The sequence below is a fragment of the Glossina fuscipes genome, unplaced genomic scaffold (assembly GCF_014805625.2).
Source record: "Glossina fuscipes isolate IAEA_lab_2018 unplaced genomic scaffold, Yale_Gfus_2 61546, whole genome shotgun sequence".
NCBI classification, from domain to species: domain Eukaryota; kingdom Metazoa; phylum Arthropoda; class Insecta; order Diptera; family Glossinidae; genus Glossina; species Glossina fuscipes.
Genome location: NW_024003757.1, coordinates 717,136 through 789,224, shown reverse-complemented (window position 1 = coordinate 789,224; position 72,089 = coordinate 717,136). Strand labels below are relative to the sequence as shown.

The 72,089-nt window shown below is 33.9% G+C and overlaps 1 long non-coding RNA gene across 2 annotated transcripts; it reads right to left on the bottom strand.

Annotated features, from left to right (window-relative positions):
- Positions 1-48,049: 48,049 nt before the first annotated feature.
- LOC119643729 lies at positions 48,050-66,129 on the bottom strand. Of its 2 annotated transcripts, XR_005248404.1 has the most exons (8): positions 65,306-66,129; positions 64,779-65,248; positions 64,026-64,667; positions 63,717-63,973; positions 60,115-63,648; positions 59,594-60,045; positions 59,325-59,496; positions 48,050-48,239 (listed from the first exon to the last, which is right to left on the bottom strand). It is a non-coding gene; the product is annotated as an uncharacterized LOC119643729 (long non-coding RNA). The 2 variants fall into 2 exon arrangements; XR_005248403.1 differs by having other exon boundaries at positions 64,779-66,129.
- Positions 66,130-72,089: the final 5,960 nt, after the last annotated feature.

The window sequence follows — 72,089 nt, the reverse complement described above, 5'->3', positions numbered from 1 at the left end:
GTCTCTCGTCATACGCCACGAGGATATAGCCAAATCTTTTAGTAAAAGCAATGCTCAAAGACGTTAAGAATTGAAAAGACTGTGGGCTCAATTGACAACTAAGCTAAATTGAATGGGTTCACTGCACGGAGATATAGCATAAAGTAAAAACTAGTAAAAGGTAGTAAAAAGTAAGTTTGCCAAAATTATAGTAACATTTTATTTGCATTTATCTTATATTTTTCTTTTTTTAGCTTTGGACAGATCACAAATATAAGCCATAAAGAAAATTAACTGGCAACACACTCTGCGTAAAAAAACCAGAGCGCCAAGCTAGCAGTTGGCACAGGCAAAAAGAAAATGTTTGAGTTGAAAAATTTAAACGTCGCTACGATCGATGAGGAAGAAAACTTACGTGTACTCGGCGCACCAACTAAAACTTTTACAAGCCGTGCCGTCCGCAAATGGAACACAATTGTGGATACAATGAACTATTTTTGCTTTATGGTGCAATTGTTTCTTATATATGTTAAGAAAATCTTGGTGACAGATAGCGAAGCCGAAAATGACACTGCAGTTAGAAATGTTACATGTTTTTCACGATAAATTTTTTTTGTTCTTTAGAAACTTAATCATTTAAAATTTATCGTTTTGGGTCGGTTGTTTATAAGTATAAGTGCGTCTCTGAAAAACCAATATTTAAAACAAATCAATGTTACCAAAGGCTGAGCTGTTGAGATTTCGTTTGATTTGACATTATGTCAAAGGGTATTCGCAGCTACTCTGCCTAGTAAAGCAAAAAACTCGAATTTTATGATGAAACTTAGCTTTCATCACACATAATTAGCACCCTAACGATACGGTCGGAATTTCAAACGGTATCACTTAGCTGCAATAATATAACGCAAGCTGTATTTTATCTATTATTTTTTGAAAAAGATGTAACGGAATTCTTGTGCTTATTGGTAAATTCTGTCTAACAAGATTTCCATAAGTTATGCTGCCGTAATACGAAAGTATATTGTATATGTAAGCCGTTTCTGAATCTGCTAGCACAAAAATTTTTATACCCCATTTTGTAGATTTGTTAGGATTATACGTGATGAAAGCAACTCTCCCTTTAAATTAAACTAAATTGTCTACAAAAAATTCAATCTCAATTTCATTATCACTTTCGTCTTCACTGATCTCAAAACATTCCCAACAATCTCCTTCTTCCATGTTTTCTCAAGGGCAAATTTATCTAATATAAAATAAAATTCAAAATTCGCTAGTCATTGAATGCAAACTACGCAATAGCGGCGCCGACAGAGTTAGTGTAATGAAAGTATATGGCGCAATAGCGGCGCCTACCGAGTGCAAAGGGCTAATACAATTATTACTTGTTCGCTAATTATGTTTGTTTGTTTTACAAACAAATAGCATAATACAATCCATAGATAAATCATACAAATCGCTCGGTACAATTGTCCCTAAAATGTATTCGAAAGTCTCTTTTGACAAGCGAAACTTCCGCAAAAATTAACGATATCGCTACCCGAAATTATAGAAATACGTCAAAATGTTTAAATAATGTTATTAAGCAAAGAGGATACCCCACTGAATATTAATTTTTAATAATATGCTGTTCCGTAAGTTCGTATTAGTAGTACAAAATAGTAAAAAAAATTTGAATGTTGGACAATGGACCAAGTTTAACAAGCGACTCACTGCAGATATATTCCTCAACATTACTCGATTACTTAATAATAACATCTTACTTTTTTTTTGGTTTGTTTATTAGAATGGATGACGCCTGTTGACGATAACACTAACATATCCGGTAAAGTGATGAACGTTTATTATTTGCTGATACTTTATGCTTTGTCAATGATAATAACGGTCTGTGACTATGTATGGAAAAATTAATTATACACAATTGAATAAAAGCTTCGGTGACTTAAAAGTATTAATTAGGCAATTAGAATAAAAGGCAAAAAAAATAGTCGCGTACCTTCCACAAATTTAAAATGCTTGTGTTGGTTCAGCTGCTTGTAAGTAAAAAATTTTGTTTGGATTTTATTTTATTTCCATATTACAGCTGGTTAATCTTGTAAATACTAACGGAAAGCCTGAACTATTTTGCCTACGCCTAATTTGATAGATTTGAGAGAGCGTTTGTCTCACTTTTTGTGCATACATAGAGCAAAAACCATTCGAAAATTAAAGCTACTTAACGCCCTGCCTTCGATTATGCCGCATGTATTGTTTGTTTATATTGTTGCCTGATATCGATTTTAAGTATTGTTAATATGTATTTTTCATTAATTATTGCTGCACATTGCGCTACACTGGAACTATTGCTTGGTACATAAGTACATTTTTACCACATATTTCAGTTGTTTTCAAAAATTAATTTTCCTCTTTGTTACTAACATTAAAAACGGTAACGTTTTTGGTGCTAATTTCTTATTAACATGTTCGCGGACATTTTAAAAATTTCAGTGAGGTGCAAAAAATGACAGTCAATTTATTTTAAAATCAGTTGCGACACCCCAAACCTGATTGAACACATTTTCTAAATGTAGTAAGAATATCATATTTTATTAGATATGACATGAATGCTATAGTAATCTGCAATCTGTTCTCCTTCTAATGAACAAAAATTTACGAATTTAAGGCGCTTTGAATAAAATTATAATTACATAGAGAAAATTTTAAATAAAATGGAAAATTTAAGGAATCAGTTAATCAACGCTGGCAACTATTAAAATTAAAAACGCCAAGATTATGTAAAATTAAATAAATGAAGGTGTTAAAATATTTTGATGTTAATTTTAAATTGGGTCTTCACTTTTCGGGAAATTTCGAGTTTGAGTTAATTTCTGCATGTTGATTTGTAATTCCGCAAACAGTTGTAATGTGCATGTAAATACGCTCCATTTATACAGTTTTTTTGTTTAATTTGTTTCTATTCGTTTCATTACGCCGCATTAAAAATACAATGACCAATTGAACAAATATACGAGCAAGCGGCCTTGATAGTTGCTTTATGCAATGGATAAGGGTTATGCATAATTGTGTTGAGAGACTAAAAGCGAAATAATGCAAAGAGATTTGCATTATTATTTTTGATTTATTTTCGTTATAAAATACCAAAAATTGTACATTGCTTCTATGTAAAAGCGTTCTTTTCTTTTATGAGGTCGGGTGAAAAAGGTAGACGTACGCGATCCAAATATGCCACAGTTAACTTGTATATCATACTACCATTGTTAACCAATTTGTACTGTGATATATTAATAATTAGATCGTTTTGTCATAAAAAAATCCACTTTTATAACGCAGTTACATGGAAAGGTTATATGGGAATGGAATAAAGCAATTGATTGAAATGCGGCCAAATTTCATATCAATTTTAAATTCTGAAATGCTTTGACTGTGGGAGCTCTGCAAGTTTTTTCATGTATGGGTTTGTCGAGGATAACGGGTTATACGAAATATGACCGCAAAGGTCTCATCAGTATGCTAAATTTTATCAATACATCTCAAAAATACCAAATAGGTTAAATAGATTATACATGGGCAGAACAGATGCGCGGGCAAGTCTAAATCGAATCAGAAAATATTTCTCTTACTAAATTTGGACCAAGTTAGCTCACGTTTTTCTCTTTTTCCCATATGCGAGCGTGAATGAAAAGTATGGGTTCATATGCAAGGAAGGTAAAATCTTTGCGGTATCACCAAATTAATAAATACTTGTGTGATTAAAAGTCAAGTAGGGTATTTAATGGACGCTTCGCCTGACTTTAATGTTTATACTTGTTTCTTTATATTTGCTTTAACGTTTATTATATAGTAATTATTCGGTTTTATAAAAAATTTGGAGATACATTTTTCTTGCTTTATAAGAAATTCCGTATTTTAACAAAGAGCTAATTAATATTGCTGCTTCGGCATCGTCTAGATGATCAGTATCTAAAAAATCATAGCTTCATACTTTAAAAAAGGATCTGGTAGTAAAATGAGTTTCTGATACTAAAGAATATCCCTAAAATTAATTTTAAGAAGTATATCAATCTCTTAAATGTGGATGGGAAAGCCATTGATGTTTCATATTGCTATACTAAGATTTACAATCTTTTGTAATCTTTTTCACCAAAAATAAATTGGTTATTTTAATAGTTTTTAAATTCTTTTCTTTGACGTGCCTGTTTATATACAGCGCAGCCTTTGTAATTCGGGGGATGATTTTGCAAGCACTTAGTACCTCGTGGTAGTGTTTCACTGTTCTTAGTGCAGTAAATGGTTAAGTGACCTAACCAACATCTAACGAATTTTACTTGTTTGCGGCAAAAAATTTTGGTATGACCAAAGTCTTCACATCGCTATCATTGCACAAAATCATTTACTTTTCTCGGAGGTTTAACACTTATGATAGCATTATTCAGACTTTCATATGATATATAATTTTGATGTTTTTGTGAGGCGCTAGATCAACAAAAAACATTGGGAGGGGCTCTTTGGTTATTTTGCTACAGATCTTAGTGACATGTCTCAGTTTGTGTACATCATCTTCAATGGCATCTTTTCTATCGGTTATATATTTACTAACACATGAAATTCTGATAAAATTAGTGAACAGCCGAATTGAATTAAGACTTAGATATAAATCTTATGCTAAATATTAATAAAGACTTTGTCACGATTCTTTGTTGCCGGTAGAGCATATATATTTTCCTGACAAAGAATAAAAAAACGAAAAGGTCCCGTCGGTTGTCTACCGTCCGTGTGTCCACCGTAAGTCAGTCTGTAGTCGTCTGGTGTCTGCCCCACATATGCACACACCCCCCCCCCCCCCCCCCCTTTTTCTTTCAGCTACAGCAGTGGCAACTGTAACGCTTAGCCACTCATCGGGGACACAAAAAAAAGAAAGTAAACAGACTAAGATAACTTACAATATAATCCAATTGGCGCCGGTGTAGTGTCTGCCTCTTTACCTGGTTAAGTCGTTGAGTGCTGGACCCCGGGTTGTGGCCATACCTTTATGTGTTTCTCGCCTTTTTCCTTTTCTCCTTCTATTAAACTCCTTCACTTAGATAAAAACTTTAACTTCCAGTATTGTGTGTGTGCACGGGTGTACACGCAGTTGACAAGTAACAAACTGGAATCTTTTTCTGTTTTTTGTCTTTTATTTTTATTGTTATTTTTTTCTCTTAACAAGCAAGTTTACAATAACAATGTTGAAGAACCTTTTGCAGTAATTTGGCAATAATAAAGTTTGGGAAATTTATGCACGACTTTTGCTTTTAGCAGCCTTTTTATTTTTCGACATTATCCACTTGATAAAACTTTTTGCTTCTTGTTTGACTAAAAATTCCGTATTGAAAGAAACGTGCAGCCATTATTCTTGACTTGCTTCTCCTTCCTCTTCTTGTGCTTCTTTTAATTGTTCCACCTTTTTTTGTTCATTGTTTTTTTTTTTTGTTACTTCTTTTAATAAAAACGGTTTAGATTTCATTTTCGTAGTTTAATTTTAGTTAATTCCAACTAAAGTCACATTGATGTCATTCACTACAAAAAAATCTTCACATTGGTTACTGTTAGTCCTTTTTTATCACACTTGAAGGATAATTTGAAAAAAAATAATTTTTATTTATCCGTTTTATGAAAAGCTCGAAAATACTTCTGAACTTTACCAGATGCCAAATAGTTCTCCCCTCTAACTTGAAATTAAAACGCAGACAGACCTCTCGTGCTTACTCAATTTCCCTCGTCTTCTTACTGTTGCTCTCTCTATAGCGGCTTGCCGCTACTCTCACACAAGCAAGCAAAGATCCCGCAAAATCATACGATTTCTTGCCTATGCTTGCAAGAGCAAAAGGAAAAAAAAGGAGTACCGCAAAATCATACGATTCTGCCTGTACTTGCAAAAGCAAGCAAAGATACCGCAAAATCATACGATTTTTGCCTGTACTTGTAAGCAAGGAAAACAGAAAAGAATAAAACAAACATATACCGCAAGATCACGTGATTTATAAGCAGTAACACAAAATCGCATGATTTTGTCTAACGGCATGCCGTTATTCCGCTGCTTGCGGTTGATACAGACCGACAGACACCCTACCCGAGGTTTGTCCGCGGCCGTTACAACTTCTATAAAGAGAAACAAAAGGTAAAAAAAAAAATTACTTAAACATGAAACACAAATAAAATAAGTCGAATTCAATTGATTCGTAGAAGTCAATCTTATACTAATTAACACTACCAACTAGTATAAAGTATATAAAGAGAAGTAAAGAAAAGAAAAAAAAACATGCACACAAACAATTGAATTGTAAATAATTCATGTATAAATAAATCAGAAAGAAAAAAAGCATGTACACAACTGGCACAGAGGCATACTCGCAACCAGTACGGAACCAAATTACAAGTGAACCTCTAACCCATTGTATACATGCCAAAGCATAACAACCGACACTACTTCATTTTCGAATCATAGTGGGATGTTAAGATGACAAGTCATTTTAAGTACGACATGGGCAAATCGAGCGTGTTAAGCATAGTTGTTTTGATGGACTTTAAAGAATCCAATATTGAGATTAGATCATCACGAGATAAATGTCACTTAGGTTTCTGCAAAAACTCTAAAAGGGTTAAATTGCTCATAATTATATTTACATTGACTCAGCTTAATGAACATGAAGAAGCGGTTAGAAACTTTAAAGTTTTCTCACTAAGTAATGTGGATGGATCGGTAGTAAGGATTATGAAGGATACACGAAGAATAAATCTACGTTTCTCAAGTGACCGTAAGGATAACAAAAGCAACATATTTTCATAAGGAGGCAAAGAGACAAGCGGGTCCCAATTTCTAAGGGCAAACAGCAAGAATTGCTTTTGAACTAGTTCAAGTGCATCTACATACCACCTACAGGAGCGAGATCACACAACGGAGGTATACTCACGTATTGGTCTAACTAAGCACATGTATAGACTTTTGTAATGTAATGATCCTTCAGCTTTTTGGACCACCTCTTAATGAAACGTAGCACGAATCAAACTTTACTTACAGAGAGCTCAATGTGCAAATTAGAACGTAATCTTTGGTCGAATAGAACTCCTGAATCGATGAACGAATCAACGTTTTCCAACTTGTGTGAGTTAATGTAATAGACACTATAGAACTACTTCCGTCTTAAAAAACAAACCTTTTTGCATTTTTTTAGATCTAATTTCATAAAATGTAACGAGCACCATTTAATCAAATTATTTAAGTCTGTTTGAAGCTGATACGACTTCGACTGCAAGGAGGAGGAAGAAAACAGTTTAACATCGTCAGCGTACACTAAGATCTGGGTGGATTTAATCACCGTGGAGGGGATCATTAATGTATAATTTAAGTAAAAGGGGTCCTCAATGGCCACCTTAGGGGACGCTAAACATCAAGCGAAATTAGCCATTTCAGTAAAAAGAAGCCAGAGGCCTGCGTTTGAAGATCAATAAGCTATTGTTAACTAAGTAAAATGCTTTACTAAAGTCGGTATGTACGACATCCGTGCAAGAGCCATTAGAAAAAGCCTTAAAAACATGTAGTAAGTAAGTAAACTCTAAGAGATTTGTGATAGTGGATCTTCCTTTCCGAAAGCCATGCTGAAATTGAGAAATTTGAGATTTGATAGCAAAAGCTAAATTCTACGCTCAAACAATTTAGGTAAGACACGCAACTTGACGATGTGTCTATAGTTCTTAACTCGATGTCGGTTAACTCATTTGTGATTTGGAATAAGGAAACTACTTTTACAACACAAAGGGAAAACATGATTCCAAGGACTGACTAAAAATCATTGAGATAACACCATTTAACCCGACAGAGCATGATTTAATTATACATGAGGGAAGGACTAGGCGCAGAACTATATTTTAGAGACCTTAAACCGTCCAAATTTTTTCATTCTCTAATTTCGCCAAGTTAAGAATCAAAACCGAATTAGATATCGGATAGATTACAATTAAATCGCAATTAGCAGTTTAACAATTTGTACTCAGCAAAGAGATTTGAAATGTCAGTATCATCAGAAGACTCAGGCCCATTGAAAGGAGGATAAAAGAGGATTTTTCTTTTGAACTTGACAAACTTAAGAAAATATTTAGGATTAACAAGCAGAGAGGATTTTATCAAATTAAGATATGTGCAATAATATTGGTGGTTGAGTTAATTAAATCTACGCCTTGCAGGAGAATAGGCAAAATGGTCGTAAGCAGAACCACCTTTCATAAATTTTTTGAAAAGTTTATTCTTCTTATTTTTTTTTTTGTCATGGGCGTTGAGGGCGGTATATTTTTTATAACGACTCTATAGGATCACTGTTGTGTAAGTTGGTAAATTTAAAATGTAGGCTGTTTATTATTTAAGTTGGCAACTATCACTCTGTACAGTTGAACATTTTTACGATACATTTTGCGAACGTTTATTAAATATAGGCGAAGCAACCACTTGTCAGCGTATACCGTTATCATCGGAATCATCACTGCTTTCATCCATGATAGTAGCAGTCTTAATTGCGCGGTAACGATCAACGGAGAACTTTGCTTATATTTAAAATTTTTAAAGTTATGAATTTGTTCTCTTTGTTTTTGTAAATTGACACTAACGTGCAATACAAGAGCTTGCGAAAGACTTTATAACAAGGAATGAAGAAATTTGTTATCATTAAAACCTGTTATAATTATTATTTATTGAATAGTTAGACTATAAAAATAATTTGTGTTTTTTTAATTTACTTATTATTAATAAATTTATTAATTTTACTTACATATATATTTAACATATTTCTGCAACTTTTCACGTCACATAGCACTTATTGTATTGCCCAATAAATTGCAGAAGATTGTAGAATATATTCTAGAATAGTGCAGAATATTCTGAAATTTCTTTATATTATATTTTCACTGAAATTTATTGAAGAAATTAGTGAAGATATAATTCAGAATCCTTCAATACCAAATAAACGATGGAAGAAAAGAAATAACTAAATTTTATAGGCACCTACTGTTCGTATATATACACTTGATACCATAAAGCACGTTAACTTAAAGACACAGAGTTATGTATGTTCTGCTTGGCAAACCTTTGAGAGATGTCCTATCAAGAAACTATTAGCAGAATCTTTGCCTACACACATAACAAAAATGAAAGTACAACCAGTTATATGACTGCTAACTGTTGTTGTTAACAAAAACACAAAAAGTTCATAATAATCCCTTACTATGGATTTCAAAATAAATGTTGAATTATCTTGTCGTTTAGATCTCCTCGATCATATTATATCATGTTTTTTATAGTCTCCACATTTACGTTTAAGTGTGGGAATACCAAAGAAGCATGAAGATATAACAAACCCGCTTTTACCGTGGTAGAGTCGAAGCATATGGCTATGGTAGTTATCAGGAATTTTGCTCAGAATAAGGAAGTGAGACTACCATTGAAAGGCTTACGTGAACGTTTGCTCATAACGTTAGTGTAAAGTAAGGATGGCTAACTAATAATGAAGCATATTGTATATACCTCGTTAGGATAGGATTTTAGCATAGGTGATTTAATGGTTATTTTTACGCGTCATCACAAATTTAATATTCGTTTTCCTTAATATTTCTAATAACTTCGAAGCATTAGATAAGTTTTTAATGGTTTTGCAAAGGTAGAACAGTGTAAGGTGGACTGTGACGGACCGGATAAACCTACGTTCGTAATGTTGCGGTGATATATTATAGAGGACGGACAATAAAAGAAAATCAGGCATGAAACCGGTTGACATATGACAACTAAAGAAGAAACGCTTATCTCTATTACCCTATTTTCTTCTGTTATGTTTTACTTTTTCTTTTTTTCAGTCAGCTGAATTAGGCAAGATAAACTAATATAATACCTATCCTCTGGCTTGACAAAATATTACCAAAACTTCTATACCAGCTTTATACAATAATCAATGAATCTACAAAAGCTTTATGATGAGAAATTTGCTCAAAACGAAGAGAAAATTAGTAACTTGTTCGTATTGTTTTTGAATGAATGCAAATTATTTGCATTATCTCTATAATGCAGAAAGGCGTCGTCTGCATACGCAAAAAACCCCAATCGTTGTTAACGAAATCCTCAAGACCACTTACGAAGAGTTAGCAAAGTATTTACAAATCGATATATACGACCACATAAGCTACAAGCCTTCTGAGAAATTTTGAATTTATTATACAATTTGTTAAAAAGCTTAATGTGTACGACTTTGTCAAATGCTTTGTGAGATAGAGAGCAAAAAGAAGACGGCCTCTACCCATATTGTTCTTGTAGTTACCACCATTATTGGAATGAATGTTCACAAATACTCAAATATATTCTTGTGTGATTTGTTGCTAAATGTTTAACTGGTTGCTGACACATCTTTACTTGAAGATACTCTTTCGCGTTGGTTATAGAAACTGCGTAAAAATCCCAAGTGGTAGTTGCCAAGACGCATCCAGACAATTTTCTAAGAGGCCAACTGACGAAAGACCTTCAAAAGATTATATACTTATTATTAAAATCGCCTGCAATTCAGTGTTTACCATTCAATGAAATTATTGGTAATTTCCAGCAATGTGTCTGTATTTTATGGCACCATCTTGGGAAACCACAAAATTTATTATTTATATCCAATTGCCTAGAAAACAGTTTCAAATTCTGCATCTAGTTAAACATGCCCGCAATCCATCTGCAAAACGTCCGTTATAAACATTCTCCTGGCCGCAAAAATGAAAATATCGGCTTCAAATTTGGAAGGTCTTGCACTCACGTAAACTAAGAACATCTCTCTTTTCCAGAAGAAATAAAAAATTGTTTTTTGTTCACTACTCATCAACTAAAACAGGCAAATCTACAGAAATCCGAACATATATACTATGGTTGATGGTGTAGGACCTATGCGAAAAAGGAGAAAAAAGGACAACGCCTACCCAATATTATATCTTCTCAAAATTTAATTTTTTTTCAATACTTTTATAACACAGAAGCAAGCTTTTAAAACCCCATAAAGTATGTAAATTCTCTGCCAATTCCAAATTCAAAACGCACCGAAGCATGTCCGTCTGTTCATCTGTGCACCTGTGTGGTGCCTGCGATATAAATTCCCCCGTTCGAAAAGAAGGATAGCGTCTACAAACTTTCAGAGGAGTGTAAAAATAGCACAAGTAGGTCAAAGAACACGCCTACAACACCCACACGCCTATACAACCAAAACTGGGTTACACCGTTATTTTCCGGGTATTTTACTCGTTGTTCATAAACTACAACAACTTTTCACAAAATTACTCTACAAGAATATCAAAAATCAGCCACACACATGCAATACTGTAAAATATGCAAATTTATATATTATTCTTTTTTCAGTCGGTTAAAGGATAACGGTAGTGCGTATAAAAGGTTCGGTCGCAAGTGTTGTATGTGAAGAAAATATTTAACAATGATTAGGGAAAATGATCAATTTGTAGCTAGAAATATGTAAACGAATTTTCCAATGTACAAACATGATCGCAAGTATTAATAAGTGTCAATGTTATCTCATTAAAAATTGTTATGTAACTTCGCTGACTTGTTGGCGATGATATTGACTACTTACAATGTAGTTAATTTGACAGAATGATCACCGTTAAATATTAACCATTTAATGGCATCTTAATAAAACTAATTGTGTAGAAAACGTCAAAGACAGAAAATGAAATAATTTTGGGTATACTAAAACAACTAAAAGAAAAGAAAAATATGCGTAACGCATGCAGCATGAAAATTTTCGAAAATAAACTATAAAATGCATCTATAATGAAAAATTCATATTCCCAAAAACGGCGAGTATAATCAATAACGAGAATTTACCAACATGCACTATTTATCCGCACTTAGTTGCAAGGGTAGCCTTTTTCCTTAACAGCAATGATATTGGTGGAAAATGTTTCCTATAATGAAAGATGTAGACATCAAAGTCCTTGAAAGATGTGCACTTAAATTTTGTAAAAAAAAAGCCAAGTTGTGGCAAGCTGTTTTGTGGAGTTGGTTCTGATATTGATAAGTGCGGCTGCTTGATATTATACGTGAATATTGACAGGATAGTGACAGGTGTCGAGTAAACATATAGGAGCAATTACAGGAACTTTTTATAGTAAGGCAAAGCACAAGTAGGAGAGCCGAGATTTAAGCGCAAATGTACTCGCCCCTAGTTTACCTTACAGGGGAATTGCTCAATGTAGTCGTAACTTCGTAATATTGATTGTCTTTTTATTTATTTTTTATGACATTGAATAGAAAATGTGTTGTTAGTAAATTGATTTTCTTTTGTGACTGAAGTCATCTTAATGAGCTTTCTTTTCTTTTCATAGTATTATTATTGTAAATTTTAACTATGAATTAGAATAAATCTCTATTGAGCAACCTTTATCGTGTTGCTAATGGAGGTAAAAATATTTGGTGAAGACTTTCGAATTTTTGCTTCGGATTTCTTTAATACAGAATATCGCATAAAAGCCCACTTAAATGTTGAAATTTTTTGTTATTTCCTGTAACATTTTTTATGTTTACAGCGCTGTAGTGTTAGAATATATGAAAATTTTTAATGCCCGTAATGTTTTTATTTTGTTTTTCGGATGTTTAGTTAAGTTGGACCAAGTCAATAAATTTGTGGCTTATATGTCCATACTCGTAATATAAGCATAAAACATCTTGCCGATCGAATGAAAGAACACACGTGGTTGCGAAATAGTGTTGTCGTCGTTTCTATCATTTTGTGAAATAAGAAAAATAGTGGTGGTTATTTCGACCATTTATGACAAAAAAAAAGTAAAGACAAAGAATTTATTGGACAGTGTTGTGTTTATCCCCAAATTGCTTTTGTATTAATTTACTAACTAATTAAATACTGTTGTGAATGTATTTGTAAAAAAGGCAATGTAAACTATGTAAAAGCTAAATTGAATTGAAGATGAAAAAGAAATTTTGTTACTATCACGCACTATCACAAGTGTAAATTTAAACATGGATCATATTAGTAAATGATGCATATACGCCTATAGCCATATAAGGCGCTCTTACTGCATCCTGAGAATAAAAGTTATGATATCGACAATTCACAGTTCGTTACAAGCTAACTTGACTTTATCCATTGCCTTACCGCGTTATTACTCACACGTTTCCATAACAAAACCTGGCGCCAAAAAATTTCAATAAATCGTCGCACCGTGTTCTCACGTTCGCGATTTCCTCTCTTGATTCACAATATCCGAAATTTGATCATTATTATTACAACAAATTTACCCAGAGAATAAATTCTAAGGCTAAAAAAGTCTTAGAAGCACTAGTATCTAAGGCTTTCGGTTTTATTAAAAACTCTACCGAAGTTGAGATATGAACCCACGACCATTGTGTTGCTAGTCGAGACTCTTGCCTACTCGTCCACTCAGGCTGATTAGATAATATACTAGTTTTCTCTCGATTCTCAAAAACTGTTTAAAGAAGTATTTAAAAAAAAGTATTAAAAAATTCAATATGAAAATAAAATTTAAAATTTCGTAAAATATATCACAAGCAAAAAAAGAAAGTTCAAAGAAGGATTCGATAAAGAATATACTAAAAATTATCAAAGGACTCAAAAAACTTATTGAAAAGAACATACTCCACATTATGAAAGGACTCGATAAAGTTCGTATCATATTACAAGTTGGTTCAAACAAAAAAGAAGAAAATTCCAAAACAAAAATAAATTGAGAAAACATACATAAAAATTGTAATTATCTAATTGAAAACTAAACTAATATATCCTTGAAAAATTACCAAAACTTAACAAAATCAAAAGACTCTAAAATTAAGGTGACCAAAATTTAGCTCTCAGCAAATTTATAAAATAAACACAAATTAATTAGCAACGAAACAATAAAAAAAAAAAAAATTTATGCGTAAAAAGTTGAAATATCCAATTGAAAATAAAACTAATAAACACAAAGATTTCTTAACCCTTAATGTCATACTGTTGCAAATTGTGTGCATTTTAACTCCAATTAGTTTTATCCAAAACCTTAATGTATGCATTTCCGAACGTAAGCTAACAACTATAGACAATAAATTATGTGCGAATGAAAATACTTGACATTAATTTTAGCGGTCAAGTTAAATCATTTTATAACATTTGAATGTGGTGCATAATAGAGTGCAGAGTGTTACTTGGAAAGATATTTTCTATTTTCGAGTTTACTATAGAGAAGTGATTTATATAGTTGAAAATAATTACTGTTCTTCTTTGATCACGTAAGTTATCGATGTTTAATGTTCCATTTGAAAATTTTATTAGACATTTGCCAGATATTTGGGAAATACTGTATGTGCCTAATTGTGTACGTTTTGCGTTTGTCGCATAAGTTATAACAATCGAGTGCTTTTGGTGGTTTTCAGGCCTGGGCGGCTACAAAATAGAGATGTCGACGATTTAGTCGAACGACTTGAAAATGAAGATATTTTTGAAGACGAAGAGCATGTGGGTAACCTAAAGGAAATTGATTATTACCCCGACGTACAAGATCTAATAAAACAATTTGAGAACAATTATGAAAATAATCACGATCAAGAAAATGAAGATCCTCTTTTATCTACACTCGGTGTTGCAGTTTGGAGGCAGCGAAGTAAGGATTTTATATGGAAAAAGCGCAGTATAGAATATAGTAAAGAAAGCATACGTTCCACAGGAAATGCATTCCCATTCCAAATAAATGTCCTGCTCGATTGAAAATTTAAAAACCCATTCTAATTTTGTGTCAGAATTTATAAATGAAGATATATCCCGTGTCATTGTCGAACAAACAAATATGAACATCACACAAAAACTGTTTTTCCGTAACTGCTACTGAAACTCGTAAATTTTGAGTTATCATCATACTTATGTCCGTATACCACTACCCAAATGTTAGATCCTGCTAGGGTAAATATGGTTTCAATCATATACAAAAGGCGTATTCATTTCAATGATAATTCACAGCACAAGCTTGTTGGACACACAAACCATGGCCGTCTTCATAAAACAAAACTCGTTGTGGAAAGCTTGAATAAATTGTTTGTGGGTGTGGAATCATTTGAGTAGAAACTCTTTCGAGAAGAACCACTAAGGTGGTACAATTTAGGAAGCAATATTTATCCAACAAACCTCAAAAACAGGCTTCTAAGTGGCTTGTTTTATGTGCAATATCTGGATAAGCTTATAACAGCTTTTTGGGTAGATCGCAAGTGATACATTAGATTATTTTATCACTGGATTGATGTGGCAATGATCAATTAATGTGTATTGTATAAAAAAAACAACCCAAAACCTTGCATCGACATTACGCTCTTATAAAAAATATGATGGGAACAGAAGAGCAAGACTCAGTAATCAACAATGGGAGACAGAAGCTAAAAGGGGACCGAGGTCCCACGTGTTCTACCAAAAGGTGTATGGGCTGGTGATATAGGTATGGTGAAAAAAGGTGCAATTTTAAAAATAGATGCAAGGAATTTTTATAGATTGAATGCACCAAAAGCAAAATTACTTTGTGCCGCAACAAAAATGGCAATTACTCTGCTGTAAATCATTCGTAAGTAATATGAGAATTCCTGTACTAAGAAACAATATGAATACATGACCATTTGTCTTCGTTTAATTGTTGCCAAAATTCTAGATACCACTTTTTTCAAAACAAATACCCAATTTTTTCAAATTCGAAACGAACTTCAAGACTTTAGTCCTACAATTTATTCCCTGCCCAAATTGAGAATAATAATAATAATAATTCAAAACGAAAATTTAAGCATTTAAAATTTAAGCGATTTAAAAAGAAAACTATAAGAGAATCACTTTTGTTGTGAGATATGGCTTAAACATGATTAAAAATATTTTTAAATGTTCGGATAACAAGAAATGAAAAAACAAAAAATTTCATAAAAAAAGTCCATAAAAATAAGAAGAAAGCATAGTTTGTAAAAGCGAAGTACAAATTAATAAATTTTGTACCTAACTTATGGACATATTACATTTGCGTATTGTATGATAAGAAAACTGAATGCAAGCAGGTGAATCTTTTGTGGCGATTTGCAAGAGATAGGAGAACAAAATGTATATGTAAATACGAATTGAAACGTCACACACGAAGCAGCCCATCATCACGTTATGGTTCTTTTTTGTATTTTCTGCTTTTTACAGCGTAAGTTAAAATATAAGTTAAATAAGTTATAATTTATTATTATTTTTTTTTTATAAAATTTGATTTATTAATAAAACATTTATTTAACACTTTTATTATTTTTCGTGCTTTAGTGATTGATGTTGGTAAAAGACTGATTTAGTTCTTACAAAGTATCATGCAAGAAGTCTATGTTTTGTCCATTAATTGAGAGCCAGCAATTTCGTTGGAAATTGAGTGATGTTTACGACAGGATGCAATGGAAGAATGGTGAGAAATGCTTCTGGTAGTATGCAATAGGAGAACGGTGAGAAGTGCTGTGTTTACTTACTTTATTTATTGGGGTGGTTTGTAACTTATGCTTCTGTTAATATGGTCCTTAACTCTTCCCCCTCTAGAACTGATTGTCCTCAATCAAAATTAGATATACGAAATGTCATTGAACTTTAATGGGATTTTGCGAAATTTTTGCTGCTCAGTTCTCAAAGGTATGTCGTCGGATCGGACTTGCTGTATTACTGGGATATTCATTATTGGTTTAATGTTTTTTTCCTACTTTTACAAACTAGGATTATGATCATTATTATGATCCCGATTACGAATCCCCAAGTTGAGTATTGGTGGATAGCGAACTCTGTCTGTAAGTACGATATTAATCTGGTATTGTTGATTTGAAGCTCGTCTAGCATGTGCAGATATATGAGTCGTTTGCGCTCCTTTTCTTGAGGCATTAACTGAAGTATGGAAGGTAATGCCTTGCAGGTGGGAACCTCTTTAGACGCGTAGGTCTTTCCGTTAACAGGAATTGTAACCTTATAAAACCTTATTAAGAAAGTTCCGTTAAGGAATTATTGTTTAGTTTTTACCTCGAGTGTACCGGAAAACCCGTTTAATAAAATTACACCGGGAGACATTTAATCTATAATTGAAAAGTGCTGACTGTTTACAATATTGAAAATGGGTTTAACAAGTTTGGAATACAAGAGGAATTCGTTATGTTAATAAGGTCTTGTCTTTTACAAACAAATAGATTTTGATACGATTTGCATTTATTTAGTATCGTGAATATCTCGTCTTTTGACTTTATGATGAAGACCAGCTGCCATGTTGTCATTTCTTTTTACGGCTTTTAGGAGAATAGTTACGTACACTTGCTCACTGGTTATTGGAATATTGATAATATAGAGGATTGAGATGGAGTTAGTCAATATTTTTATATCGGATAGGTTTAATGTCTCTTCTATTGTTTCGAATGTTATTTTTTCTTTATTTATTGCCCCTATCGATAACTGCATTTCCTCTTCAGATAGAATAAGCGAATTTATAATTCCGGCTTTAGCCCAATGTATGGCGTGATTTATGTTCTCCACTTCCTCTTTAAGGATTTTTACTTGGTATTGAGTATTGGAAATTAATCTTTCTTTATTGTTATTTTTCCCAGATTTAAATTCTTGTAGCAAGATATTAGTGATCTCGGTAATATCTTATACCTCGTAAAGTTTGTTGATTACGGTTTGTTGGTTACTGTTTTGTAACAAGTTGTTTATTTTGTCCTGTATTGTCAAAAGATCTTCATGATCGTGATTACCCGCGATCCATTTGCAGGCGGATCCTATGAAATCGAATAAATTTTTCCTTATTATTTTCCCAGGCTTCAGTCGTCGTAATAAATTTTCGATTTGACCCATTTCGTGCTTGAGATAAGGGAATAGAGAATGATCGAGCCTAACCCTTTGTTAAGTTTTACTCAAGGTAGAATGTAAGCCTTCGATTTGTCCATTCACCTCGCTCCTATGTGGCGATATACCTTGATTTTCGAGCATAGACATAATGGAGGCAGATTGCAGGGCCTTTCATTATCAACTACGGTGATTTTGGGAATACCAAAATGAAACGAGATATCTTGTAAAGGTCTCTTGAGATGTTCAACAGCACGGGATTAGATCACTTTCGTTATTACGAATTTGCCAAATTTTTCTATGGCGGTCAGTACCAGGTGTCTTTCGGTGGAAAAGATACCGATGTGTGGGACCGTATGAGTTGGAATAGGTGTAGGTTGAATATCTATGTTGGTGGAATGACGATCGTATTTATTTACCTTACATGTTTTGCAGTTGCTAACAATTTTCCTGGTTTTGGCTGACATGTTTGGGAAGAAATATTGCTGCAGGATCTGTAGGCGATTTTCTTTAGCGTTTCTATGGGCTAGACGATGTCCCTGACAAACTTTTTCTGTCAGCTGTTCTACGATTTCTATATCCTTTACTATGGTTTGTGAGAATCGTACGTGGTAACTTTCAAACTGCTGTGGATAGAAACTTTGTATTATTCCCATTATTAGTTCTGTGGTGCACAGATAAGATTAGGATTGAGATACCTTTTTAATACCTTATTCAAAGCTTCTTCGGTGAGTTCCTTCTGGGTTATTGTGTGTCTTGAAAAATTTTTAAAAATAATTTCTAACTAGTTGTCTTGATCGCCATGCTTAATAATTGACTGATTACGGAACACATTCCACTTCCACTGATGGAATTAAGTGCTGTCCTGAGCTTTCGTCACTGTGGACTGTACCAGTTGAGAAGTTTATTTCCTTGTCCGTGGTCTGGACAGGCAGTCGGCTACGATGTTTTCTCTGCTGGGTTTATGTTCCAACTGGTAGTTATACTCTTGGAGAATTGCTTTCCATCTTTTAAGTTTCTGGAGTGTGTTTCTGCTACTCAGAGCATAAGTGAGCGGTTGATGATCTGTATAAATGTTAACTTGCCCTGATCCGTATTAGGTAATTGCGCAGCGCTTTCAACGATGGCTAGTATTTCTTTCTCGTCTGTGGCGTAGATCTCTTCAGTCTTACTCAGAGTACGAAATAAGAATGTTATTGGTCTCCCATACTGGGATAAAACTGCTCCAATGGCGAAGTTGCATACGTCTATAGTAAGCTCGAAGGGTTTATCGAAGTTGGGATGAGTCAATATGACTTCATTCGAACTTGGAGAATTCTTTAGATGATTGCAGTATGCAATCTCCTCTTTCCCTAACCTTATTAATTTCTTCTTAGAGGCTTGTTTGGACACGCGTCCATCCTCTCCTCTTAAGAGTCTTCTCAGGGGCTTGGCAAGCTTAACAAAGACCTTCATGAACCCCGTATAATAGCTTGCTATTCCAAGCAATGATCGTCGATCTTTGAGTGCTTTAGATGGCGGAAAGTCCACGATTGCTTGGATTTTGTTGAGATTGGGTTTAATTCCATTTGTTCCTACTATAAAACCTAAAAATTCAAGTTCATCTTTTAAGAATTCGCATTTGCCGAGCTGAAACTTCGGGTTGGCTTTTTCTAAGGTATTAAAGACTTCTTGTAAGTTGTTGAATTGGTCATTTTCGTCTTTTCCAAATCTGATCACGTCGTAGCACCGCTTGCCGAAATATTGACAGAACATTTTTTAAACCAAATGACAGTCGGACCAACTCACATTTGCCGCTGTTGACTGAGAAGGTAGTTTTTTAGATGTCAGATTCCTTGAGCGGTATCTGGTGAAAACCACTTTTAAGGTCGACTATGGAAAAAAATTTATTTCCGGAATTGGATATTTATCGGGTTTAGTGATTCCTTTAGTTTGTGGTAGTTTACTACCATTCCGTCTTTTTTCTGGCCTGAAGATTTTCCATTTTTTTTGGTACCATCCACCGGGGTGAGTTGTACGCGACCTTGAAAGTCTAATTATGTTATCCTGCAATACTTCCTTTGTTCGGTTGTCTACTCCGTCTTTCAAAGCCATCGGATATGGATAGCTTCTAGAATAGATTGATTCTACTCTGAAGCGTTATTCGGATTTCGCCTAAAACATTTGTTGCGAAGGTCAGTTTTTTATTGGGGTCTGCAAATAGGTGTGGGCACTTTCGGAGTAATGCTCGTAATCGATTGTTTTGTTATTCTGACAAATGTGAAGTACGTAGTTTGATACTATTGATGTAGCTGAATATGTACTCTTTTAAGGGAATTTTCACGTTTGGGTTTATTGTCATGAAATCAAGGTTGGTATGGATGACTGCATTGAGTTCTCTCAGTGTATTGTTACCGATAATGTCATCGAAAGCTATAACTCTTGGTAAAATAAAAAATTTTATTTTACTACTGTTTGGGAATAGTTGCACGTGGGCATAGTGCGTTATTTATATGTTGCCACAAACGGAACTGGCTAAAAAGGGTTTTTCATGTGTAATAGGTTTCTTTATGTGTTCGGGTTGAACGTAATTTTTGTTCGACCCAGTGTCTATTACAAATTTTATAATATCTCCACCGCCATTTCTATGTTCAAAATAAGGCAGTGAAGATTGCTTTAATCTAAAAAATGAATGTCTTCGAGCTGTTCTATTTATTCGTACTCCGGGATTTCCATTGGTTACATATTTTCCTTATATGTTTCATCTGAATTTGGTTCTATTGTGCTTTCTCCATAATTGTCGTCTTCGCACATTATATTGTAGGACTTTTGATGTTTAGGAGACATTCCGTGAAACTATTGTGAAGGCGCGCATTTCTGTGTGCATGTTGGGTATTGGTTTGGACGGTTTGCGTAATTTATGTGTTTTGTGTGGATGGTACATCCATTGGTTCATCATGTCGTTGTGATTTTGGGGACACTGCTGGTTGGTATTGAGGATTTTATTGGAATGTAGAATGGTACATGCTTGGGTGATTGATCCCTTGCTGATATTGTGTGTCAAATATTGGAGGTGATCTTGGATACTGTCTTTGGAAAGTTGGAGGACGTTTTTGCTGATTGTAGAACGGTTTCCTGACTTCTGGGATGGGTTGATAATTTCTTATTTGCGGTAAGAGTGGGTCTATGTTCCTTCGAATTGCGGCTTATCTAGCGTTGGCGTATTGTGTCCTATAATTCACGTTCTGAAGCTTTAAGCATAAATGCAATGCTTGTGGCAAATTTGTTGGCTTCCTCGTGCTGAGTGAACGAGGTGGAGCGCTTGTAACTCATCTAATAAATGTGTCCAGCGCTTTCTCGCGGTATGCCTGAGTCATGTTATTTAATGACTCAGTACCCATGTTCATACAAGAGAGTTTATTTAAAATTAAAGAAAGATCCTGATGAACATCTTGATAAAATTCTTGAACGCTTTTATTCTCTTGGATCAGCGTTGTCATCTGATACTTAAGTGTACCTAAGTCGCTCTTTTCCGCTTAGTGCATGGTTAGGCAGTTTGATATTATATTCCAGTTTAACGGTGTATTGTGGGTTTCAAGAGCTATACCCGCTTGTCCTACTATTTTCCTTATTACGTTTAATATGCCATAATAATTAGGGCTGCCTCTCAGATGGTTATTAATCCCTAAAATAATGTCAACGCTTTTTTCCATGAGCAAAATTCTTGTGATCTTCCCAAAAATTCTCTTAGGCTTTTGACTACGTCTTGTATTGAGTTAAGGTCGTTTAGGTTAACTTCTGTTAAGATATCATTTGTTTGGTATTGTCTTCTTCTAAGTCTGGGTTACTTATTTCCTGAACTACCCGTCTACCTTCGTCCCTCATGACTTCTAATGACTCTTATCTGTGCTTGCATATCGTACAAATTTGGAACGGACGATCTTGTATTTGTAATTTGACTTGCTCTTAGGAAAGATGGTTTTATTAGATGCTCAGTGTTCATTTTGATATTTCGATAGCTTGGTTTTATAGAAGGAAAAAAATATTTTTATATAATATTGTAATGTTCCGATTTTGATATTCCGATAACTTTTGATTTGTTCGCAAAAGAAAAATTCTTAAATTTAATTCTGTAGTATTCAGATTTTGATATTCCGATAACTTGCGATTTATCGCAAAAAATTCTAATATTTAATTCTGCTTTAGACTTACTTGCTAAATTTTAATAAAATCTGAAATTTTGCAATTTCTTTGCAAATATTGCTAATGTTAATTTATTTTCGTTTCAGTTTTTTTTTTGTATAATAATAATTTTTTGTTTAATTGATTTCTGCCATTTATTTATTTTTTTTTATTTATCTTTCATTTATTTTCTCTTAAGTTTGTTTCTTCTGCCTTATTCGGCTTTTGTTTAATTTTTTGATTAAAAAAAATGTACAAATTTTTCTATTATTCTTTGTTTTATGTTACCCTTTTTTAAAAAAACTTGTTTCTCATTTCTTTTATTACTCGCTAAATTTCCTTCTTTTTCTTATTTATCTTTAGTTTTTGCTCATTTATGTTTTCCTTAAAAAAAAATTTTTTATTCTCTTTCTTTTACTTCTAACTTTATTTCCTAATTTTCACTCATTTATTCTTGTTCTCTCTTTTTCTTCTTATTTCTTTTTAATTTTTTTTAATAATTTTTTTTATTTAAATTCCTTGTAATTCTTGATAACATTTTTATTATTTTTTATACTTTTATAATTTCCTTTTTACGTAGTAAAATAAAAAGCTTACTTATATTACTACTATGGTTTTTAACATAGTTGGTGAATCCATTACTATCAATCTGCTTTTATTTCTTTTGTTTCCAGTTGCTGCAATTCTTCCTTTTGCTCGGCTTCGGCTTTGCTGCTGCTCGGACTGGTGCTCTCTTTTGAGAACTCCAACCTGGGGTCGTTGCCGCTTTCTGTACTGCTTGAAGTCGACCGGAACTTGCGATAGGTTTCTTTGGTATCGTTAATAAAGTTTATTAGAGCCTTTTTTATTCCTTTAATCATTTGATTCCTTTTTTTCTTTCTTGAGTTCTTTTCACTTGTTAAAATTTTTGGATTTTGTTTTGTAAATTTATTATTTCTTTTAGATAGTTTTTAAACTTTGTTTTATAAATTTGTTTTCGTTTAGTTTTAATGAAATGCCTTTTATTTATTTCTTTTTTTTTTATTTAAAGAAGTTCCATAACTTCCACCTACTTTTCCTTTTAATTTCGTCTAAATTTAAAATCTTTTAATTTTTATTGATTTTGTTTTATATCCTCGGGCGCCAGTTAAATAAGTTATAATTTATTTTTTTTTTTTTATAAAATTTGATTTATGAAAAAACAATTTATTTAACACATTTATTATTTTTCGTGCTTTATTGATTGATGTTGGTAGAAGACTGATTTAGTTTTTACAAATTATCTTACAAAAAATCTATGTTTTGTCCATTAATTGACAGTCAGCATTTTCGTTGGAAATTAAATGATGTTTACGACAGGATGCAATGGGAGAATGGTGAGAAATGCTTCTGATAGTATACAATAGGAGAATGGTGAGAAATGCTTCTGGTAGTATGCAATAGGAGAACGGTGAGAAGTGCTGTGTTTGCTTACTTTATTTACTGGGGTGGTTCGTACCTTATGCTTTTGTTAAAGTGTTTCTTAACTTATACTTCTGTATTTTTCCGTGCATTTTTTATTTTTCAACATTTAAAGCTATCTTATAATATTAATACTTACATAAAATTTTAATTTAATTTTTTTATACTCACCGCTGAAGGATGGGAGGTATACTCACTTTGTTATAATGTTTGCATCACCCAAAAAGATGCCTCAGAGACTATATAAAGTGTACATATACTTGATCAACAGAAATTTCTGAATTGATTAAGCCATGTCTGTGTACTTATGTGGTTTATTTTTTTTATGAGCGTCGGGTCAGCACACTGACACTGATGACTAATGAGAATTTGATCTGGGGTGAAAGTGTACGTGCACCTTCCTTTTGCGTCATTTCCTTAACCCTGCTCCCATTCTGTCAACATGCTGTGCTAGACAGGCAATTTAGGTCTTAACTGCTCCTTCAATAGAAGTTTCTTCAAATGAAACTCTATAATGTTCCCGCTAAAACTGCTGCCGGTTCGTTGTCTATGTCTTCTCATCATTCTTTCCAACATTACTGTTTGTTGTTGCTGGTCTGAGACTCTACCTCGCTTTTCTGTAAGCCTCGAAATGGTTTGCATTTCCTCCGGACCTTGGTCATCTCCTTTTGGCTTTTAGCCACTCTGACTTTAGTGGGTTTATTTCTTCATTCCACCAATATGCTGGCTGGTTTCTTCTACAAAAATTTGTATTTTCTGGCAGTCCAACCTCACATATATGTGTTAACGTATGCTGTATGTAAGCCACGGCAGCACTCAGACCTTCATTCTGACAAAGGTGAGTGTACCGTAGTACGTCTTTTTTGTCCAACAGAGCTACCGAGTTCGGCTACTTATTTACTTTGCGTACATTCCACTTTATTAACATATTATTTTTTCGTTGCACTACCTCATTGTCTATACCGAAATCAATATAGTGGAGGTCCCTTAAGGTTTTGCTCTCTGCCACTATATAACAGCTACTTCGATCTGTCAACATTAACGATGCTATACCTATGTCTATTATCGTGCTCTGCGTTACACTTGGGAAAATAACAACGAAGCCGGCGTTTTATACAACCACATCTAATGATGCAATAAATCCACTGACTGTAACGCCCCTCCTGCCCGATTTTTTCGAGTGCCATCTGGTGACTTGCTACTAAAAACCTCTTTTAATATTACTGGTGAGAGAGTATCCTTTACGCTCTTCTAGAACAATTAAATTTCTATCGAAAGTTTCAAGATCTTCGTAACGACTACAAAACGTACAAAACGTTTTTCCCTACTTCAGGATAGTAGTTCTTACGTAGATAGCTGCTTTACCCGTTCTTACTGTAAAGTGATTTATATTCGCTAAACTATTCTCTGTACTTATAATGCATCCCGTTCTTGCACTATACGACTTTAAGTTAATTTTTCTGCATCTTCTGCACTGTGGACTGCGGTTCGTTTCACGATAACCTCTAGGCAGGTGGCCTAAGTCTAGGCTTCGGAACTATATTTTCTTGATCTCTTTATCCCTTATTTGGCAGAAAACCACCCTATTTGGTTCTTCAATTCACCTGAAACGTTTAAAATGACATCCATTATCTCTGCCTTTTTCACTGCTTCGTCCATAGTTTGCTTAATTTACAACCTAATTTAGGGATCTCTTCTTGCTGCACTCTATTAAAGTACTTTCCGCTCAATGCTGGCTCTTGTACCGCTTTGTCTGATTTCTTTTTACCGAAATTTGTAACCAGTCGGCTGTGTGGACGGCAGTCTTGTGATTTTGACGAGAAGGTTGCTATTTGTATATGCGTATGTAAGAGGTTGGTTTCAACCAGTGCGCTTCACATAATGGAAACTCAGTACGACTTCAGACCTAAACGGTATCTGGGGGTGCTAAGTCTTGAAAAGCACGTATCGGTTCCGTAACTTTCGTATTTTTTTAAATTCGTTTTGATTGGACCACAACTAAGAAGGTGGTATCCAGTTTCGTGGGTGTACTCGCCTTAACTGACTCCATTGATATCGCAGGTAGGCCATGTAAAGTTTGACGCCACCCGGTAGAGTCGAATGCCAGATGCAGCTTCGTACACCATATTACGACCTAGCACTCCCAGACTTGTTAGATTGAACGGGGTAATATCTATTCCTACTAAGGTAATGGAATACTACCACCACCAATTCGATATCAACTAGTCATATTTATTATCCAGTGTACTTTAATCAAGACCTTCCGGTGTAGCGCATTCACCTTTTTCACAACAGTGTCAAATAATAGAAACCCAGAAACGATCAAAATGTTCATTTAAGTATTCAAATGCATTTTGATGAAAACAAAATTATTTACGCAGCTTAAGTGTTAATACACTATTCAGAGCTCTTAGTTTCTAGTTACAGCGTGTCACCATACTCTTTTGCACGAGTCACACAAAACTGCGCTACTGGATCCTTGTTGTGAATAATACTTTACTACACACAAGTCGATACCACACTGCATTACATTGAGGTATACCAATGTGTACATGTATAGATGCAATAAAAATAGTTGAATCAACGAAACAGGAACTTATATAATGAATTATATTAGAGTAAGTAAAAAATAATTATACGTTACATAAAATTTTAATATAAATGATAGCTACTCTGACTTCAATATCGGCTATTGAATTAGATGAAACAGAATAAAAATATGTTTTTTTGAATGCATTAAAACGCGATGGTTCTTTACGGCAAAACTAAGATTTCTGTAAGCGGAAACTTTTAGCGCCTTGAGGGATCTTGCTGCTGTATATCTATCAATTTTCCTTTTCAACAATACGTGTCCAACAGGATCACATTTTTTTTAACACTAGACCGGTGTCGGACTTGGTGCCTACCCATAGCCTAATATCACTGGTCTCGTCCCACGTTGCCACTCCATCGCTCTTGATTGGGGACTGCTTGTTGGTTATTCACAGCTAGCCTGCATATACACCCATGTGCAGGCTGATGGCCATCCGGCCCTTACACCTCCGAAGCTTAGCCCTGCGTGTGTGTGTGACCCACATGTTCCCTTTGTGTAATGTATTGCACCGCTGTAGTTAGTGCTTTAAGATATATTCGAATATACAGTTCAGATAGGATAGAGGCGCTAAAAAGGAAACCACGGTACCCATTGGAAAAAGCTAGGAAACTTTTATGAACTATAAAAGAATCAACAAAAAAATATTCCGTTAATCAGCTCAATATTACAATGGGAGACCCGGTCCCAATGAAAAATCGTACCATGAAAAGACTACATAAGCCGTATCCGGTAAAATCAGTTAAAAAAAGTATCACAAAGAATACTTATTACTAATAATATTTTAAATTTTTTTGTATTTATATGTATATATATGTATATATAAAGTATATTACAGTTAATTATAAAGATTTCTGCACCAACAAAATACCTAAACGAAATCCTGGTTTTTAAAAAGCTTTCTTTGATATTAGTGGAAAGTCGCAGGATAATAATATCTACCTATAGAACAGAAACTTTTTATATAATTTCAATATTGTAAGGATTAAAGTTATTGTTCTATCGACAATGACGTGGACATGTTCCAGCAGCTATTACGTTCATCATATTTACTAACTTATCACGCCATGTGTATACTATGGTTTGGTATTAACTTACCTTTAAATAATTCACCACTTTTATTCACTAATTCTGCTCTATTGTAAATAATATAGTTACCAATCGGCTATAATACAAAAGAGGAATGATGTTTATCGAGTTGAATTATTTAAGTTACCGGTTTTCTATAGTATTAGTAATCTTTCTTACTGAATTCTACGTCGACCTAATCTAGAAAGTCAGACGTCCTAGCCAGTCCATATATACGGGGTATGTTCTTTAGGATTGCACTTACGTAGACTGCTCTACGGGCTTACCTGCACGGATCCCAGGCACATGATCCAAAAAAAGGAGCTTGTTTACTCTTCTTCTCCTCAGTATATCCCGGCTCGAAATAAAAGTGGAGTTGGAGTTGCGAATAGGTGTGGGACTAAACGATTTTGGTCGTCACACATCCCCTCCCTTTCGGATATACAACGCAAAAGTAATGTCACCGTAGCCAACTCGGACCTCGTCATTCACTCCAGGCATAGATTTTTGGCATCCTTAGCAATTTCGGTATATGTTCGGTCTCGACTGTCATTGCGCAGACTGTTCGTCTTGGCCCCTGTCGCTCGGGTAAGTCAAGATTGGCACCCGGTATCTGCTCTATCGATACTTCCTATGGTTGTAGGTGCTCGGCTCACACATCCAGATAGGAGGCATTGATAACTCAAACGCAACCAACATACATTGAACGTGATTCATTCCATTCTGGAGTGCAAATACTTCGAAAACCTACCAGCGGGGCAGTTCCCTCCAAGTTATTTTAGGCTCCTGGACACATTTTCAGGACGTTATCAAAGGGTCTTGGGCAGTTGGGAATGTGTAGTTCTTCGATACGATAAATCGATACGAAGAGCGAGATTAATAAATTATTATTTCAATAGAATAAGCACATAAGTTGAATTATCTTTTTCGGTACATTAAACTGAAATCAATTCAGGTAGAACGTCTAAGTTATTTTCATCCCCTTTTACGACTTTTAAGTCGAATAACCGGTTTGCATTACTACCTTTTAAGGTAGCTAAGTGCAAAATACCGGGTAACGGTACATGGTCCCCCATAACGTGACGGCAAATTAGCAGCAAAATGGTTAGTGGCCCTTGACAGCGAATAGTGATTTACCATAATGGTTTTGCCGATTTGGGATTTCCATTTATAACGTTTCAGATTATAATGGTGGCATTGCTCTTAACTACATTGCTTGAGATTGCTACGCGCAACGTTCACTATTGCTTGCAATATGTTGTCTCCATTTACACATTTCTGATATATACCAGGTACGTAATAACGTTCGCAGATCCTCTGAGGTAACTTGCGGGCGCCCGAATGGCTTGTGGTTACACAGCTGCGTTTATCGTACAGAACCTTCGGTCTCAAATAACTTGGCATACACAACTCCTCCTCCACCCTTCATGTCTACCAAGAATTTCATTGCCGGGTTCCGCTTTGCACAACTTTGTTTCATTCTTATCGCAACCGTGAATGAGTTTTCTTACTTTAACCTTAGATTCATTCCCAGGGGTTAACCATCGTTGACTATGTTCATCCCCATTTTCATGATCGTTGCCAGCGGCATATTGTCGGATTCAATCGTTTCATAATCGGTAGTAGATGCCTCGAGAATTGTTTACCTTTCATACTTGCTTTTCCTTTTAAACCTGAATTGTTAGTATATATGGCGAAAGATTTATCTTGACTTCCAACGTTTTCTAAGGTCTTCTTTCGTGCCAATCTCACCATTCGAGTGATATTTGCTACGGTGGGCGGGATTCGAACGTTCGACAGGAAATTTGGGGTCTAACATGTTTTAATCAGATTGTACTCGAATAAGAAGCGAACTACTTTTGCACCTCATCGATATACTTCGAAATCAACGTTGGTGTCGTTTGGCCCTATATTGTATCGTATTGTATACTGTCAACCTGTATTGTGCTAAACAGGAAAAGATTATATTGGAACAAATCATGGTCGCTCCACAATTCTGTAAGAAATTGTAGCCGAAAATTACCTCCTCTGTTGGCTTGGCTGGTTAAATATGGAGCTGTTAGACTGGTTGGAGGCTATAATCCTAGACTGCTTAATCATGCTGGTGGATAATTCACCAGAAGCAAAATTTTGTGACGCCAGCCCTTCAATCTGCTCTTTCGGAGAAATTACAGTCACATTAGTAAACTGATTGAACTAAAACTGACTGCGAAGTGAATGACAATGGAAATTCCGAAAGTGTACGATGCGAATGGTAGTGGTATTGTTTCAATTTCAAAGCAGGCGGCGGTAAATTAGGTTAAATCCGGTATCTACACCGTAATAAAATTTATAAATGGCATCTCTTATAAATGCATTTCGTTTAAGTAAAACGATGCTACGACGATTCGATAAAGAAACTAGTTATTTAAAAAAGTTTAGCGTTAAAGAGTTTGGTCATATATATAATAAATATATATGGCGAACTTGTTCTCATAGTCGATAAATTATAAACATGTTTAAATATATATCAGGAGATTGACTATTCTACATAACTAAACGAACAAGTACATAATTCTTCACAAAAAACTATTATTCATTAACCTTCAAATGGAATATAGAAGATGGTTCTAAGTAAAATTATATCCAGATGAATTTTATTCCAGTAAGGTGAACTGAATAAATCAAAAAATTTAACAACAGACATAGAAAATTGACCTATACGGTGACACGTTTAAGAACGGCTTACGCGGTATCCAATACACCTATCTGGTAAAATAACGCATAAACTTATTTGTATTTTCTTTTATTTTCTATAAAAGCGCGACAATGTAAAGTATTTCCTACATTGTTAACTACCTGCACGGTAACGTAAATAAAATAATAATGTAAGTAAGTGGTAATGCAATATAAGCCTAAAATGGTAATAAAACATGCGCATTTATAAATAACAAAATTGCCCATAAATTTTTTCTGAAATAGCACGCCGATGAAACAACTTACTCAGTAATGAACTGATTTGTATATAAATGACACAACTGTACATCGATATCGAATGGTAATTGATTTATCTGCACGTGAGTAGCACTGCGGCAAAATAATTCTTCTCGACGTAAGCAATACGGCGGTATATTAATAAATTTACATTTCAGTACACTGTAGCAAAAATACCTAATTATTTTCACTTGGTCTGAATGCCTCGGCAGCAAATTCTGTTATAAATTCGGATAACATATCGGTAAATTGATTAACTTATTTTCATATTATGCGGCAAATGGCGAATTGCTGTTCCTCTTATATATGCCGGATTTCATATATCGCTCAAATAAACAGTCACTAATATTTAATCTATGCTGTATATTGGGACGGAAGAAATCTATTCGGTCTATCTTAGCGCACGGAATGGTCACGGAACGGCTACCTGACGGTAATTTAAATAACACTATTAAATGACACTCGTAATTATATTAAACCCGGTTTTCTCCCTACCCGTTCGTAAAATTATTATTTCTTTATTTAGATGTATAATATATTTAGTCTCTTTGGTACCTGTGAGGCAGTAAGTAAATGTTAAATTAATCTTCAGGTAATAATTCAGTGGCAAACATAACACGGTGGTGAATATTTTCAAATTTATTTGCAAATTTCTGTTAATTCAACGCTATGCGGCGATATGGTAAATTTTTCCTTTATAGAAAATATAGTTGCGAGTTGATAAATCCGAAAAAAAAAACTAAGCGTTAAATGTAGTCTCATGTGGACAACATATCGGTAATCGAATATTTCATCACTGACAACCGATTCGGCATAGCATGGGGTTTAGTTCCGATTTGACATTCCATAATTTTTACGGTCTACCATGGTAATTCAAATAGTTGATAACCTCAACATCAAATCTGAGTGCTCATTAATTGTATATAATCAGACTGAATGTTACTCAATACACCGTAGGAGAACTGATTATTTAAAATTTCATCCTCTTTCACTTCAATTAGCCTTATGATAGAAAATTAACAGATTATGACATGATATATTTTTTAAATCGCAACCACCAAAATATAAAATGACCTATTACTTTTAAACTCACTACAGAGTTTTTCCAATGTTTTAAGTTTGTCAGCTTTTGCTTTTGCATGCCTCTTGTTAGTTGTGTACGTACCTTTCTTTTTTTTTTCTTCCTTATTTATTTGTAAATAAATTATTATTTAATGATTATTATTATTTTTTCCTTCTTTAAACCTTCTTATATACTTTACACTAGTTTTTAATATTAATTAGAATAAGATTTACTTCTAAGAGTCAATTGAACTCGACCTTTAAATTTTTTTAGTTGAGTTTCGTGTGTAAGTAAATAAATAAATAGATAAATAATCTTTCTTTGCTCTTATACAAAGAATAAATGGAAACTGACCGTACAATAACCACTCTTTAAGTAGTGTGATCATCAGGGTTTCTGAGAATCAGGGTTTCTGCCAAGCAACAAATTAGCTAGAACATAACTTTTCTTTTTTCTATATTTGTTGCTCCATATATATCTTATTGTATTACTCGGTAAGAATAGGAGAAGAAAAGAAATAGTTAATTATTTAGCGAAGCTCATCTCTGTACGCGATTACTCTTTCGAAAGCTTCCCTCTTTTGTCTTTTGTCACCACACCTTTCTCCACAAAATTGAATTCGGACAATATTTGGTTTGCAGCAACATTACAAAAGGGAAGGGAAGCAGAAAATTTCTGTTAATTTTTTTTTAAATTAGTGTAAGGAAGAGTTTTGCTTCCTTACTGATAACAAGTCCGTCCGCACAAATGTAGACCCCACGCAGTCAGTCTGGTTTGCTCCTTAAATGTTTTTTTTTTACTGATTATCATAAGATCGTCCTTCTCCCGCACAAACCGTTGACAATTTAATGTTTATAAAAAGAAAAAAAAATAAAATTGTATACACCACTCATTATAAGCTTGGTGAAAATGAGCCTAGTAATAAAATATATACATAAGTAAGACACATATAAACAATATACATAAGTCTTTGCATAAGGAAACACGTTGTAATCCGCGGAGCAACATACTAATAGTTGTTTGTAATTGCCAACAAGCTACCTGTGGCATTGAATTATCCACATTTTGCAAAATCGTGCTCAACGGATTGTAAAATCATACCTATATCGACGATAACAATTAGTCAGACATAAAAATATACATACAATAGGAAAAAAAGACGGTTTATAAAATTATGCATTACACATATCATATGAAGACAGGCTTAACGGTTAACAAAATCATACGATTTAGTACCTAAGCCAGTACTAGCAATAAGATCGTACGAATTGGTACTTAAGGTAGTATTAACGCTAAGACAAGTCAGAGCTGAGGTTGTAACACAAATGCAGGCAAACATGTTCGGTCAGACCTAAGTTAGCATACATAATAGTAGATGTCTAAGAATATCGTTACAAAGCATATGTAAGTGAGTATAGTCAAAACATCCATGTAACGAGACAGTGATGGTAGCCGCGACTATAAAAGAGCGCGTCGCAGCACGCTCAGCCTTTCAGTCGTGTTACAGAAGCTAGAGGTAAGTGATCACAGACTACAAAACTACTTGACGTTACTGCTAGGTTTTTTTCGACTTTACGGATAGGGGATGGCAGATTTGACTTAGCCGTCATCCCTGAGTGACTACTAGGACTTAACCTGGCTTAGCCTGAAAGACCAATGGGCACTCTCTCTTGCGACGTGAAACGGTGAGGGACGGACGAATAGCCCTATAGGCCAAGGTTGGCTGCTGTATCTTCCGCGGCGTATTCCTTCTCTTTCACAGAAACTCGCGATACGGTTAAAGCGTAAACAAAATAATAATAATCTTTCGGGACGAACCAAAGCAAGACTCGGGTCACCACGGCGGATTTTTCTCCCGCTCCCCTTAAAATCGCTTAACTACTGTAAATTCCGTAGGAATAAGTAAATAATAAGACCAACATCCGGAGTTCCAAATTATTTTTCTTTTATATAAATTTCTTGGAAGAAGTGCTAGAGCTTACCCCGCCAAAGAAGGCTCGTCACATTAGTTTTACCATTCAACAACAACTCCGTGTCTCTTAACAAAAATTTTTGAATTTTTGCTCGTTACTAGAAAATTATTAGAGATGGAATTCTGCAATTTTCCACATTTACTTTACGAAACAGTTTTTTCTTTATATCCGAAAATTGGACCAATCGGTCTTGCTCAAACAAAGTTACGAGTACTTAAATTTCTTTTTTTTTCATTTTTTTAAGGTTTTATGCTTTTTTACCACGAAGCAAACAAGGCAGACAAAATGTTTAAAACTTTTTGTACTCTTCTCAAATGGAGATATATTATCTGCCTAAAAGTGGGTTAATTTTAACACGAATACGGTAGACATAGCGATTAATTTGTTTTTAATAACACCAGCGGTATGGGTGTCAAATAAAAGAATTTTAAGACTAAAATGAGGATAGCAAACCGACTATAACTTTTTTACTTTCTTACACCGATCGATTTTTATACAAACAAACTACTATAGTATTCCTATCAACGTTCGATTTGCAAATTATTTGTTTTGCCATTATAATGCACCCTTATATCGTTCGTCTCTTGTAACCATTTCTTGTAAGCTAATAAAGCAAACAGGCAAAAGCATGGCAACCGACAATAATAAACAACACTAGTTCATTTTCGGATCATAGTACGATAGTGAAGATCGCAAGCTAGTTTGAGTATGACGTAGACAAATCGCGCGTATTAAGGATAAGTGTTTTGATAGACTTTAAAGAGTCCGATATTGAGATTAAGTGATAGATATCATTAAAGGTTTCTGCAAAGGACTCTGAGAAGTTTGAAAAACTAGTAGTAGTGAAAAACTACATTTATATTTGCTAAACTTTATGAAGATAAAGCTCCTCGAGAAGGGACTAGGAACATTACACGCTTATCGCACCAGCTAATGTGGACGAATCGATAGCACCATTTATTAACTGAATTAAGAAGAAAACACCAAGAATAAATCTACGTTTCTCAAGTGACGCTAAGGCTAACGAAAGCAATCTATTTTCATAAGGAGGCAGAAAAACAAAGGAGTCCCAACCTAAATTCCTAAACGCAAGCAACAAGAATTGCTTTTGAGCGGACTTTTTTGAATTTACTTAATACCAATAGGAAGGAGACCACACGAATATTGATCTAGCGTTGTATAGCGTTTTTGTAATGTAGGGATCATTAAGCTCTTTGGACCTCCATTTGATGACACCTTGCTCTGACCTAGCTTCATTTAAAGTGCAAATTTAAACGTCATCTTTGGTCGAATACAATCCCTAAATCGATGAATGAATCTACGTTTTCCAAGTTGTGTGAATCAATGAAATTGTCAGTCCTGAATGAATTCCTCCTTGAGAATGAAGGCTTCTTGCATTTTTTTTCGATTTAATTTTATTAAATGTAACGAGCACCATTTAACTAAATAATTTAATTCAACTTGAAGCTGATACGGTTGCAAGGAGAAGAAAGAAAACAGTTTAAAATCGTCAGCGTACAGTAAAATATGGTTGGATTTATGCGGAAGGGAGGGCATCAATGTATAAAATAAATAAAAGCGACCCTAAGTGCGTTGAGGGTCGCCAGACGTCACGGGAAATTCATCCGAGGTGATTAAATTAAACAGAAATCTGAAAGATCTGCAAATAAGAGCTTATCCATATCAATGTATGAAGAGAAGCATAGGGTTTGAAGATCAACAAGTAGTGGTTAAGTAAGTAAAATGTTTAATTCAAATCGATACATACGATATTCGTGCGAGAACCACCAGAAAAAGTCCTGTAAACACGACAATTAAACACAGAGGGATACGCAACTGATGATGTTGCTTTTGAGAACCTTAGCTGAATAGAAGATTTGATAGCGAAAGCTAGAGGCTGAGTAACAATCCGTTGAAACAATTTAGGCAAGACACTCACTTTGATAATGCTTCTATAGTTCTCAACGTTATGTCTGCTTCCACATTTGTAAAGCCGAATAAGTAAGCTGCTCTTCAAGCACAAGGGGAAAACACCTGATTTCATGGGCTAGTTAAAAATCATTGAAATAACACCACATAGCTCATCGGAGCACGATTTTGGTATACATAATAGAATGCCATGGATGGAGTGTCCAGGTGCACAACTATATTTTAGAGACTTCAAACCATGTAACGTAGTTTTCTGAAATGATGAAGTTAAGAATCAAAGCGGAGTTTATTCTCAAATACGGGTAGTTAATAATTAAATAAATGAGCAGTTGAAAAAATTCGTAGGAAGCAGTCCGCAAAAAGGTTTCAATGTCACCAGAGGACTCAGAAACATTGAAAGAGACCTGCAAGGGATGTAGGGAGATTATTCTTTTGAAGTTGACCAAATTATAAACACACTTAGCATTAACAAGCAGTGAGTATTTCTTCAACTGAAAATATCTGCAGTAACATTGTTGGTTGAGAGAATTAAAGCAAAACTCGCCAGTATCAATTTTGCGCTAGCTCAGGGTTGCTAGTTTATGAAAATTACAAGTCCAAATATCAAAAACGAAAATTTACGAATTTTCAATTAAAAAAAATTTTTTTCAAAGTAGAAATCATTCAAAGTATATATTACACATATTTTAGAATGTTAATATTAAAATTAATACATTATTTTTGTGTGTGTGGACGTTAAAAGAGGCTACCAAATGGAAAATATTATTTAAAATAATGTTAATTTTATTTTTAGCTGATGGATCTGCAAGTGTACCATCTATTGTCATGCGTGTTCCAGTACCGAGAAGATGCCATTCAAATTTTATTATCATTTTTAAAGAGTTTTTATTTTATCACTTATAGTACGTTTTAAGGGATACAAATAAAACTCAAGAGAGAGATAAAATAAGGGATGTGACACCATACCAGGAACGAAAGGAAATAAACCATAGTCAATTAACACCACGCGGGAAAAGAGTAACGGTATGCCAGTCAACTTCAACATCATGCCATGGATAAGTGACAATAAACAAAAGGTGCCCGGTACAAGCACCGAAAATAAGGCATGTAGCACTACCGGAAACCTCTCACTAAATATTAGCCTTGGAGACGAGCGTAAGGGGAAATATCGGGAAGAACTTTTAAGAAGAGACGGGGGGAAGAAGAATTTTGGCATGAACGCGTAAAGGTCAAAAATCATTGCTAGACGCTATCATAAATCTAACCGAGGTCATATAAAGTTTGCATTGAATTTTTTTGCAACTATATTTAGGTTTTTAAATATGAAATGTGAAATGTGGTTTTTAAATTCTGAAATTTTTATATTTACTTTTTTTTTTTTTACATTGTAATGATGTATATATATTTTATGTTTATGGTTATGTGGGACAGATGTCATCATTCTTGCAAGCTAGGGGCCTAAACTACACTGGAGAAACCAGATATGTTTATTGTGTATGGCTCAATAAACCCCCTCTGTGGAGTGTTGACACCTATCATTACCTCTAATTATTCGCTTTAGGAATGATAGAAACCACCGCGATATCTCCCGAAGGGCCGTACCCAGCAGTCAGAACTCACACATTGGTTAATTGCTGCGCTCAAACTGGGGACGGGACATGCTAGCTTCCATCGCGGTTTTTGCATATATATAAATATGCCAGCCTCCCTCCCGAAGGATCTTGGCAAGCACCAATCTGCATTAAACCAATGCTGTCACCTCTACCCTGTACGTGACATAGTAGGGGGGCTCCTGAAGCCAGTGGAGCTTAAGGTTACACTACAAAGCCTTTAGTCTTATTTTCCGCGACATAGTCACTGTTGCCTTTAGATCACCCAAACAATCCCGGCTAGCCGACACTGGACTACCCTTCTCCAAGATATATTTGCATTAGGTGCTACATCCAACATGGCGAGTGGATACCATGCTCTCGACTATTACTGTATCAATGTATTTTACGTAACCAGTTACTAGCTGATTTGTATTTCCTTCTTAGCAATAATCTATGTGAAAAAAGTGCTTCTTACAGTATATCCCTAAACTATCTTTCAGAAAACTTGTCGCCAAGTTATTGATAGTCCAAGCCTTAAACTCTTCTTCGTCAAGGTCGTTTCAAGGGATCACCACGAGGAGGTGAGAGTTTCGGCACATCTCTGCTCCCCAAAAAGCATAGTTTACGAGATAGAGGATTCCCTATGAATTCAAGATATTGAAAGTGTAGAGTGAGTGGGTACACGTTTCCTGTTTCCGCCACGACTTGCGCTCTTCTAATTGCTAAAATTAATTCGACATTTTATTCAATAAAAATAACTATTATCTTGACTGGACTTTTTATGTGTCAAGACAAGCTCGACTTAAAGTGTTCAAAATTAAGTGACTTTATTAATAAAATTGGTTTATTATATACTAATTTTCTACAACTAAAATTATATAAAATTGCTTGTTCATAATTTTTGGTAATGGCCGTTTGGCGTAAATTTAATGTTTGCATTTATTTCTTAAAGAAATGCATACGCAGCGTTATTGCAAGTGTGCTACTTGGCTTTATTATTTATTTCTCCTTTTATTTTTATTTATTTATGGCTGTACTCCACATCCATTATGGCTGTACTTCACATTTATGGCACACAATATGAAAATGTTGACACATTTTTATTTTGTTATATGAAATTGTTGAAACATTTTTATCGTGAAATAATTATTTCATTCTATACACATTACAACATTTTTATATAATTTGTGCTAATTCTTTTTCATTTTATCTGCAAGTTGGTTTGATTTCCGCTGGTGGCACGTTCGTCCGCCGAATCTGTTGATTCTGACTTCATTTCAGCATTAATTCATATAGCATTAATAAAAATACTGTGAAAAATGCAGCATGCATGAATTATATTCGCTGCATTTTCATGGTTATAATGTAAAAGTCTTGCCTTAAGCAAACACCTACATCTTGATTTAACGAGGTCCAACGCTATTTTGATTGTATTACGTGCTTTTCCGTGAATTTTGTTAAATTCCTCTTGTCACAATAAAAAAAAAAAAAAAAACTATATTCAAATAGAGAAACAATAAGGAATTTTTAAAAAGAGTAGATACTTAATACCCGAAATTCAAAGGCCAAAGAAATTTTTTGATTTTCAGGTGTTATCAAATCCTTCCTGATATCCCACAGCAACCGCAAAACCGACTCTTATCCCGCAACTGTTTCAACAACCTTTTACAATTCAAACCAACTAAATTGATTAGTAAATAAATTAATGAAAAAAAAAGTTTTTTTATACTCCTATCTTTAACTATTTGCCCCAAGATTGCACAATAACATTGCAATTATTTTGCTTGTTTTTATACATTTTTCTTTTACAATATCTGCAAACTTTTAAAAAATTTTCCTTTACACTGTTAAACTGCACTCAGTTATTATATTAACAACAGACAGTCACCTGTTAAACTGCACTCAGTTATTATATTAACAACACACAGTGACCTGCTGAAAAATAGATTACAAACCATTTCATAGTTTTGTAGTCTCCAAACTTAGGCTTAAACTTATGTATAAACAGATAACAAGAACAGCTGTTCAGCTGTTTCGTAGGGAAGGGTTTGTAGTCTGCCAATGCGCAGAAGAAGACTGTTAGTGTTGGTTGTTTATAGTTGCATTTATAAAATAAACCAGCTGTAAATTGAAAAAAAATAAATTCCAAACATAATTGTTTACTGTGAAAGGTAGATAAATCTACTCTTTTTTTTTTACTCCGATTGTTTAATTAATACTCTTAATTCACAAAAACTTGTAATCGACCGTGTAGCATCTTTCCCTACGTGTCGCTGTCACTGATGTAGCGCAAAGGACCAATAAGTAATAAAAACTCACCACTCTACTAAATATATTGGCCTTCTCACCAACAGGCCTAATTCATTTTACTGAACAAAACGAAAAAAAAACCTGAGCAAATTTTTGTTATTAAACAATAATGTTCAAGAAAATGTATGCGCCAGACGAAATGGTTCCTTTGCTCATATTATGATATTTGGCAGAAGAGGAATATTGAGATTGGCGGAAAAGGAATCTTGTAAGCCTTAGATGGGCTCTGCGATAGACTTCTGATTTCCTGAATGATGGCAACTAAAAGGTTGGCTTTTACTAATATAACAAAATACAAAGATATGGGAAATGGGAAATTCATTTTAAAACATTACACATACCTTATAGGTAAATTCATGTGTTAATATATAAATACATTATATATATATTATATATAGCAGAACAAGATATATTTTAAAATTCCATGTTTTTAGTTCACAAGTCAAAGTTTTCCTAAGAAACGACAATATCAAACTATATATATTTAATTAAAATTTGTTTTATCAAAAACTTTGCACAATTTCGCTTTTATTTACGTTTCTACGATTTTGACGATTTTCTCCCTTAATGATTCATATTGCTCCCTTTATAATTGTTGAACAGTCTCTTGAAATCGTCTTTCATTATCAATTAGCGTTTAGAGCAAATCAAATGATACCTTCATATTTCCAGCTGTATCAAAAAAAAGAAAAACCAATGTTGAAGTATTTAAATAAAAAATTACATACGTGTATTTACTTGCGCTTCTTAGCTGTATTCGGCATATCGCCCTCAGACGATACATATATTACTTAAATAAAAAAATATACTTTATAAAAAACACATAAAAAATAAACGCAAAATTACACATTAAAAGTTTACTCCTCATTTTACTCTACTACGGAAACCTGGATCATTATCCAAACATTTGACTGGAGCGACAAATTTCAATATCGCCCGCAATGAAAACAGAAGTTTACGTTTGTTCCTTTATTATAAATCTACTATATAATATTACATAGCTTTTTTCGATAACGACAATTATACCAATAAATCTGTTAGGATTTAATGTTGTAAAAAGGTTTGTGAAAGTCACACAGCTTGTTTTGGTCCTACACGTTAGCTTATATATTTAAAGTAAGACAATTATATTTTACTTTCCACTCATAGCAAACACTTTGTTACTCTCCTATGAGTATTATAGAGATGCTGTAATAGGTCGGAACTGCATAAGTAATAGCGGAATGGAATGTAAATATCAAATTCGAAATAATATAGTTAACATTCTTCGAATGTGATCATCTAACCGATTGACAACGCCAATTTTTTTTCAACCAGAAGCGTAGTGAAGAAGAAGCGTCGACGAGGTAACATACCGGCATCCGAAATAGAAAAATCCGTTTTTATCCGTTGGGAATTTAACATAGGAAATTAGACTATAGTGTGAAAGAATATTGAAATTTTATTTGTTTATATTCAAAGGGGGAATATTAATAGAAGGTAAGAACGCTTGCGAAAAGCCACTGAGGCCTACTCCGGCACTATTTGATTAACAGAATAAAATTTTTCAACGAAGTAAAAATTCCTCTCACAGAATATATATAATAAATAAAGTTGTTAAAAGTTGTTTCATTTAGGACAGCTTGCTATGTCCGTTGTTTTTCAAACTTGCAACGAGGTATTTTGGAATCTAACATTATGAGAGTCAACTTAAACGTGCCAGGGTCCACCTTACCAGAAATTTATGTTGCGGAGAGTATTGGACGTCGCCTGAATTACCAATTGAAACGCCCTTCTTCACTTTGCTTAACCTCGGTTTTATTCGCGTAATACACTATATCCCCCCGCAGTACGCGGTAACTACTCTCAGGATTAAAACGCCTCTTCTCGCTCTCCTAACCTGCTTTCGTACTATCCTCGAAGTGCGGCCGACGATGACTGCGCGGGTAAACCTCATTAGGCATCACCGTCGGATCAGAATTTCCTATCTAACTGCAGACGACGATCATTGCAGGAGCAAACACTAACAGGCGTCACAGTCGCACCATAAAAAAGGGATAAGCAAGGCTAGGCGATCTCAACCTAAGACGAGTTAGATTCTTACTGCAATAAGGATAAGATCGTCTCCCTGTATGACCGATTTGCTGCAATATTTATACTATGCCAGCTAGGGTTGCTGGCCGCCGTATACTTTAGTAATAATAGGGGAACATACTATCGGGTGATATTTTACCCACAGTGGGTATAACATATTATTTAATTTAGATGCCTAATCATGCTTATCTATGCTCTTAAATAACAATGCGTATGGTTTCTTGAACATTAATGTTTGTTTTTACGTTAATCAATCCATCTTACAACTTGCTTTACAATTAGAAGTTGTTGTTTTCTTGTTGTTTTCTTGTTGATTTGGCAACCAGCTTTATAAAAGATACCTTTTAATCATTTATGTACGTAAAAGGCTGCATGATAAGCTTACACTCATGTTATTTACATATATGCGTACATGCAATGTCATGCATACTTTTCCTGTATGCATGATCATGCATCCTTATAGAACATACATGTTGTAACTAGAACGCATATAGTAGTAAAAGTAAATGTAGATACATGCATTTGTATATTTACAAACATTAGTGAGCTAATTACATATAATTAGATATTATTATTATTATTATTATTATTATTATTATTATTATTATAAACTTAGTCAGAGAACAAATTCTAAGACTAAAGTCTTAAAGCACTAGCATCTAAGGCTTTCGGCTTTATTAAAAACTCTACCACACTTGAGATTTGAACCCACGACCATTGAGGTAATTAGATATATGTGTAATGATAATACATAAAATGAAATTAAATAATGTAGCTATTTAAATCCCATATTTCCATTTGTTGAAGATGGCAAATGATGGTCCGATTTTGCACGTCACAAATTCCATACATCATTAACAATTTTCTTAATATTTAACCGACATATTTATATAAATCCAAATTTGCTTACTTATATCAACATGCCTTTTCAAGTGTAAATCTGTCTATCGGCGTTTTGCTGAAGCAAAATTTCCAAAAATTAAGAAAGCACCATATCCGAATATGGTGTCGCAGCATATCATTGAAGCATTTGTTGTTGTTTACGGTTTATTTGCACTTGTTTATCTGCCTTTTTCTGCTTTATTCACACATGTCCATATTATGTAGCCAGATCATTCCTTTACATATATACATATATTTATTTTTTTATTATCTTACTACTTATTATATCATGCGCTTCTTAATTTCATAAGCGGAATAAAAATTGTCTCTTTCCACCTTTTTTTATATCACTATTCATCGCATGTTTTGATACATTTTTCTTTTACTATTTTAATTTTTTCTCGTTAAACATACCAAAAAAATCGTCTGCCGTTGTATAATATATTTAACAAAACTTATATCTTTTATTATAATTGTCATTGTTTTTTTTTTATGTTTACAACGATTTTTTGTTTTTCAATTCTCAACACATTTTTCTTAAATTTTTTCCCGCACGCGTATCTTCCTACTCCAATCTTTTTCTGACCTTCTGCAGGGTTGTATTTGTAGCAATTTGTTGCAGAGTGCATCTACCATGAAAGTACAAAAAATTTTGCAAAGGTTTTGAGCTCTGACATGTTAGATTGCTTAAGGAACACGTTGAGAGTGGTCAACGGTACAAAACAAACAAACTGCAAGGTCAAGAGCGAATTGTTCAATTGTTAAGTGAAATTATAAAGGACTTTATGTCGTTTAATGGTTACGGCTAGCCAAGTAAACGAACGTTTTGATTCGAACGCGTGAATTCGAAAGTGAAGGGTCAGATTAAGTTTACTCAATTCTCGTTTTTATTTTTGTTAATTTTTTCCATCATGAAGTTCAACTTTTAATTTTGTTCTTTTATGTTATTTTAAATATATATATACATACGAATATGAATGAATATGAATATAAACATATGAATTTACCCATAGAAAATGTATAATGTCTTAAAGTAAAATTTTTTCTTTTAATTTAGCTTCTGAAGATCAAAATAAAATCCAACTTTTAAATTTTTACACGCACGGTCTTACTCTTTATATCTTTTATTTCATTACGATTCAATTTAAAAGTGCAAAAGAAGAGCAACAATGCGTCACAACGCCATAGAAAGCACAAAGAGAAGTTACTTACCATCAGGAATACCACAATCCCGTGGAAGCGTACTTTGTGTTAGCATTTATACCCAAACAAATCCATTCGGCGTAGCTTTTCTTCCATTTCTTGTATCATTTCTGATACAACAACAGAAAATATGTTCTGTGTAACGCTTAACTAGAAATCGCTACCCGCCAGCCATTAATAGCCTCTAGACCCCAAAAACTTCTCCGTAAGGAGCAGACGGATTACCAGGGAATGTAAGTTCTCCTTATGCTATCACTCGCGCCAATTGTTCATAAAATGCATTGAAAAACTTTTTAAAGAACAATGTGACAATATGTATATTTTTGTTTATTTGTTTCTTGTCAAATATATAAATCGATTTATTTTTAGTTAACGTAAAAAGAATTGAAGTGTCCCGAAGAGCCCTTCTACGTCTTGCAAGATTCCTTATCCACTAATCCCAATGCTTCTCTACTACCGATTAGCATGAAGTTATTTTACTTACGCCTAATTTGATAGCGTTTCTTGTACATCTCATGCATACACATAGCAGAATCAGTCGAAACTCGAAAATTAACCCGAGTTAATATCGTATATACTATATATACTAACCCAAAATGTGAGCTATTTAGTTTTCGCTTGATTTAACAAATATTAGAGAGTGTATATAACAGCTTTCATGCATATGTGATGCAAAAAAGTCTTCAAGAAATGCTGTATACGTGATTCCAAATCAGCCGGAAAACGAAACCATAAGGTAACTTTCAGATACATGTTTCCCGTAGTCACCGACGAAACGAAAGTGTTAGTTACTTTTCCCAGATCAAATACTTAAGCCAAGCAAATGGAATAAGAAAACATTCTAATAACTTCAGATTTATATGACATACTCTTATCATATTAAAGCACATAATATATTTTCTTCTTGGTTCGAAGACGTTGTAATCAACATTAACACATTAAAAACGATGACTAGCAACACATAAAATTCTTTAGGGAAAAGATTTGTAGGCGTTGCACGCTTCAAAATTTGTCCAGCTTTCAGCTTTTTATTGGACTTTGACAAGCAGTCATAACGTTTTTTAAGTGAACAAAGAATATATACGTTACCAAAAAAGGATTAATTTCTTAAAAAAATTGATTTATTTTGATCTTAAAAGTCATTTCACAAATTTCGTTATTATATCATTACATTTTTATTCATATTTTTAGTCGTTTAATTCAATTATCATTCGAAAATTTCGCCATGTATTGCTTATTCTGGTCGTTGCTTAATCGCCCTTTTCTAGCTTTTCAGGCCATATGTTAAGCCACACATGCAAAGCTTTCTTATGCCTCCGATTTCGTCTACATAAACACAACTAATAAGTATTTTATCTGTTTCATCCTTATTTCATACCGAAAAGTGTCATTTGTGGACTTCACAGCAGGAGTAACTATATGATACATTTATTCGTACGTTAGATGTGGGACGGCTATTGCTTCAGTTTGTCAAATTTGTTTATTTTATAAGTTGTGTCAAAAGAGTAAAGTTTGTTCATGTCTGTTTTTTCATTACATCGTCAATTCCGCAGATCTATTTCAAATCGCATCTCAAAATATAACTCTAAAATAAAAATTCTTTAAAGAATATGTTTAATCAAAATATAAAAGATTCAGTATGTTGTAAGTTATAAACGGTTTTACACATAATAAAAACTAAGTTAGTGACACTTAAGAAGTGTTGTGTCATAAACACACATACATGCAAAAATGCCTTTCTTACATATGAAAGTAAAAAAATATGTATAATGGTAGTTCCATTTATTTAGTATCATGTTCATTCTTCAAAAAGTTATTGAAAGAAATTTTTTTAAATGACAAGTTTGCTCTAAAAATAAATGAAAATGATTCAGTGCATAATAAAAGACTGTTTCCCAGTTTTTACTTGATAAATGCGATTGTAGTGTAAACAAGATGTATAGAACATGTTAACGGAGTCATCAGTGAGGAGCTTGACATCTTTACGTACGAAAATATAAAGACATACATTCAATAAGTCTTACTATTAAAAAAATAAATAAATGAATCCTACCGCTGTGAATATGTCCGGTTTTAATGTTAATATTTCAATGCATATTCACCGGTAAGCGCTGCGAGTTCACATCAATGACCGCAAAAATGCTTTTTGTTCTTCAAAGAGTATCGATTTTGCTTTCTTTGATTTTATTGTAATAGCCGACAAGGGTTGCATTCAAGCGCAAGCCAGAATGTTTATCCAATTAGCAGCTTATTCTATCTTTAGAGGGATGTTAGACTATCACAGCACTTGACGTTTTTCATAGATTTCGAGATTTAGACTGGAGATCAAGTGATAATTGAATCCAAAAATGAAGTGCTATCTCATTAAGTGAATTGGAATTATTTTTATAATGTATTTCCACTCGGTTCTTTTAAATATTTAACGAAATTCCACCATATTCACCTAGTTGGTTAAATTTCTAAGAAAAATATTTAAAAATTGTCTTATTTCCATTTTCAAGTATTTTCCATAAATTTACTTGCAACGCCATTCGGGATTTTACTCTACTTAAAATTTCTCTTCAATATCATTCGCTTGTGCACGGAACTTATCTATAAAACGAGAAAATTTACCCTCTGGTTTATATGAAAATTTATCGGTAATTTGCACATATGCACAATATGTACGAGTTACAAACCAATGTTATTGTGCTCCTACTTTCTGTAAATGCTCTTAATAACTTTATTAAGTTACTTTTTCCGATTCCTATAGAATCCTATAAAATAAGCAATCCAATTTCTAGCTATGATGATTTCAAGTAATAATATTGACTGTGAATTAAATACATATAATCAGCACTGTAAGAATTTTAACTTTTTTACAATTGGATTTTTTCCAAATTGGTAAGTTCTTCAGGAATCAGAAATAAGAGCGATGCTTTCAATTGCGTTAATTAGCGAATTGAAATTAAACAAAAGTCATGTATCTACTATAAGTTAGATGTACAAATCTATCAATAATTTTTTTTATCACATGCTATGGATTGCAGTTTGTGTATTCAGAAGGTGACTGTTCTTTTTTATAGGAAAATAATTTTTAGGGTAGTAAAATGATAGTAATAAATAATGATTCTGTCTACTAAATTTTTTATTAATTAAATATACAAAGTAGTAGAACTTTAAGTTTTTACATATTTAAAATCACATATATGACAAATATATTTATAAAAGACGTCGACGCTTTAGCTATATCTTATCAAAAAGCTCTTCAAACTACACATAATATTACGTTTAAAATGGTTCCATTTTAATATTTATTTCCAGACTTGCATTTATGGCTTTATTTTATTATTATTATTATTATAATTTTAGACTAATGAAATAAATTCTTAGACTAAAAAAAAAAAGACATTGAGCACTAGCAGCACAGGCTATCGGCTCAAATATTATTTTATAACATAAAGCTTATTTTATTAGCAAGTATGGATTATTTAAGGACTTAGTCAAATTAACTTCCTTAAATTAAACCTACATTGGTTAAAAAGCCAACTGCCCAAATTCCTCCTTTACTTTACCATATGTGAAAATTATGAAAATGTCGAATGCTTCCATGGATCCATCTAATCACCTGAGGTTGTATGCGATATTTGACTTGAATCCAGTTAAAAATTATAACCAATCTGCACAATAGGAATTTTTATATTATTTTCCGCAGTGCTAAAAGGGGATTTAGCCCGGCATATGTATATATGGTCTTATAAAAAAATTTTACCGCGTACAGCCCCAATAACTTCTGCCTGTGCGAAAATCTGCCTAATTTCTACAGCTTTGCAATATGTCTTCTTGTGCCCCAGTAAGTAGGACTGCGTTCACCACCACCTAAGCGGCTTGTTCACTGAAAAGCCAAGAAAGCCAAAAAATCAGATTACTTAAATAGAATCTGATTTTTTGAAAATCCTAGATGCTCTTCAGTTTATTAACCTCAATACATAAATCAAAACTATTCAACTTTGCTTTATTAATATTGAATCTTTAGGCACTTTTTATACCCTGCACCACTATTTGAAATATTTTAAGTTCAACAATTTAAGAGAAATTTGTCTTTTGTTATACCAATCTATACAGATTGCCACCAATTATTATGTATCTTTTATTTATCTAGCTCTCATTCGAACCGCATTCCTACAAAGATATTTGGTTGCGAGTTATGTACGGCCTTTATGATTCGAAATTTATTTCGAAAAAAAAAGGCAATTTATATATTTATATGTGTATACGCAGACACATAAATGATACAGTTTAACTCGCCACCATCCCATTCAGTTTATCCTTGTCTTTTCGGTCTATGAAACGCTCATAATTTTGTACGGGCTTACGAAAATGTGATTTCCGCCTAACCATTGTATATTAGCTATATTTCGATCATTCTTTGTTGTACAGCAACGTATCACAAGAACATGAAAAGCACCAAAAGAACTTCCTTCTATCAAGTTTTCCTAAGATATATTCAAAAACCTCTCAACATGCGAGACGTTTGCGAAAATTTAAATAAAAAATATATATATTTTAATATACATTCTTAACAAATATATAAAATCATTTACCTACAAATTTTCGATTAACTTAAGGGGACTTGAAGCGTCCCGTACAGCCCTTTTACGCCTTACAAGATTTCTTTTCCTTCAATCTTAATGTTTCTCTGCTACCAAATAACATAGTATGGGAAGAGGAACCGTTCCGCGTGATGTGTGAATGTTCCTCAATATATCATGGTCATTTGATAACAATATTTATTAATACTTCCTCTACTTTTTTTTTGTTTTGGATGTAAAATAGATTAGAGACACCAATGCATCCAGTAGAGCGCATTATCAATGACGGTGACGGAGTATATTTTGAAGTACAGAGAGGTTGATGAGACACAATTATTTACACGCTTTGGCGAATTGAGAGTAGTTATTTTTTTTTTGTTTGTTTGGATATGGATTAGGCTTGTATGATTCAATTTAGACCCATAATCCAGAAACGTAAAATGAGCGCTCTTTTTTTTTTAAGTGATGCTTATGCTTGTTACATAGGTGATGTACTACTTTACAGTTGTTCCCATAAGCTTCGTAAGGTACTATACAGTCGAAATTTCGGCTGAGAATACCGGAAAAGAAAAAAATATAGGCGATCTGTATTTATGAGCAAAATTATGAATATAGAAGATTAGAAAGAGAAATCCGCTGATTTGATAAACGCAGTCGGCTGCTTAAGATGCATAAAGTTTCTAGCACGAAAAATTTCAAATAAATTGTTGTATAGGATAAATATACTGAAAGATTGTCTAAGGATGTCAAACCTCCTGCACTCTAAAATTAGATGTTCGGCGGACTCAGTAATGCTACATTCTTCGTAATTATCAGTGTAAGAGACTTTAATCATTTTGTCATAGGTGTAATTACCCATAAGTCTATGAAGTATTTTAAATTCCCATGTTGCAAATTTTCCTTTAGATAAAAGTGTGGAAGTCAAAAAAGTGCCAATTTTGTAAAAAAGCCGGTCACTTTTTTCTCTAGCTAAAACATGATACTCATCTTTCCTTTCTTTTACAATAACTTTTCGGATAAGCAGGGAAGATAGTTAATGGAGAAAATGTGTCAACAAACTGCGCTTCACGTGCAAAGAAATCTGCTCTTTCATTGATAGCAAAAGCACTGTGACCTGGGATCCAGATTAGATGGCATTCTTCGATGCTTGCGTCTTTTAAGAGGTTGTAAATATCAAAAACGTAGATGTTGTAAGGATCCTTATTTTTGATTAGCATCATAGCAGATTTGCTGTCAGAAAAACATGCAAATTTTCTAAATTTGTTCTCAATTGCAAAAAGGATTGCCTGTCTGATGGCCAGAAGTTCAATGAAGGTGGATGATAACTCTTGCAGAACTTTGAATTTTCCTAAACGCAAATTTGGATACTTTACAACTGAGAAGCTAAAAATATCCGAATTTACTGATCCATCCATTGCGTATATTTTGAAATTATTTTCAATAAGGTAATTGAGTTTTTACCGACGTAGTTCGAAGACAAGACCTTGACCGATTTTCTTTTTGGTTTCGTGATCGAATCACGTATGTTTAATTTTAAGACGCTCTTTCTGTGAATAATAATATTCCAAGAGGATATTGTGTTAACTTTATTGAAAACCTTACTGAATTCTTTGTTACAGTTTGGGTAACTACTGAAGACATCAATATGTTTGCAGGCGACTTTATCGAAAAAAACAGCTTTAAAAATTTTTACCTTGAGAAGTTATTTTGCAGTTAAGAGGAATATTCTTTTTGCTACAGGAAGTTTATACGAAATTGAACGTAAGATTGATATTGGTGTCGAGGGAGACAGACCTAAGAGTAGTTAAAAAAAAAAAAATTATTTACTCACCTTTCACAAATTTAAAATCTTTTGTTTTGGTTCAGCTGTTTGTAAGTAAACAATTTTGTTTGAAATTTTTTTATTTTCAATGTATAGCTGGACTCTCTTATAAATGCAACCCTAAACAAACAAGACCAACCAGCACCAACTCAGAAAAATCAATATTAACGCAATTAATGCGCAATTTTGTTTAGGCCTATATATTTTTAGGCCTATACAATTTATAGGCCTATAACAATTTTGAGGGAGCGTTTCACGCACCTTTTGTGCATGCATAAAACAAAAGAAGTCGAAACTCAAAAAACAAACCCAGTTAATGCAAGACGTAATCACTGCCCAGGCTGTTTGGTGTCTCTGCATCTAACTTTGATTTATAGATAACAATTTGAAATATAATTTAGTGAAATTTTTCCGCCCAACAATAAGCTATGTTCGAAATGGATTAGACGGATCCCATATAATTCCTCCAAATTAGTAGCCCGTAATATTGAATTCGTCACCATCGGATAAAAACTTTAAAAAAGTATTTGTTTGCTTTCGGTTTGAATGGAAACTATTCCATCTTGGATTGGAGTAGACAAAGTTATGGAGTAGCGAGTTTTGTGTGACCATTAAATTTGCTTATTTTTTAATTACTTGCAAAATGTAATAAATGCAGTTGTACTTTATATTGTCATAAGTTTGAAGTATGTATAAGTAATGTATGTTGTAATGTATTTAATCTGTTGTTAATCTGCAAATTATTAAAAATTATAAAGCCATATAATTACTTAACGAATAATTCGTAATGTAAACAATATAATTTCCTTATAAAGCCTATCCTACATGGGCAAATCTACCACAATGTAATTGCATCCATAGTGCGACAATTGTTACATTGGTGCTATGTATTAGGTGATGAAAAAACTGTAGGATTTTTCAACAAATTGCGAATACTTTTTTTTGTATTGTTTGAACTTTACTAAATCAATATCTCTTACTACTTTTCTTACATTATTGCAACACTATAGAATTTCTGACAATTCTGGACGTGAAAATGAAACAAGCCCCTCTTGAAGTAAGCTTTATACCCCTCAGAAAGTTCTGCTGAAAGCGAAATAAGTGGTGGTAGAGCAGGGCAAAGGTCTGGCTATAAAAATAATCAACCAAGCTTTCCCAATTTTTGTAGGCTCATTAAAAACTGGAATTGACACAATGGGAGATCAGGCTAAAACAGCTTTCAACGCACCAAAAGCAAAGTATTACTTTGCTTGAAATTATTGTTATAGTTGAAACAACTTTCGCAGTCAGTTACCAATCTCTTAAAAAATTAATGGGTTTCGACCGTCGTTAATAATATGGAAAATCATACATAACTATTTATAAAATATTTAATATATACACATCACTTATGCGGCGAACATGTTATAATACATTAACGATAATAATTGTGCCATGGATTTTTAACTGACTTAATTACATTGTGTTAAAAACAAAGGAACTTAACAAAACCAAAAAATCCAAAGTTACGTTTAACAAGATGGAAGTGTTGCTAATTTAATTATTTTTAACGTTCTTTTTCAATACTACTGTTTTTTTCTTTCTTTTGAAATTTACTTACTAGCTAGTGAGTCCCTAGCATTTTCACAAACTTGGTATGCTTGAGACTACATAGATTTCTAGTTAGTATATTCATTTGTCGATATGTATTGTGGATTGATCACATTTTCCTTTATCATATCTTTCACGAACTGTAATTGACGCTTGCTGTGATACTAGTAGACATGGTTATTTACCAAAGGTTGTGCGATTAGATTATCTTCATTTGTGATCAAAGACACCTTTTCTTCACAAAAGACTTTCTTTAGGTAAATTGCTTCTTCAGACGCTATTGAGAGTGCCACGAACTCTCAGTAATACTAAGCGCAACAGAATTTTGCTTATTTGGTGCGCAAGCGGATTCTGCTGTCGTCAAGAAGAATTTTTGGCTCATACAGGATTTACTATTCGTAGTGCCACCGCCCTACGCACGAACCTTTACCCCGGTTTGCCATTCCATTTAAATTTTAATTTTAATTGAAAAGTCTTCGTAGATATTTTAAAATGTGTCCAACGTCTTGTTTATATGTGCTTGATAGGGGTTGGTTTTCCTTTGAGCACATTTACACACAGGGGGGAATGTGTCAATATATGTAGTTACTACAAGATACATTAATGATTCTATCAAAGCTTGGTCCTCTCAGATATTTAGTTTAGGGCAATCATTTTTATCAAAATTTACCTGAAATCCAGGGTCGAGCGGTGTACCTACAGGGCGACAGTTGCTTTAATAGATGTTCATGACATATACCGGTAATGCTTGTTCCTTGACAGTGCTCAACGGTTATTACCAAAATATAATCCAAGCACCTTTTATCTACAACCTCAAAACGGGATGCTATTGGTAATTTGATATCGCACAGCTGTTCGTAATTTCCGCTTTTTACAAAGTTACAAAGTTCCATGTATTATTTTTCTTTGACGCTTCGTAATCCTCATGCATTGGCAACTTCCGCCTGTCTGCATACTTATTTTCCACAAAAATATTGCTATCCTTGCATTCATTAAAACCGTTGCCTTCTGAATTTTCAAATATGCCATTCTCATTGTCTGAGTCGAAATCTTTTCAATGAACGAGGATGGTAATATTTTTCCTTTCTGATGTTGATGTTCTACCTTTTCATTTTGATTTTCTCAGTCTCATTAAATATTGAAATATTAACACCATCTGCCGGCATTGCAATGGTTTTATTCAAATAATTTTTCGTTGCACAACAGGGTCGTGCAGTCGACATGTTTTTGCATTAGTAGAATAGCTATCCATCCCATATGGTTTTCCTTTCAAAAAGAATTTTCACGTCCGTGTTTTCTCAAACGCTTTTACATCCATAAATTTTTTAATGCTTTACTAAGCGTTTTTTTTGTCTCCATATTCCATACGTAGTTTTTGCTAAGTGCTCCAGCTGGTGATCGATTGTGCATATATGCTGCGGTTGCAATTGGTTCGACCCGCGTGGAGTCCGCTAAACCAGCTAGTACTAGCTTATTTCTGGGCATTTCTACCAGTGTTCTGGTAAGTCACTCATCGTCGCTCTTTTGTTGTGAGGAACATGTTACCGTTATTTGGCGTTGGATTTCAAAATATTCATTAAAAGTTTTATGAGTGTATTCGGTTCTGTTGTTCTTTGAATATTTTTGATGCATTTTTGTAATTGATTCCGCGCTCTAGTTTTAAACGTTAAGAATTTTTGGAAAACTTGATCCTTTGTTTTTATAAAATATACAAAAACAATCTGAATGTAAGCATGCATCTACTCGCCTATGGAAGATTTGTTCATCGATGTACACACATCATAAGCGCTAAAGGTTCTGTAGCGCGTGATTGCGTCTCATTAGGATGCTCGTTAATTTTCGACTTCGTGCATCCTACACATCTAACATAATGTACATATATGTATATATGGAATATTCTATATTGATAATCCAGTGGCCATTTAAATTTCCGTAGTGTCAATTTCAACCATTATTCGCCTCTTAATGAAAAGAACGGTTTCAACAAACGCAAGTAAGAAAGTTGTACGCGGCAGCGGCCGACTCTAGCATACCCACCATTATGCTTTTCGCAATCTACTCACCAAATTCTTTTATTCGATACACATATCGCTTGTATTATTAGGAAAAAAGTATCGCGGTGTTTACCACCAGAGCTCTTCTGTGTGTCATATTTTTTAAAATAGCTTTCAAAGAGGTAGGTAAGAGTCTTTGGCTCATTCCAAAAGTCGGACATAGCCTACATGCGGACTAGGTCTATATTTTAACAAAATAAAAAATAGCATGATAACTTTCAATGCCCTGGACACTAATGAGGAAAATGTTTCAAAGTGGACTAACTCCTCGGGAACAAAAATAGCAACACAGAAGTTGAACGTTTGTAAGGCTAAACGAAATGTGCAAACGTGCGCAACTTTACGACTCGTGTTTTTCAATATGTACAGCTGGAAATCACCATGTCTTCACTTAAACAATTCGCTTTAAAGTACGGTCAACGTCATATACTACACTGCTTGGAAAATTTTCCTTACCAACGAAGGCAAATAAAACATAAATATTCTGAAACTGGTTTATCACAAAGTCGGCACCTATACTTCGCGAATGACGCCCATTAGTAACACCTTTTTCAACCATAAAAAATAGAGCTTATGAGTTTGAAACTAAAACTCCAGCAACTCAAAACTGTGCGAAAATTTTAAAAAGGCCATTATTGCCAAAAAAATCAAAAGATACCAATCCGCGATTAACTCTTAACGTGTTGGGAAATAAATAACAGTCACCGTAAACATCTCGCGAAAATTTGGATTCAACCCACCGTGGGTTTTAAAAGCCAGCTCCCGTTATAATTCACTTCTAGCATGCTAAGTCTTGTCTTCAGAGAAATAATCGCAGAGAAAGTTACAGAGCAAGTTCACACATTCCACACGAAAATGCTTAAACATCTACAATGCAAACAATGCTGTTTTACAAGCCACAAACCTTGCTCGCAAAATCATACGCACAACGGTTATCATCGTCAATACCTTGTCGGTCATAAGTGCTATTCGAAACCTCTTAAATATGAGCAGAGTAACGAACATCATTGTCACAAAATTAGTTTACCTCCTAAGAAATTACCCCGCAGACCTAGCAACCAAATCCGTAGTTTCGGCACCATTATTTCGGGTGGCAGAATAGAAAAGACTGACTTTCAAACATATATGATAAAATAAAAGATAAAATTATTTAAATTAGAGCCGATAGCCTGTGTTGCTAGTGCTCAATGTCTTTTTTTTTTAGTCTAAGAATTCAATTCATTAGTCTAAAATTAAAATAATAATAATAATAATAAAAGATAAAGTTAAATTCGGCTGGGGCCGATCTTCATACACCCAGAATCACGTCTTTACTACGCTGCGGTAGGATGACACTGGTATTGCAAGTTATTATTAGCGTTAGTGTTAAGACGTGTTAGAAGTTTTAAGTGAATAACTATGAGATTTTATTCAAAATAACGATTAGAAATACCGAACATCAGCCTAATTGTTCAAAGATTGCTTAGAAAAAATCTACCACGTCAGGACGTTCGCCATATTTAATGTAGAAATAATGCACCTCGCTTCCCGAATTCTACTCTCTAAATCCTTTTAATTGGTGGTCAATTGTGTGTACTGCTAAAAAAAATGAATCGGCAACCTTGTAGCGTCCATAATATTTATTTTAGAAATAATACATTTTAGACAGATGATACGTCTTCACGTGAAGAGATATACCGGATAATTTTCAGCAGTTTGTCTTGTCTACTTTATGACTAATAAGCAGAAAACAACAAGAAAATTAAGACTTGATCAATTATGACTTTGTGTGTCAGAAAATTTCAGACTTCTATTGTTCATAATCTGCGAATAATGAGCAAAAATCCATAAATTTTTGGTTAGAGGAACAAAGTTACACTCAGTGTACGGTTTATTGTGGACGTGTGGTTTAAGCAATTTGCGCTATTTCCTGTACCGACCGAAGTGCAAGAACTTCCAACGTTTCTACCAAATTTGAAGTCGATATCTTAATTTTCGCTACTAGGAGAGCAGGACACGGTACGCAGATGGACAGGATAGACAGAATTTCACGCTAATCAAAAATATATACACGTTACAAGGCCTCTGAAGCTTACTTTTGGGAGTTTCAAATAGGTGGACGAAGTGTGTATAGCCTCATCCTAGATAGTATTGAGAAGAAAATTGACGAAGAACGTCAACAATGCTTCTGTATACACTGTTGTCAGATTAATCCTAATTTCGATTAATCACTATATATCCAATCAACATCAATAAAATCAATATGAAAAAATTTTTGAAAAGTTGCCTTAGTTATACTATGGCATCGATGGATTCCTAAGAAATCTAATATTCTAAGTCGAAGCAATAAAATATTTAACTTTAATAAAATGACTGGACTTGCCATCTGGTGTGTTTTCTTTAAAAAATAGAGCTGATAGTCTTACAGTTTCGTCCTGGAATGTATTTCTTTGGTTTAAGGAAATTATAAAAGTACAAATAATAATAGATTGGAAAGAATTTATTGTACAACTAATGCAATTTTTATGTTTTCAACTAAGGGCGAACATTTTAAGCGGTATAAGAGGGATTTTTTGGGTGGTGAAATAGGGTCAGTAAGGGTAACCATAAGAAACCATTATTCTCCATAGCAGGCAGCTCAATTAATATCAAATGAATGAGAGTAAGAGGAGAAATAATGCGAAGAAAAGAGTGGAAATTTACGTTTTCGGAGGGTGTGCGAACCGAAGCAACATCTCTAGTAGGTTTGAGTTTGGTTTTAGCCATAAGGAAATGCAATTAATTTCTAAAGGTACTTAAACTAATGTTACCTTATTTGTTAATAGTAGAACTACTTACTTTATGTGAGTGTATTTTTTTGAGAGCTCTTTTGAGCAACCTTCTCTTTCCAAAATCTACAAACATCCATTGAAGTTATAAACCAACGCATCGTTATTAACGTAAGTTGCCCATCAAATTCTATATGGCAATACAGATTGTGAACTAGTTAGCGTTCAACTTCGTAAGTTAACACTTATTTCCAAAGCTGCGTTTATAACGCCCTACTCAATGGAGTGTTTCCTTAGCTCAAATGTCCCATTTGTTCTTCTTTACAAAATTTCAATACATTTTTAAAAAGTCTCAATAGTGTCAGAGGCCTCTGCTTACGGAATTTATTCTCAGAAAAATGGCAAGGTAGTTTTGTTTTTACCTTCTATCATTGCTGAAATATTTCGTTCTCCTTTAGAAAGCGCGATATGTGTCTTCTTTCTGATTACATAATTATCAAAATATGAAGAGCGATGAATTCCAATCTTCGTAACCCGTTCTTACAAGTAATAGCTTTTACAAAAACCTGATTGAAATCTAATATTTTCAGCAATGAACCTCTTCTAATTTGCAGGTCTTCGCATCAAATAGGAGGTGATAAAGTAATTGAAAAAGGCGGTTGGATATTTACTGCAGTACACATCTCAGTTGCGTTAAGAGTTTCTCGACTTAATAATGTTTGCGACATAAACTTTTTTGTGTGGGTAGTAACTGGATAATAACTGAAAAGTAATGCTATATAATATGCTTGTACATAGCTCCTGCTTTCGAAATAGCCGTGCTTATCTTACTTCAAGAGCTATTCTAACTTCTGAATTTGATGAATATCTTAGCTGTGCCTGGAGATTTCAATTTATCCGTTGTCTCTTAAAATTCGCAGTACCGTGCTGCCCCTATTATTCGCCTTTATTCTTGTTTTTTTTTTTTTAACTTCCAGTCTAAATATGTAAAAATAGAAACTAAAAACGTTCTTTTAAAAAAAATTGTTGACACTAGGATTAACCAACAAGGTCTGATCAAGCGAATGGTTGTTTACTAATCTTTCAAATTTTTATAATATGCTGTAAACTATTGCTCGTACCTTGAGTTACAGTGGAATGGAATCGTTGCTCAGTCTGGCTTATTAAAAACTTAAGACAGATAAGGATTCGTACAAAAAGATGTTCCAAAAATTAAAGATTAGTGGCTATACCATTAAAAAAAATAAATTAGATGCTTTTGTTCAAACAAGTAGCGAATGAGTAGCAAAAAACTTTTATGCATTTATGGGCGTAAATAGGTACACACTTGTAAGCGTCCTAACGGTGCTAACTCAACAGGCCTGGTCTTCAAGTTATGAATGTGACATTGATCTTATTGAGTCTGTTCGGAAATAATTTGTATTGCTGTTACGTAGGTTAAGAGGGAAGCTCAGTTGTACGTTATCTTCATATGTTAACCGATTGAAATTGATGAATGTCAAGATGTGCACTTGACGTCACTTCTGTGGAAAATTGGTGAAATTTAAATTTACCGCAATGTACGTCGAGAAAGTACATCTCTATTAATTTACAATTCGATGGCTTTAATTATGAGTTAGTTAACCCCTTCTGTGTTGATTCTTAAAATAATAACGATTTTTATCACTCCTTCCTTTTTTCTCAATTGTGGGGTTACTAATCAATTCATGGAAATATCAATTGAACTCTATTTTTTACTTAATTATGTAAATATTGAAATATATGTTGATTGTATCATTTCATACTATTATTTAATTCTTGAGGTGCAAGTTGCTGCAAGTAACGAGGTATATAAATTAATCAACGGAATAAAAATTTTAGACGAATATTTTTTTAATCAATAAAGAAGATAACGGAAAACAATCAAGCGTGATCGGCCCACAACCAGTCCAATGATAAACAAAAAGTTGAGACCCCTTTCATTATATTTTTGATAAAAGAAGTTTGAAAGGAACATTTGTTAAAGCGATATAAAGGTTTCACAACGATTAACAACACGTTAACAATTCACACTATAATAGTGCACTTTTTGCCTGTAACTTACTTACGTTTATTGAACGATTTTTTATTTATGTTATTTATGGTTAATTTTTGTTTATGAGTATGATAACGAGACACATCTTATCCAGCAAACGTTTCCATTACATTTATTGCAAACGTAAGTGTCTCATTACCTTTTGCACAATAAAATTTCAGGCATTTTTTCATCCTTCTCAGAGGTCTCCTTTTTTTGGTGTAAAGACAAGCCATCACTTGTGGCGAAGGCCTAAATAAAAAAAATTTCCAATCGTCATCTATGTGGTACGGCACTAATAGTAGTATTATGAACTGTGTAATTACGTAAATGGCTATAGCTAATGGTGTTAGCCATACTGTGCAAACAAAGGCACATTTGTGTAACGAGTTAGAAAATGCGTATACAGGTTGTTCATTTCCTTTTTTATTTAATTGCCTTTTGTACATAATTAGCCAGTAGCGTTTAGTTCTGGCCAATCAACGTAATTTTTAACTAGCTTTCATCACGGACACATTTTTCGAAATAGGACATAACGTTTCCGTTATCATGGGACAGCACGCAAAAAAAGCGACTTACGTTTTCAATGCTTTTTGACTGGAAAGTTCGCACATTAGCTCTTCGGACATATGGCGTGTAACGTAATTGAAAAGGTTCTCCTCTCACTTAGATGTTATTGCTAAAGTTTTTGTGGGACGCAAAGTTATATTTTGTCATTCAAATCATTTTTGAATGTTGAGTTAATAAGCCGTATTTTAAAGTTTTATATGGTCCTCTCGTATGACTCTGCCATGCTTGCTGCGCTGTGTTTCTTGTTATAAATATATTTTTTAATGCAAGCTGTGGAACTAATTCTCTCATATATGTATAATTAAAATAATATTTTTTTCAAGTATTGTCCATAACGGTTAATAGATTTTTCGCATCTGTTTGACAATTTTTGAATGCCGTCCCTTTAAAAGTCGTAAGGAGTTGACTTTAGCTACGAAGCATACTTCTACTTATATCTCTTATGGGGTTCATTTTTGGGAATGTATTCGTTAATTTGTTTTACCGTCTTCTTTTTATATAACTGTTTTTTCTGATTATTTAAAAATTTTTTACAATAAATAAAAAATCATATATCTCAATTGACGAAATATAGCATAAATTTAATACTCTCCAAGATATAAATTTTCTTTAAAGAAACTCCTTTCACTTCATATTTCACATTAATTCTCGTGTTCTTTTTCTATGCTCTTTGCCGTTGTCTGCACATCTTATGATAAATTACAATGCAACGTTTTCAAAGACTTTATATTTAAAATAAGAACATATTTTTGTTGTTAAGGTCGTTGATATTTTTTTGCTATTATTTTGGTCATTTTACCTGTTTTTTACACAATCAATCACTTGTTCTGTGTTTAGACGTTTAAAGCAGGCTGACTTCTTCATCTTTTCTCGACTCAAATGATACCCAACGTTATAATTTACGGCAAACTTCGAACTCTCTTTCTTTTTTTAAAAATCTCTCTCCCACTGTTATTAGTCGATTTTTCTACCTATGAATAGGAAACGAAAGTGTTATAAAAAGAAAAAGAATGATTACCGGTGATTCGCTATTTTAACTGTGGTAAAAGAGAGTCAGGCTCCGTATACCTTACATACGCGAACGTCACAACTTTTAGTACCCAAAATTTGGATCGGAGGAAACGCATTATAGAAGAAATAGTTCCCTGCAGGCAGCAAATATGAATATTTCCAATCAGAAGTCGGGTGAAATAAGCTCCACAAGGCAAACTTTTTGGAAAACGTTCGTTATAAGTCAAAGAAGTGGGTTAGTCTAATCGATTATCAACACACATTATCGTTTTCCAGTCAATGAAAGGGTTAAAAACGCTAATTTCGCAGTTCTAATTTTCGAGATAATACTTCATATCCTGAGTAATAAACTCTTTGGCATGGAATGATTAAACGAGTTTTAACGGATTTTAATTCGTAATATCCGAGTTGTTGCCATCTCTCCGGGTACATGACTCCAATAAATCGGCAGATGCACGACATCATCATTAACACGCTCGAAAAAACAGAAAAGTGTTCGAGGATATCATCTGATTTAGTATGACAGAAATTTATTTGTTTATATACTCCATCGGCCGTAATGATAAACTGGTACTTACGTCATTCCAAAGGGGGTTGCTTTAGCATTGAGGAGCCCCGTCATGGTATATGCCATTGGCCGTGAGTTCTCGTGTGGCGACGTGGGCAGAGTTGTATCTCGAATTAACAAGCGACTAGTTTCCATTAGCACGAGAATACGTTTGTTGAATCTGTCCAAAAAATAAAGGGTACCCAAAAAGATTTAATGGTGGTTTCAACGAATCGATTAATTTGGCCATGGATTCTGTACCACGTTGCTCTTTTTAGGAAAACGATAAAAATTTATTATTATTATTAATTGTGTGATCTATTGCACTCGCCAGTGCCCCTAGCCTTCCAGTTTAAAGATTCTTGATTCCCGCTACCTTTTTTTGATTCGGAGCACTATATCGTGTCCGGCGATATAAAATGCTCGCAAAACACATGAGATTTAATTCTGCAGATAGCCTTACATTCACATAGAATGTGATAGCAGAATCTGCATAAATTTGTGTCGGAGATACCCATTTTTTTCAGGTGGTACTTGAGGGAACTATGAACCGTGTAGAAGCCTGTGACCAAATGTAGTTCGTTCGTTCTTAGCTCCAGTAGCTCACGTGCTATGCCGGAATATTTGATGAATCTTTTTACTTGCCCTTGTTCTGCACATTGCTTCAAATGGCAATCCGAATTTTTCTGTGCCCGTTGCGATGGCAGAATACTAATATTGATTCTTGGTACACCACCGAAAGGTTTAGCACTTAGCATTGTCCATCGAGTCCCGCTGTCAGCTAGACTATGCACTAGACAGTCAGCCCATTCGTTGGGCTCAATACCCGAATGACCAGGCGTCTATGTTAGATGCGCGTCTTTGGGCTTGCCTAACTCATTCAAAATTTGAAGGCACTCCAATACAAGGTTAGATGTTATCGTATGCCCATTTAAAGCCTTTATGGCGGTTTGACTGTCGAAAATATGAAAAAATTGCATAGACCTGCTTGGAATATGAAGGGATTATATCCCCCATTGGGATAAATTTTTGCGAACTCGGGCCACGTATCCCAGCCCGTTTTGCCATTTTCCGATTTTGAACCATCGATATACTATTTTTTGTCTTCCACCGTGGGTCCAAAACCTGGCCCGTCCCGACCCGATGTGGTTGATACGGAACCGGTAATAGCGTATATGAAATTTTTCACTATCTCCAGTCGGTCGCTGAAATTTGCTGGGCTTAGGTCGTCGATATTAGACATTCTAAGTGCGCTTAGGTAAGTCTCTTTTATGTTATTATTGTGCCCAGCAGCGCTTCTAAGATGCAAGATCTCATCGTGCTGGTTATGTCAATGGAAACGAAACGCTGAGTTTGGTTTAGTGTCGTTGCCGTCGTTTCTTACGTTATTTTAGGCCACTGGGCGAAAGATGCATAGGTTGGCATAGGAAGTATTATGATGGTGTAAGACCAATGGATCATTTTTGGGCTTATGCTCCATTTTTGGCATATGGGTGTTGACAGGAGAAGAGTGCTCTGGCCGCGTTTTCAGTTAAACGATTTAAATGAAGGTTCCAGGTTAAACTTTTCTCCAAATGGACATCCAAGTATTTCACCTCATTTAATAATTAAGGATGACATGAAGTAAACGGAAGTCGTTTATTAGTTTCACCAGCAGCTTATCTTTGGCTGCGGTCCAAATTAGAGGAAAGAGTACGCTCCCTTAAGCGGACCATCTATTGTCCCTGATAGTCAAGGACGTCTTTGCTATCTCCGAGGTAATGAGCCTAGAGTTCACCATAATGATTATCCAGTTGATAACTAAGTTTGGAATATTTTTGTTTTTCAGTGCTCATTCTATGGTCACGTATGACATATTATCGGCGGCTCCATGTATATCAATGAAATTAATGAGAGCTACTTGCTTGGCCACATTATTGTGAGGAATATTTTGCAATAGGATGGTATCATTCGCGTTCCGTTTACGTAAGGGAAAGCGAGCAAGCCGTAAGATATAACAAATACCTCGCAAACTTGCCAAGAGAGTAATGAGATCGGGAGCAATAGTGAGAGTTTATAAGTATCTAGTCTATGGATTACTAAATATTGTGCCCAGTTTATGCCGAGCGTAGCTGTTAGGAGCTCATGGTCTCACCGCTCCGTTTCGGGTTTGTGGCAAAAATTAGATCTTTGGAATCTTGTATGCGGAGAGTACATTCGAATTCGTCGATACATATTTTCAATGCCGACTTTGAAAGAGACGGCCTTTGACAATGAAGACAGTTAGGTCGCTGTATAAACCCTGGCCAGTTTATAATATATTGTGAAACAATCTACTTGTTGTGACATATGAGGCTCTGTAACCATGCTTTTAGTCCGTGGCTATGAAATTTGAGTCTATCTATTGTCATAGTTTGGGTCAAATACCGGCCCTGTTCTGGACAAGAGAATGGGTAATAACAGGGCGGGAAGACAGGCGGATGATAGTTATTTCAACTTACATCCGCGGCAGTTTTTGCAAGCATTCGTTGCTTCATAGTTCTCAGCTGACTTACTACCACACCGCCACTGAGCTTTGATTGTAGCTATTGTATGCATTAGTGATAGCTTATCCCAACTTAGTTCACATCACAAGTTTCTCTTCATATCACACCGTTGATGGTTCCCGTAACTTTCCCTGGCTTGACAGTAGAAACCGATTGTTGGATTTACAATTATCTAGTGCGTTTCTGTATGCGTATGTGTATTCTTAACTATCAACTATACCTACTGTTAAATTTCTGATTTATGTTGGTAACTAACTTCTTACTGGGAAGTTATATTATTTGGGTATTTTCCCAGGGCGCCGATTTAAATATGAAGAAAATATGATAGCAGGCATTTAAAGATATCTATGCTTATTCATGCAACGGAGGAATTATCTATAACCATTGACTTTGTCTGCTATTATCTATACAAAAACTGTGTTTTGTGCCAAGGGGAGATTGTTAGTTTTAAGTCATTATTTCGAGTGGAAGAGTAAAGCAAAACACTATAAACAGAAAGTAAAAGATACATGAAAATGTTAGCTAAATAATGTTGTGAAACGATGTGGAAAATATAAATGTGCCAAGTTGCATTTCCTAACACTTCTTTAAAATTGTTACCATAATAGTTTTCAAACAAAATAACCAGTTGGTTGTACTCCTAAAACTTTTGTAAATTAATCTTGGTTAACTTTACTCAGGTTAATCCGTCCGCAACGTTAGAATGTGTGTAAACGTATTTCAATTCGATTACTTTCGTTTTTACGACTTCTCTAATACATATATATTGTACGTCATACGTTTGCTTCGACCATATAGGACTGGATTTTTCGCAATGCTTTGAGCAGCTAAATTGTCAATATTTATTATAAGCGGATTATTGTCATCTTCGATGTGTGCCTCTTGTTTAAATAAACTGTTTCACTTGATGCTTCAGATAGAGAAACAAATTCGTCCTTAGTACTGTTCAGCGCAATAATAGTTTATTTTTTGCTTTGTCTAGTTAAGAGACTGCCAGCTATAAAAGAAACGTAATCCGCAGATAGCGTGTACTTTTTTGTCTATAAAATTGATAGACAGTGATAGATTAAAGACGCTGTGGACAGACAATCATTTACGTTTTCCTTACTTTTTTTTGTGGCAACTACGCAATTGCGAAATCTTGATGACGTCATTTGCAGTAGCTTGAAATTTTCGTGAAAAACCCGGGGTAATGGCTGGTGGTCCATAACGAGGTTGAAGGGTCTTCCATGGTCGCGAATACGTGGAACAGCGTACAACGGTTGTCAAGCTTTGGATAATTGTGTTTTGCCGGAGCCAACTACCTTATCATAAATTATATGAGACAACACAACACCTGTCCCATAGCATCGCACGCAAGTCAATCTAAGGTTGAAAGGAATTAGAACTAGATAACTGGCAAATCCGTTTATTTCACCTTTAACAGCTGATTTGGGTGTAAATGGCATTTGTTGAGGTTTTAAGAACAGTAGTGTAGAGTTACTTCTAGCTTTATTTATGTCTTGTTTATCTTTCATTTTATCACCAGATTTCTCAAAAACATTTTTGTGTTTTGCAGTTAGTCTCGATAGCTGTCCTTGAATGTTTGTTGAAATCGCTACATGCAATGTATTATAGTCCTTAAAAATCTCATTCCAATTTAATTTCAAGATTGACAACCAATCACACCCTGTCAGACCGCACTACATCACTTGAACATGTATGAGTTTTACTCTCGCTTTACAATAACTTATCAATTCTGGGGTAGACTTGCGCAATTGAATTTAGGCAAGTGGCTCTTCGGGTCCAAACATAAATTGATTTCGTAGATCCATGTTCAGGTAGGTCCCAAAATTGCACTTAATGGACAACTTGCGCAATGTTACACTAACGTTTTTTACCAATTTTCCTTCTTCCTACCGCAAATGGAAGAATGGTTTTGGCTTGTAGCGATCACACATGTGTTAACAAAGTCTTTGTACTGCCCAAAACGTTATACGCCTTGCGACCCATGTAAAATCGTAGGTTTTTATCTTCACAACCAGAAATTGCTCAAACCATCTCAAAACGTTCCGCCGACCTTGACCAAGAACACATTAAAGGCCTCAATTTGCAAAATTAATAAACTTACAGCATTTGTATATGTACATATATACTTTTTTTTTCTTAAGATTATGCAGGAATATCTTACCTTCTTCAACAAGGAGTAAGCGAATCTTACTTATTCTTCAATATATTAGGGCCGCCAAACTTTCAATTATGGTGAACATAAAGCAGCGATACTCAATTGTTTGTCATTAACTTTTAGTTTCGATGGACCTTAGGTATATACTACTTCCTCTTATTAAAAATTTTGTTGGTAGTTGCTCAAGATGAACTTGTTGTAGCTTGCGATAACTTTTTTCCCTCAAACTTCGACGCATGAAAGGTCAGGGCATGTGACACGATTTCTTCAAATTTAGATGAACCTGATTGGGGAATTTTTTCTGGTGAGAAGTACTGCTACAAAGTTCGCCCGTGATCGCCATTCACTCCGGTATGTCGATTGGGTTGGACGACCAACACATTCCTCTTTAGAGCTAGGTGATCTGCTGACAGTTTCAACACTTCGTCAGATTGCAGATCTGTTGCTTTTTTTGTTGGCGCCATGGTTGCCACCCTCTTAAAATGCTTACGATTAGTAATCTACGAATTCTACGCTCGTTACCATAATGTTACCAATTTAGGGTGTTTCTTTACTAATTTTTACCAACGACGGCTTCTCTTTCACTTTCTCTTTAACACTTAAAATCATTATTAAAATTAAAAAGAAAATTATCTGTGAGTTGAAAATCTGGAATACCAAGAATGAATAACATAATGGCGTTGCCATATTGCTCGTGTGTATGGGTATCATGTTAGCTGTGTTCAATATTGAAGTTTCACCTTACTTTGATTCCTTTAATACTCCAGACAGTACCGGCCACATGTCAGAATATTCTAAACAGACAATACACAGTTCTATAGACAGACAATAAATCGGAATTACTTTCATCATATATCACGGTCTTTTATTTATTAAATGGTTAACCAATTCGACGCATGTTAAAAAATAATTTCCAGTAAAAAGTCATAAAATCGCAACCACAGGGAAGTTGTCCAGTATTTACGTCAACGCCTTGTGTTCGCAGCCTAGTAGCCCGGGGTTCTCAAGGAAACACAAAATTAATGTTAACTTTTTCAACTCGTGTTAAATTAGTTTTAGTGTTGTTATAAGTTGTCTCTTCCTCAGTTACATGCATACATACGCATGCCATTAGTAGCTGATGTTTAAAATTCATGCACACATATCAGTCGTGTTTTCAACCATTACAATTTTCGATTGTTTAATTAAAAAATTGTTTCATTCGTTTCCATTTTCTCATTCTCTTTTTATTCTCGCCTTCGTTTTAACAGGAAAAAATATTAGTGTTAAAAGTGAAAAGTGAAAAAATATTATTACTTAAGTGAAAAAAACACAAACAGAACTAATTCGAATGGCTCACGTAAGCATGAATGTGCGGATTCCTGATATTTGAGTTTTGAGAACTTTCGTAGGTAGTGACAATTTAATCCGTAGCTTGTGAGACATAGAATTAGCCTCATTTATATATTATTTTGGCGCAAAGGTATACTTTTCATAAAAGCCCGGATATTTTAACATGCTCAAATTATCACTTGACGTGATCCAATTTAAGCAAACTGAATTTACTTCCTAAAAATTATTATTTTTCAATTTCCGTCTTAAATTAAACTTTATCTCCATATAAGGCTCTTCATTGTAAACCCTATATTTATTGGGGCCTAAAAACAGGCATATGTAGTCCAAATTCCCTACGATTTTTGGTTTTTTACTACATTTTTGGCTTTGTTGCTATTGTGAACCAATTTTTGTTATAAAATATTAAAAATTAATTCTTTTTCTGAAGGACTTACTATTAATGAGAAATCTTATATGGAGTGGGTGGTCGAAGAAGCAGACCCACGTGGTTTGAATTTGGTTCACTTCATTTTTATGCCAAATTACCATCATAAATGAATTTTCATTCTAAACCATTAACAATAAGGTCTTTTCGACCTATAAAAGTTAACATATCCTGAAAATCCTTATATGCGATAGTGTCCAGAAAATAGACCTACATAGTCTAAATTCGGTAAAGTTTCCTTCTTTGTCAATTTACTATTATAAAGCCTTTTCCACCATGAAATATTGAAAGATACATCTTTTTATCATATAAAGATTCAGTCTTCATGGAAGCGATTATATGAATGGGCATTCAAAAATTGCCCATGCCGTATCGAACTTGTCATACCAATTTAGAATGTCGAAACACTATTATTCAACCAAAAAACTAGTTTAAATCGAACCACTTTCAACAGTTTGTTCGTGGGCCATAACACATCAGAGTACCAAACTTCATCAAAATATCTCAGAAATTACGACGTGTAGATTGAATACAAGTATGCGTGGACAGGCATCAGATTATATTATATTTTTGTATGATACTCTCGTAAGCATTCGTAAAATCGTAATTGTATGCCAGGATTTAAGGTTTTGAAAACAACGATTGCATTAAATTTTGAAGTCCAATGAAATGCACAACGGAATTTCCAAGAAGTGTATCAATATGCACAAATTTGTGCACACAGGATTTCCATGAAGTCGAACGGAATGCATAAATATGTGCACATGATAGGTAACGTGTTAATAAAATATTGAACGTCATTAGCAAAGGGAGTGGAAGTTCTAAAGACTTTCTATGTGGAAATCTTCAAATTTTCTGTTGTTCCCTGTATAAAAAAGATATTATCTGTAAACAAAAAAATTACATAAACAAAATATATGTATATGTATAAAACGAAGAAATGATGATGATGATGAATTTCGGGATCTACATCCAAACGGATTAGTTGTAATATAGTATTCGTTTGTAAAATAGAAAATCTACGAGAAAAAAATAAAAGAACTAATAGGCACAATCTAAAACGTTTATTCGAAAAAATATAATAATGCAGAGGTTATGTGAGTTATAAAAAAAACGTTTTTTTCGAATTTCACTATTAATATATTTAAGAGTTATATGCATATGTATATTCAAAAAGTTAAACACAGATATTTCTATTCTGCTTATTACACTTCAACGTCGTTTGAATGTTACACCTCTAATGGTTTTATTGCACGTTGTGGCGTTTGTACTTGTTTTTAAATTTAAATTATTGAAAGAAAATCCTTTAATTTCCCAACATTACTATAATTAACACTGAACTATACCTTTGATTGTAGAATTGCGTACTGAAATTTTCTGTATTTGACCATACTCCATTACAAGTTTTCTAAACATTTTTTAAGTGTAAAATCACTATCGTGATGATCGTAGAAAAATGTTCTCAGCGCATTCGGTAAAACTGTAGGTTGCTTTGCTAAAATCTCGAATCTGTACCGTGGCAGTTACCTCAGTGACAGTTTATTTGAACAGATAATTTTGTTCTTAAGAGGTATATAGTAGCTCAAGTTTTTATATTTAAACTTCAATATTTTGATATTTCTTTCGTAATTAGATTTTCAGCTTATTATTTATGTATTTATTTGTTTTTCTTCTGTCAAAACTTTGTTGCATTACGTATTTCAAGGTCGCTCAAGAAATATTAACCACGAATCGGAACATCTATTCAATTACAAAAACTGCTTATTATGTAAATAGTTCAGTAATACAATAAATCAAATTATATAAAATTCGACCATATCATCATGGTGAAACTGGGCTCAGGGTGCGCTTAAGATTAGCCATGAGTAAAAACGCGTGTCTTCGAAACAAGACTATTTGTTTCTTATTTTGCAAATCAACTCAACAAATAGAAACTTGCACCACAGTCTGCATACATGGTTCATCTCAACGTTACTTCTTTATTTTTTTAAATGATAATTCGATTTCACAAATAAGAATAACATTATTTATAGAAACAACGAGACATATTGATCAATTATGTTTAAAAAAGTGTATTGTCTGCTATCGTTGTAATGAGCGAAGACACCTTTCCTATTGAATATTGCTCGATATTTCATCTCAATTACAAATAGTTGACATTGGAACCAGTCGTAGGTTGAAGCAGTTCCCGATGCTAATTCTGCGAAAACAAACAAGTTATGTAGAAGTCGCAAGTTTTTAGTTTCTTCAGAATTAACTTCTCGCGCTTTGAAAACGCACTTATTTTCGAGTAAATCAACAGCAGATACAATATTTCTTTTAAACTTGTTTGGAACACTACCTCGTACAGTAGCCATACTGTAGTCTGATTGACTTACTCTTTCCAAACTTTCGCGATAATAAACCATCTGTTGGAAAAATGTCGAATTTTTTCCTTTTTCAGGTATGCAAAAGCAAATTCAGAAAACTAATTTATGTATACGCACATTGTTAGAGCTGATGATAATGAATCAGTTAGCTTACAAACATAGCATAACCAATGTATTTAACAGGAATTTCATAGCATGTAACGCTTAGCAACAAATAGTGTATAGGTTTAATACACTTCGAAAAATGTTTAATAAAAATTTAATACGAACATAAATTTTGCTTCAATAATTAGAAGAACTAATGAAGGAAGAATAAAAATAGACCATCAATGGTAACAAGGTAATGAGTTTATCATTATAGAAATTTTTCGCCATTCATGGCTTTGTTTGATGGAGTAAGAATTTCGCGGCTTTTTTGTGGTTGTAGAATATATAATGTTTTGTTCCCAACGTAGAACTTATAGGTCTTCGTGTACCACCGACGGACTGGGGTTTCTAGGACGTGAAGATTGCTCGCAATTTTTCTCCTAGACTTCGACGACTTCGTCAACGATCCTTTACGCTTGTTCTATAAACTGTGTACTCGTAACAACGTCCGAGCTATCCGTAAGTTTTTTGCGTTTTGCAACACTTGGTATATTGTGAATCGATATTTCTGGTTCACGACAAACTAATGATTGCTCAATTAGAAAAATAGGATGTTTTTAAATGTGTGCACATATAGCACTGACCACTACTTGTCTTTTATTCAGTTTGACGCCCTCATTCTTGTTCTAATCGCGTAAGACCTTCGCATCATTTCGTTACTATATAAATGAAAACGCAAACAAAAGAGAAAAATAATTCAGGCTGCCAAAATCCGAAAAATAACAACTGGCTCTCTCATAAATACACAAACAAACCAACTATTTATGGACGAGTATTTATTCTTAAATTTGTATTATTTAAACACGTTACACATGCATATATTTACTTCAATTACGAAATACATTAATTAATAAAATAGAAATAATTAAAAATTTGTAGAAAAAGTATCGTCGCTACAGTATTTTTTATTTGTTCTCCCAACCATAAAAGTGAAATACAAAAATATCGTTTTAAATGATTATTACTACTATCAACTATATGCAATGCTTCTACTCCACACGCTCATACAATATGGATTCTCACTTTACTGAAAAAAACGAACTTTATTGCATAAAGTTATAAATTTGGGAGATACGGACATCAACTAAGTTGTGATATAGACCCCAACCGAATATTCTTGAAGGTCACTTGAGAATTTGTTATACTATCGAAAACAAAATCAAGGTTAACATTAATTTATTTCCATTTATTCTGAATTATAGCAAAACCAAAAAGTTTTTAAAGATGGTCCATCTCTCTCCAGATCAATCCCATCAGATGTTGGTAAATTTTTATTACCATCATCATCACTCTCCTTGGTGGTTTTTCTCAAAAAAATCAATCAAAGCCATTATGGTTGGTAATTTTATTGCATGCACTTGTTTGATATGACTTCTCAGGTAACAGTGCCTTTTGTCACATCTCGCATGTTTGCATTCTTTATATACGTCTCATATATATTTGAAGAGAGCGGCACTAAGATTGAACGCTTGGGTACAAAATTTGTATAGATGCAACGCTTGTGGACAATAATGGCATTTATATGTTCTGTACATACGTTCAAGAGCTGGTAAGTTTCCCAAATCAGTTACTTCTACAACATTATAATCTGCGGTTAATAAAATGAGTGAATCCTGGGATTTTGTTTCATCGCTCTTCGCACCATTTCCAACAGTAGTATGGAAAAATTTTGTTACCGCCAAGGCGATATTGATGCGTGAAGTCAAAAAATTTTTAATAGTCTTCAAAGTGAACGATTTATTAGTTGGCGAAGATAAGTCCATGTATCTTGATTCTGCTAATATGTCTTGACTGTCACTTCATTGAAATCGTTTCAATTCGTCTTCAGGCAATTCTTCTTGCCGTTCTTGCTCGTCTTCTATTTATTATATAACGCTGTTTAAACCCACTTGATATAAATATTTTACTATTCGCAGTCCTTAAAAACCATAGCAAAACTTTAAATCCTCCAAACAGAGCCAACAAATCGAAGCGACCTCTGCATGGAGTTCCAAGAGATCAGTGTAAAAGCATAATTTATGAAGCATATATGGGTCACATACATACTTAATATGCTCACCTCATTGCGAATATTTTCACTAATTGTGCGATTGTTTGACATATTTGCTGCAAATCTTACAAATTTAAGTCCATGCTTTTAACTTTTTATATATATTTTTTATTTTTTTCGGCTGTTATATTTTTTGCTCAAAGTTTGTTCTGGTTTGTTAATTTTCCGTTATTTATACCCATCTGAAACATGTGGGGTATACTTGCTTTATGATGATGTTTGGAACACCCAAACAGAAGCTTCAGAGATCGTGCTGGTCTCCAAATAAAATATATGGACTTCAAATTTCTTAGAAATATAGGAAGTCTTTGCACGCACGTTGGTATTGAAAACGGGCCCAATTGGTCAGAGTACAAGCTCACAAAGAAGCGTAAAATGAACGCAACACAGTTTTTCTAAATAAAAATTTATGGTCATTACTCACAAACTATAAAGCCTATGAAAGATATATTGCGGACATTTTTTACATTTACTTTACGAGAAACTCTACTATTTAAGTGCAAGGAAAGAGAAATATGGGCATGCTCACACCATGTTATAAGTGATCAAATTTTTTTTTGTTTGCTTTTTTGAACTTTTATGGTTATTAACCAGAAGGGATGCAAAACAGAATGTTTAAAATTATTTTGCACATTCCTGGAATTATTATTATTATTATCTACCTAAAAGTGCGTTAATTATAAAATAATTATGGTGAAAACTACAACCTGGTTAATTATTTTTTTAATAATACCACCGATAACGGTATCTAATAAAAGAATTTAGAGAGTAGAATGCGGCAAGCTAACTATTTTAATTCTAAATTAATTATGGTGACCTAGTGGATTCTTTTTTCTTTACAATACCGTTGATAAGGATATTAAATAAAAAAATTCGGAGAGTAGATTGCGCCAAACTAAATGTACTAATTCTAAATTAATTGTGGTGGACATTACGACATGGTGGGAAATGTGGTGGGATTCGGGAGTTTTTGATCATTGCGACAAAATTTA